Raw genomic sequence first — 72,089 nt, 5'->3', positions numbered from 1 at the left:
CTATCGCAATCGAAGCTAATGCTGAAAGGCAAACCCACCCTATGGTATTTTTGGCATAAGTTTCAAATAACTTTATGGCTGAAAATGTCCGCTCAAAGGAGCAGTGTACACAGGAATGCTCACCGCCAAATATACCAATGTGAACAGCCGCCCCATGCTCTCATTCAGATTTTTCTGATGAAGGAAGTCAAGGAGATCAGTGGGAGATTTTCCTGCAAAATCATCCATGGCATACATTACAGTCAGTTCTGTTTTTAGCCGAGACAGATCAAAAAGCGCTCTGTGGCTCTTGTGTTAAAGTGGAGAAGGCTGCATGCGTGAAATTTTTCTTTTATTCCCAAAACTTCTGGGGCTCGAGGAGCGTGACAAACATCAGGTTTTCGTGGTCTTGAAATCTGGTCTGTGCAAATAATATTGTCCAGAATCCTGCCATGGAGTTGGCCGTAGTGCACGTGACGATCTTTCGCTTGGAGTGTTTATGGTGTGTTCAGTGGAGAGTTCCTCATATCGGCTTCTATCCAATCAATGGGTCTGAATACGGTGACGTTGCCGCATGCCTGCTAGAGGGCCCTACTGACACCAACTCAAAATCTGATTGGTTGAAGCAACAGGTTAACAACATTTATTCTGTGTTAGAGTGCCTACACAACGGATTGTGAAAGCCTCTCTGCCTGGCAACAAATGATGGCTGAAATGTGATTGGTTAAATGCTTTAATACGAAACTCCACCTCCCACGGCTATTGAGCTGCATTCTATTACAGTATATGGACAAAAATACGTTCCAGTTATGACCATTACGCGTAGAATTTCGAAATTAAACCTGCCCAACATTTTTATAAGTAAGCTGTAAGGAATGAGCCTGCCAAATTTCAGCCTTCTACCTACACGGGAAGTTGAAGAATTAGTGATGAGTCAGTGAGTGAGTGAGTGAGTGAGTGAGTGAGGGCTTTGCCTTTTATTAGTATAGATATGTACAAAAGTCCCGCACACAACCTAGTAACCCTGCACCAAGCACCCTCAAAGTCCAGGCCATCCATCATTCCTTACGTTCCTTCCCTTCCTTCACCACCTCCACTCCTCTCCTCCGAGCTGCGTCCTCTTCCACCTGACTCCAGCTCTCCGAATGGAGTGAGGTAGCCTCTTTTATAATGCCCCGGATGTGCTCCAGGTGCCAGATGATGAACTTCCGGCAGCACTCCCCAGTGTGGCGGAAGTGCTGCCCTTGCACCGGGAACACTCCGGGCGTACACCGGACTGTCAGCACTTCCTGGTGCACCAGAAGCGTTGTCCCCCAGGGATCAAGGACCGTCCAGGTACCCAGGTAAGAGAAGTGCCGCTCTCCCAGTTCCTACTTCCTCCAGGCATCCCAGCAGGGCAGGGTTCCTGGCCATCTATCACTATAAGGTGAGTCTACTGACTGACCCACTTTAGGGGGCTTCAGGTTATAAAGGTGTCTTGATAGGAAGAGGCAGGTTTGTTGGCGGAAGTGGAAAGATGTCTTGGTGTTGATAGTCTTCTATCCTGAAGACAGGAAAGAGAAAGGCATTAGACTGACAGTGTCCCCTGGTTTGGCATGATATTAAAGCTATCAATGATTACAGGACTGAAACTGTTCCGTAATCATGCATCTGTGACACCATAGAAAATATTATGGAAATACAACAATAACCCCATAACACTATGACACTCCACAACCCACAACATGGGGCCAGAAATTGCTAATAAAAAGCTTGAAAAATGCTGAACAATTGTTGGAAATGTACAGCTTTTAAGAGTGAATGAGACTAACAAGCTGAATCTCTTTCTCACCTAGAGGATCTGTGCAGAACTTTTTCAAAACCTGGCAGGATCTAATCAATAACATTTTAGAATAAGCTTTTAAAGCACTGAGGAAGCAGATTCTCTCCCCTTTTGTTTTTCTTCTCCATTTATCTTTATTCACTTATTAATTCATCCATTTACTTATTGTCACTGGCTTTAAGTTTTACTCTGCTGGACATGCTCTCTTTCTCAGGGGTGGTTTTTGATTTGTTTTCAATCCTATTTTTAAAAAAAAAAAAAAAAGAAGAAGAATCTCTGAGCTTCTGAAAATTAACAAAAACACAAATAGGTTATGGGGATGCTATGCTGTAAATATGGTGCAGTCCTCTGGATGAGATGTAAAGCCAACGGCCTGACTCTTTGCAGTCATTAAAGACCCCTGGACATCTTTCCTAAAAAGTAGGGTGTATCCTGATGTCCTGGCTAAATTGCCCACTATGGCCTAATCATTGTCCTCTGTCTCTAATTGGCTAATCTCTCTCACCCCTTCACCACCTGATAGCTAATGTGTGGTGAGCGTACTAGCACAATAATGGCTGCTGTCGCATTAACCAGATGGGTGCTACACACTGGTGGTGGTTAAAGTGGTTCCCGTCTGTCTATGTAAAGTGCTCTTAGTAGCGAGAAAACTACTATTTAATGTAAAGAATTATTATTTTTAATATTAAATTATATTATTACTGTAATTAGATTGAACTAATGTCTTTATTATTTACAGCAGAGGAAAATGATGATAGCAACCAAAGAGAACTACAAACACCCTCTACTCTGAAACTGCTCCTTGTTTTCTTTATATCCTCCTTCACCAGAAGGCCCCTCATTCCAAGAACCCCAACTCATAATCTTATCATTTAAGTAAAAGTAAACTATGTTACAATTATTTCTCCCATATACATTGGTCATGACTCCCCTATTTCTCTCACATCCATGAATTCTTCATTGAGTTGCTACTCTACTATTTGACTGTGAGTAGGCCATATCTTAAAATGCTTCATGCTGAAGTTGACCTTCCTCTTGTTCTTTCAATCCTAACTAACTTTGACAAGAATCATCTTTCGTATGGGACTTGAGTGACAAATGAGAACAGAGCAAAAGAGAACGAATGTAGTTTGTTGCAGAGCAAAGTTCCATCAGCATAGGGGATCAGTCAGTAGAATTCAGCCATGCATTCTTGAGTGCTGATGCTATGCTGACAGTTCAGGGATGAAACCTCAGGGCATACTTGGTAATAAAGAACCAGCTTAGGAGGAAGTGGAGAATCAGTTATATTCTTGTAAATTTCAAAAACTGGAAATGCCTGCATTCCTTTCTAACCACATTTAGCAGATGTTTCTTGTAGCACTGCATGCAGCAAGGTCCGCAAGGCACAATTAGCTGAACCAGGCACGGGGCACATGTGACACCAAGAGGATCGTTTACAATACATATTAAATAGATGCAAGTGAGCAGACTCTTTTTACACCTAATTAGCATGTGGACTGATAGCGATTCTAAATATTCTTTGTAAAACAAACCATTTAAAAGCAGCTCTAGTGTTGACCTTGGGAATCACTGCCGTGGCTCAAAGGATCTGTTGGTGGTTTGGAGAATGTACTATTAGCATGTCGCTGCACCCACCACATGACAATTTTTATGCTCTTTATTATCTTCTTCACAGATTGATCCCTTAACTGCTCCCTCACATGGAACATGCAGTTCTGATCAAACACACATTTACTGTAGGTATTACCCCTGTACCCTTCTGCACATTCTGCATTAGCCAGTTCCCCAGTTCTTTCCTGTTTCAGCCTGAAAACTGCAAGGCGTTTGAAATTAATGGGAAGGTTATCTAAATATGGCATTGTCTTGTGACATGAAAGTATAATTATGGTGACCAGTGGCAAACCTGGTGGGATAAGGGATATAATCTATGGTTGGTCATCTTACGGCCAAAAAGGGCCAAAGTCTCACATCTGGGCAAAGTTTTTACTCAGATCCACTACTGTAAAGGCTTTTGTTCTCTGTGAGATAGACATCTCTATCCAAAGAGTCCTTGACAATGCAAAGAGTGGACTAAATAAGCTATGGTAGATGGGACACCATTGTTTTCAGGAGGAAATACTTTGCAGAAGTAGGCCTTTCACAGTTATAAAGACCATGACGAAGTCAACATAATTATTTTACTGGGGATAATGCCAACAAGGTGTGGAATACCAGTGCAGTTACTGTGAACAGAGGTCTACTGAATCAGAAGAAGGCCTCAATTCAGTAGTAGCTGGTGAAGAGCAAGCTTTGATCTATGAAATGAATTAGGTCTATATCAGAAGATGTGGACTTAATGACCTGAGCACCACACCCTACCAGATCAGAAGGCCAAGACAGTGACTGAATCTCTCCTTCCGGGAATCTACATGTGTGCCTTTTGCATTGGTTACAGCTGTGGGCAGACATTTACAAGAAACATACTCCAAAGGGCATCAGGTTTCTTCAGGTAATTTGAACAGAAACAACTCAGTGTGCTCATGGCACCAGTCAGGTTCAGAAACATTTAAAGCAGCATTGGCCAGTAATCGTCTGGATGGAGTTCATCTCTGATGATGAGGAATGAGCCATGTACTTCATTCACTCTATAATTCAAAGTGCCCATTTGACCCATGGAGAAGCTCGCATGTGTCGTGACTATTACTATTTTCACCTGCAAGGCCATTTGGTAGCTGTCCATACTGCACAATTTCCTGATAATGGATGTCAAGATAACTGATTTATCAATTTTAAAGTATTAACGCTGGCCTAACTGCCAAGTGTTACAGTGGACATCTACTGGGTCAGGAGACCCCCATATGTAGAAGAGACCAATCGACACTATTGGTCTGATGAATGAATGAGTGGAGTTACCAGGCCCAAAACCTTTTATAAATGCTCATTTTATAATGTGTTGGGTATTTATAGATTTTTGTGTTTTATTGTTGGTTTTGTTGAATCATGAATTATTATTTGCTACTTTGTATGTTATTCTTACTATTTAGTAATTTTGTACAAGGTCTTTACGACTAAGACTGCTGATGTTAAACCCCTGCTCAAGAAAACTAATCTTGACTGCTCTGTTTTAGACAATTTTAGACCTATTTCTAACCTGCCTTTCTTAAGTAAAATCCTAGAAAAGATCATCATTACGCAGCTAAATGATCACCTGAATAACCATATTGTTCTTGAAAAGTTTCAGTTAGATTTTAGAACAAATCACAGTACAAAAACTGCACTCATTAAAGTAGCAAATGACTTGCGGGTTAATTATGACAGAGGCTGTTTATCTGTTCTCATCCTCTTAGATCTGAGTGCAGCATTTGCCACCATTGATCACAATATTCTTAGAAATCGCCTTAGTCAATGGGTGGGCCTCTCTGGCAGTGTCTTAAATTGGTGTCTCTGCTTGGCAGGTAGAAAATTCTTTGTTAGTTGTGGTAATTATACTTCGAAGACACATGATATCCGATATGGTGTTCCACAAGGCTCTATCCTGGGACGGCTGCTCTTTTCAATCTACATGATTCCGTTAGGTCAGATTATCTTGAGGCATAACGTGAGCTACCACAGCTATGGTGATGACACACAACTGTATTTATCAATAGCACCTGATGAACCCGACTCATTTGATTCACTGACACAGTGTCTTATTTGTGTTTCTGAATGGATAAGTAGTCATTTTCTCAAACAAAATAAAGAGAAAACAGACATCTTATGTATTGGAAAAAATGGATATAGTGAGGGTATTAGAAATAAACTTGATCCATTAGGCTTAAAAGTCAAGACAGAGGTAAAAAAATTTAGGGGTAATTATTGACTGTGACCTAAATTTTAAATCACATATTAATCAGATAACCAGGACAGCATTTTTTCACTTAATAATAATAATAACTATTATTTACTGTACATTTATATAGCACTTTTCTCACTTAAAGAATATAGCAAAAGTTAGACCTCTTATAACTCTGCAAGATGCGGAGAAATTTGTTTCTTAGCTTTTCTTTTCATTCGGCTAGATTACTATAACGCATGCCTCTCAGGATTACCTAAAAAAAGACATCAATCGTTACAACGAGTGCAGAATGCAGCTGCTAAAATCTTAACTACAAAAAGAAAATCCGAGCATATCTTTCTAGTTCTGATGTCACTACATTGGTTACCCGCACCATTTAGATTTGACTTTAAAATACTTCTTTTAGATTTGACTTTAAAATACTTCTTATAGTTTACAAAGCATTAAATAATCTCGCTCCATCCTATATTTCAGAACGCCTTTCACCTTACACTTCAAATCGTAACCTTAGATCTTCAGATGAGTGTTTGCTTATAATTCCAAGAGCTAAACTTAAAAGAAGTGCTAAGACAGACTTCTGCTGTTATGCAACTAAAATTTGAAACAGCTTACCGATAGAAATTCACCAGGCTTTCTCATAGCTGCATTTCAGTGTATCCCTGACATTCTGTATATGCATTGAATTATCATTTTCATTCATGGTGGCTCCACAATCCATACTAATCCTTACTTACTGCTGTTCTTTTTCCGGTTTTCTGTGGTGGTGATCTGCACCACCACAACTTGATCAAAGCACCATGATGTCTCTACATTGATGGATGGAAGGCCAGATGTCCACATGACCATCATCATCAAATTCTTCCATGTGAAGCCTAAAAACCAAAAGACTGACTGAGATCATTTATGTTGGGTAAAATGCCTAGAGGGGGCTGGGAGGTCTCGTGGCCTCAGAACCCCTGCAGATTTTATTTTTTTCTCGAACCTTCTGGAGTTTTTTTTTCTGTCCTCCTGGCCATCTGACCTTATTTTATCCTTTGTTACTTAGTGTTGCCAAATCTTTTTTATTTTTATTTTTTTATAAACTTTTATTTCTTCATCTTGTGAAACACTTTGAGCGACATCATTTGTATGAAAATATGCTACATAAAAAAATGCTGTTGTCTAGATGCCTTTTCATTCCATATGCTTTGTGGGTGGAGCCAAAAAAGGCAGGGCCACTGTGACCTCACCAGCTACTGAATCCTCCTTTGGCCTTTATAAGGGGAAGATCAAGGACCACTCAGCAGGGAATCATTTTGCTTTTGTTATGTGGAGTGAGCACTGCCTTCTTTATGTTAGTATTTCTGGATTTTCCTGACCTTTTTTGCTTTGGACTAGGATTTTGTTTTAGGATTCACATATTGGAACTTGTTAGTATCAGGTTTGCCTTCAGCAATACCTTTTGCCTCCTTTTTTTCTCTTTTGAGCTTGATCTTGAATTTTTCTGATTTTATTGCATAAGAACATAAGAAATTTAACAAACGAGAGGAGACCACTCAGTCCATCAAGTCTGTTTTTTAGCTAATATCTAAACTGTCCTGATATCTCATCCAGGTTCTCTTTGAAGGTTGTCAAGGTTTCTGCTTCCACTGCATGTCTCAGTAGTTTGTTTCAGAGTCCCACAGTTCTTTGTGTAAAGTAGTGCTTCCTGGCTTCAGTTTTAAATGCGCTTCCCCTTAACTTCCACTGATGTCCTCGAGTAAGGGATTCACCCTTAAGCTGAAAGAATCTTGCTTGATCGACTTTTATCAATGTCTTTGAGGATTTTAAATATCTGGATTAGGTCCCCAAACATTCTCCTCTACTCAAAACTAAACAGGTTTTATTAATAAATACAGTAATCCCTCCTCGATTGCGGGGGTTGCGTTCCAGACCCCCCGCGATAGGTGAAAATCCGCGAAGTAGAAACCATATGTTTGTATGGTTATTTTTATATATTTTAAGACCTTATAAACTCTCCCACACTGTTTATAAATATTCCCTGCACAGTTATACAGCATAATCTCTTTGTATTCTCTTAGATATTAGGTAAGATTCTTTGAAATTATGTATGTAAACACACTGTTTATATACAGTAAAATCTAAATATTATTTTAAAGATATAGAGTGTCTCCGATATATCACATATGTTACATCCATTATGATAAATAGGCCACCAGCAATAAATACGTACAATGCAAGAAAAATTGTATACAGTAAATGTGTGTACAGTGACACTAAACATACGTACATGTACTAAGTACTGTAAGTAGAAATTGTCCGATAACGATGAGTTTAATTTTACTGCACAACAGTTACAGCCCTTCTAAAGGAGCCACTTCAGGCAACTGTGTAGCACCGCCGTTATTCTTCTTCAATCCAAATCCCTAAAGCAGATTCCATCCAGACTACTGCCTTATTACATCCACTTACAACTCGTTTTGCACCCTGTTTAAAAGAACACTGCAGCTGTAGATCTTATATTCCTTTCCTATTTTTTAAATAAAAAGAATCGTAGCCTCATTGATGGCGCAATGGCATCCTACAGCGGTGTAGCTTTTCCCTTCTTTCAACAAATCCAAAACTATTACCTTTTCAGCAATCGTTAACATCTTCCATTGCCGCTTGGGCACAGACCCTGAAGCAGTAGCAGGAGCAGATCGTTTTGGAGCCTTAATGAAGGGCTTGACTATGCATAAAGATAAACACAAAAGAGCACAAATGTTAACTCTTTACACAGCAAAACACGTTGATGCTGAATGAGCAAGACAAGACTTCCTGGTTAACACCGCATTCAGCACACAGGAACTTAACTGCATGCTCTGATTGGTTAGCTTCTCAGCCATCCGCCAATAGCATCCCTTGTATGAAATCAACTGGGCAAACCAACTGAGGAAGCATGTACAGGAAGTAAAAAGACCATTGTCCGCAGAACCCGCAAAGCAGCGAAAAATCTGCGTTATATATTTAGTTATGCTTACATATAAAATCCGCGATAGAGTGAAGCCGCGAAAGTCGAAGCGCGATATAGCGAGGGATTACTGTACTTTATTTTTTTCAGCAAGCCCTAGTTCAAGATCTGGCCTTTCAGAGACAGACCTGGATCAGATGGGTGAAAGTACAGACTCCTCAGGACCACGGTCCGCTACATCGTCGCTGGCTGAGAGCGAAACGGGGAGTGAATGTACGATCGTGAGTGCAGGTCTCGATAGTTCGCCGATTGGAGAAGATCACCTGAAACTGGAAAAGGCCTTGCAGCCCGCGGTTTCAATTACTCCACGCGAGCCGGGAACAGCGGGGACACCTGCTACAATAGAGCCTGCCACTTCACCTACGGTGCAAGAAAGCACAATTGAACTGTCTGAACTGAAGGTGATGTTCACTGAGCTCATGCAAGATATAAAGAAAAGCGAGAAGGCAAAGGTAAAGGCAAATGAGAAACTGAGACAGGAGCTGCAACAGGCAAATGAAAGGCTGCAACAGGAGCTGCAATAGGAGCTGCGACAGGTGCTGGGTAAAATTGAAGAGCACATTCAGGAAAACTCGGTTAAACTGAGCACACTTGTTGATCAACTGGAGGATCTCAAGGAGAACATTCACGACTCGGATTGAAATAGCCGAAAATTTAGCTGCCAGTGCCAAAGAAAAAGCAGTAAATGTCAGCTCCGAATGCAAAAAACTCGGAGACAGACTGGATGCTTTGGAAGATGGAAGCAGAAGGAATAATGTCAGAATTGAAGGTCTGCCTGAGATTCGAGAAAGTCCAAACCCAGTGAATTTCGCAGCTGAACTTTTTTCTAAAATAATCGGGGAGGACTTTAAAGCAGATTCTGAGATAACAACGGCTTATCGCGTACGTGGATCAAATACCGCTACACCTAGATCTTTTATTATTCACCTTGAAAGATTATCATTTAAGCTAGAGGTGATGGCACTCCTCAGACACAAGTAAGAGATTATATATGAAAATAACCACATTCGTATCTTCCCTGACTTCTCTCCAGCAACAGCTACTAAACATGCAGCCTTCTACAACATTAAACAGCGGTTACGGCAAGCCAATATCAAATATAGCCTCTTGTATCCGGTCAAACTAAAAGTGGAATTGCAGGGTCAATTCTATGTCTTCGTTAGCAAGAAAGAAGCAGAAAAATAATTAAGAAAGCTGATCCCGGGACTATTCTGATACATAATAGTGAGTCATGGCCGTTAATGATACGGCAAGGATTAATAATCTACTGTCTGATCTATTTGTTTAAAATACGGGTTTTTATCATCAAATATTTTCATTATTACTCATTATTACTTGGGTGCTATCTGGTTATGTTTTATTGTGCTTAATTACTTTTTCTTTTTTTTCTTTCTTTTTTTATTATCTAATTATTTTCTCTCTACCCTAAACGAGACTGTTCAACATCATACCCTTGGTTTATTGTTATTGCTATTATTGCATTAAGACTTATTATGCCTATTCTAGACCACTTTCTAACACCATTCCCTAAGATTGCTGAAAATTATATATATTCTAAGTGCACAGTTTTTTAGACTATATTGGTAATAAATATCTCTATTTTCTAATCCTAAAAGCGGCTGCATGGGAGCTTGTTTTGCTTTGGACGTGCTCTGTCTCTGGGTATGTCAGAGGACTGGGACTGTGTGAAGTGGGCTCTAGCCTCACATGGGGAGGCAAAAAGGATGGTTGGGGGTTAAGGGGGGGAGAGAAAGAGAGCAGGCTTGATCTATACCTAATCTATCCTTTAATCTTTATAATTATAACTACCAACGTAATAATAAGCTGCATGGCAACAACTCTTGGGGAAATAGGAAATTAAGGCCGAAGCTGTCTCACTTCCAGTTAAGACTATAAAATGACATCAAAAACTCAGAATCAGTGTCTCCATGATGGGACAGTTAACTTCGTGAGCTGGAATGTTAAAGGCCTGAATCACAAATTAAAGAGAAAGAAAGTACTCTCTCACCTAACAGGTCTAAACGCTAAAATAGTATTTTTACAGGAGACCCACTTACTAAGCAAGGATCAGTTCCGGCTGCAAAAAGACTGGACTGGCCAAATGTTCCATTCTAGTTTTACAAAGAAAACTAGAGGGGTGGGAATTCTCATACATAGAACAGTACCATTTGTAGCATCAGATGTAGTATTGGATCCTGAAGGGAGATATGTAATGGTCATGGGAGACTTATCTAACTGTAAAATGATTTTGATAAATGTTTATGCACCTAATGTTGATGATAAGGAATTTATACAAAATTTATTTGCATCCATTCCCAATCTGAACACTCATAAAGTTATAATGGCTGGGGACTTTAATTGTGTTTAAATCCACTTTTAGATAGGACTTCTCCACAGGGGAAGCATCTAACACTGCAAAGATAATTACAAAGTTTATAACTGATCACAACTTATCAGACCCTGGAGGTTTTTAAACCCAAATTCAAGAACATATTCTTTCTACTCACCAGTACATCATTGCTACTCAAGGATTGATTACTTCTTTATAGATAATAACTTCTTGCCTATGATTAAATCTTGCAAATATGATGCTATTGTTATTTCTGACCATGCACCTATGATCTTGGAGCTAAATTACTAAGCCCCATACACTCACCCTGAGATGGCGTCTCAACCCGCTTCTATTAGCAGACGAGAATTGTACAGAATTTATATCCAAACAAATCAAATTCTTTCTAGAGACAAATACATCCTCAGAGATCTCTGCAGGAATACTCTGGGAAACTCTTAAGGCCTTCTTAAGAGGACAGATTATCTCATATCTTTCCCACAGAAATAAATTAGAAACCAAGAAAGTAGCAGAGATAAAAAGCAAATTACTAAAATAGCTGAAGAACATGCCAGACTACCAAGCGAGACTCTACATAGGAAAAGGCAGGCTCTACATTCAGAATTAAACCTCTTGACAACTAAAGAAACTGAACAACTAATTTATAAATCCAGACATCATTACTATGAACATGGAGAGAAAGCTAATAAGCTTTTAGCTCAACAAATTCACAAGCAAGAAGTGCATAGCAATCTCAGTAATCACCAATGCAAACGGAGATAAAATCATCGAACACAAAAATATAATGCACACTTTCAGAGACTACTATAAATCCCTATATACTACTGAGTTTAAAGAAGACAATACACAATCTAATGCATTTCTGGATACATTACAGATACCACAAATAGACACTTTTAGTGTGGAGGAACTTGATAAACCTCTGGCATTATCAGAATTACTAGATGCTATAAAGTCACTCCAAGGCGGGAAAGCAGCAGGCCCTGATGGCTACCCTGCAGAATTTTACAAGAAATTCTCCGCTCAGCTAGCTCCCCTCCTATTAGCAACATTTACAGAAGCCAGAGATAACCAATCTCTTCCTCAAACCTTTGCCAAGCACTAATCACTGTTTTCCAAAACAAAATAAGGACTTATTACAATGTGCATCATACAGACCAATTTCACTTCTGAATAATGACGTTAAAATACTCTCTAAAATCATAGCTAGAAGGATGGAGAAAGTGCTCCCTCGTAATATCACAAGACCAAACTGGATTTATTAGGGGCCGACACTTATCTTCAAATCTTGACCTGTTTAATGTAATATACTCACCAACTAAATCAAACACCCCAGAAATATTATTATCATTGGATGCAGAAAAAGCATTTGACATGATTGAATGGAAATACCTTTTACTACATTGGAGAAGTTTGGGTTTGGCCCGAACATTTGTGCATGGATTAAATTACTGTATACTAACCCAGAAGCTTCAGTTTGCATCAACAACATTTGCTCAGACTACTTTAAACTAGAACGTGGTACTAGACAAGGATGCCCTTGTCACCGCTGCTGTTTGCAATTGCCATTGAACCACTGGCAATACATTGTCGAAATACTGATCAGATAAAGGGGATTAGCAGAGAAGGACTGGAACAGAAAATCTCATTATATGCAGATGACATGGTACTGTATATATCAGACCCAGAAAATTCTGTGCCTGCAGTCTTAACAGCACTCACAGAATTTCAAAAGATCTCTGGTCTCAGAATTAATCTGAATAAAAGTGTACTCTTTCCAGTGAATTCTCAAGCATATAATATTAGATTAGATACCCTACCTTTTATCATTGCAGAACAGTTTAAATACCTAGGGTAAACATCACAAGTAAACATAAAGCTCTTTATCAACAAAATTTCACCGTCTGCATGGAAAAAATTAAACAAGACTTGCATAGATGGTCAACCCTTCATCTCACACTAGCTGGAAGAATTAACACTGTTAAGATGAATATTCTTCCTTCCTTTATTTCAAAAACATTCCAATATGCATTAATAGGCAGCAATAGTAGCTCAGTCGGTAGAGTGGGTTGTCCAGCAATCGGAGGGTCGGGCGACCCGGCATGAGAATGCAGCTGTTGTGTCCTTGGGCAAGACACTTAACCTACCTTGCCTGCTGGTGGTGGCCGGAAGGATTGGTGGCGCCAGTGTTCGGCAGCCTCGCTTCTGTCATTGTGCCCCAGGGCAGCTGTGGCTACAAAATAGCTTATCAACCAGCGTATGAATGTATGGGTGAATGACTGTTGTGTTGTAAAGCGCCTAGGGGGTTCTTGAACTCTAGTAGGCTATATCAAATACAGGCCATTTAATAAATCATTCTTTAAGCAATTAGATTCACCAATAACCTCATTTGGAATTCAAAACATCCACGCATCTAAAGAGCGACCCTACAAAGACAAAAGGCAGAAGGCGGCATGGCTCTACCTAACTTCCAGTTTTATTACTGGGCAGCAAATATACATAAAAACCTGGACACAAATAGAAGAACATACACAAGCTTGGTCTGCAATAGAAGAAAAATCCTGCAGTACTTCTTTGTATTCCCTGCTCTGTGCCCCAATAAACACAAGTTATCGGCAATATACTAATAACCCAATTGTGCTTCACTCACTTAGAATATGAAACCAATGTAGAAAGCATTTTAAGACAGAGAAGCTTCTATCTGTGGCACCTCTGCAAGAGAACCACCTCTTTCAACCTTCGCGAACATATGCAGTTTTTAATATCTGGAAAAAATTTGGAATTAACTTGCTTAGAGATCTTTATATAGACAACGTCTTTGCATCCTATGAACAATTACATTCCAAATTTAACATTCCAGCTACACATTTCTTTCACTATCTTCAAATCAGGAACTTTGTTAAACAGAACCTTCCCGATTTTCCTCATCTTGCACCCTCATCCAGGCTGGAAAAAATATTACTCATTCCCAAGGACATCTCTGCAATATATAAAATCATTTTACAATCCCTCCCTTTCAAAGATCCAAGAGGACACTGGAAAGAAGATCTCTCAATTAATATATCAGAAAAGGAGTGGAAAGTAGAAATGCAGAGAATTCACTCGAGCTCCATGTGCACAAAGCATACAATTATACAACTAAAAAATTATATATAGAGCACATCTGTCTCGACTAAAACTCTCCAAAATGTTTCCAGGGCAGGACCAACCTGCGAATGCTGCAAACAAGTCCCAGCCTCACTGGGTCACATGTTCTGGGCCTGCTCCAAATTAACATTATTCTGGACCAAAATTTTTAATTACCTCTCAGACAGCCTTGGACTCACAATCCCTCCTAACCCATTAACAGCTGTGTTTGGGGTTCTTCCAGAGGGGCTTAAAGTGGAGAAGGACAAACAAATTGTTGTTGCATTCACTACACTGTTGGCACGCAGACTGATTCTGATAAACTGGAAGAACCAAACTCTCCTCTTTTAAGTCGTTGGGAAACTGATGTGTTATACTATTTGAAATTGGAAAAAATCAAAGAGGATCCATACAGACCTTTTTCAAAACATGGCAGGATCTAATCAGTAATATTTTAAAATAAGCTCTTAAAGCACAGAGGAAGCAATTATTTCCATATTTCTTTGTCTTCTGCATTCACCTCTATTGGCTTATCAAATTTATTAATTTAGGTATGTTTACAAGCCTTAAATTTCATGTCGCTCTCTCTCTCGGGGTGGGGATCGATTTGTCCTTAACTCAATTTTTCTTTTTGTAAAAACTTGATTGATTTGTATGGATTGCAATAAAATGAATAAAACTTCCAAAAAAAAAAAAAAATACTTTTTAAAAAATATTTTTTATCAAGATTCCTTATTTCTGCCCTTTATAAGCTAAAAGGTTTTCATTGATCTTCCCTCTTGAGGGGGATTTTGCTGTGTCTCTGGAACTATTAAAAGCTTTTTTCCTATATGCCTGCTAGGCCAAGAAGCTAACCTCTAGAGAGGGGATTAAGCCAAGGAACGATCCAACTCCAATTTACAACAACCCACCAGTGTCCAGCAGCAGTGGTGCAGCAAAACTGGACACCTCTGACAGATGCACTGGTCCTCAATCCACAAAGTCATCAAAAGACTTTAAACTCAACAATAACAAACTTAACTGTGCATAACGTCATTTGGCAAATCTGAGATCCAATCTGATACAAACCCGTACCCCACATTTATTTTTTACATCTATATATATAATTCACTAAGGCAAGACACCCATGGAAAGCACGCCGGAAGGGGCGTGGATTTACTAAGCCGCAGACAAGTAAGACCCTATGGCGCATGCAGGAAGGAGCCACGAAAAACTGGCGTCATTTATATTCATCTGTCGTAGAGTCCACATGCAGCTCTGAGCCACCTTGACTGTTCATAGAGGCATGTTTCTCATGGAGGTGAGTCGCCATATGCAGCGTGTAAAACGGTTTTGCGAGGGGTATCCCATGGGATCCTTAAAACAATCCTTTACAACTGAGGTTAAAACACAACGAAGTAAGCAGTCTTTAAAAAACGAGTTTTCGGTTATGACGCACGACCGCGTGCACTATAGCAAACTGTATGCTGTCACTACATACAGCAATTTGCATCCGCGACAAACATGCATCTTCTTCACTCACAGACAATTATATGTTACTCTCTCCAGAGTTCCATCTTTTCATTCACTTTCTGTTGTATCCTCAAACCCTCCCTTTTTAGACAACCGTGTCTTCCCAGAAGTGTTTAGCATTCAATAAATAATTATGCATGAGATTGAGCGTGTGTCTACCCGAGAGGCGTGGGTAAGCCGTTGAACCCCATTCGGGCTGCAAACCGTGGAATTCCCACTAAGTGCGACTCATATGCTCCCACTGATTATGTCCCAAACCTTTGTACACACCCCCCTCCCACCTCGCTACTACCGTGGTCGGGTGTCTTGGTCGGATTATATATAGAAAAGCAGCCAAAACCACACAGAGCAATGAAACGTCTACGTCAGTCACAGGTACATCTGGACTGTGTAAAGATAATGACTCAAGTGACGAGTTGGAGGTGGGCACATGAGCAGGCAGTGCATACTGAATGAGAAATCAGCAGAATAGCATGACGGATGGAGCGGAATGGACGTCCTTCTCCTCTCCTTCCGTTCAACCCTCCACGCCCGAGCGCCATGCACCCCCTTCCCTCCATCTGGCAAGAGTAGGCGCGATGTTGGTCCGCCAGTTTTCAGTCACGGACGATTGTGTGTTGGTTCGTTCCGTGCATTGTTACAATGTTGCTTTTCTTGCTGATTTATTACATTACCGATTTTTCAAATGTTACTTTTCTCCCTGTGCTTAAAAATCATTAAAAAACCAGCCTGATTATGCGGCGTATGGTACGCCGTGGGTTGGCTAGTTACTAATAATACAGCTGCCTGTTGGTTAGCACTGCTTCCTCACAGCTGCCAGGCCTGGTTGCTGCTATTGTGCAGGATGGAGTTTCTCCCCATGCCTTTGAGGATTTTTGTACCTGCATAACCAAAACAAGGTTGATGGCCGGGTCTAATCTGGGTGTACGTGACTGGGCCTTGTGATGGACTACAACTTCTTCTGGGATTTGTGCCTTGCGATTGACACTGGCACTCCACATCCCTGGACTGGATATACAAGACAGATGATGGAATGATGGATGGAGAGATGGATGATGTTTTCACGACTTTCTAATACTCATACTAAACTTTCTAATACTCATTTCTTTTCTTAGGACAGTTTGAATGAAGTAGGCAACACCTACTTCAACTCCTAAAATACCTGAGTAAAAGTAGAGATACCTTCTTGAGCCTGACTCAAGTAAAAGTAAAATTTGCCCATGAGCAAATTACTGAAGTGGAAGTGTTAAAGTTTCTGATATAAAGTGTACTTAAGTATTAAACATACAAGTGTAAATGTAGGATCTCTCCCTGTTTTATACTTTCAAATGAAGTTCTTACAAGGATAAAGCAATTCAGACTACCTTCTTTTTGTGTGCAAGTCACAATACAATCACTAAAGTATGAGTCATGTAATGGCTGCATAAAGTAACACAAACACCTAATTACAATTAATTTAAGTAGAAAGCATTTTAAACTTTCCATAGCCCCACAAATTACCTGAGTTTTGATCATATAGCACTGACCTATAAGACAATTGATAGAATTAGTTTAACAATAGCATTAGTCCTCCAAACAAACCTTAAGAAGGCATTACCTTTCACTACATAAAGTGCTTTGTCTGGACTTTATCACTCCTAGATTCACATTGGTCTTTCAGTTTTCTTGGTTTTTCTTTTCAACTCTTTCACGATCTGCTTTGGTTTTGTGATGTCCAAGATAAGATGTGTGAACAACACACGTGACAAACTGAGTGAGAAACCCACAGAAGTTCACGTCACTGCAGTCTGCAACTCAGCTCTGCCCAGTAGGACACTCTCTGAACACAGAAGTATCACTCGTGGAAATAAGAAAGTAGGTATTGCTTCAGACTGGATTATATGCTTGAGGTTTGCTGAATTAAAAACTGATGAACAACAAAAGACAAAAATGCTGACAGTGACCTTGGTTGACAGTTAGCCCACCCGTCCACCACGTCTACTGCGCTCCAGTCTGCAGCACCACCTTTCTCGAAATGACTGAGACTGGCATTGCACGTCTTCAATATCCAGCCCCACCCTAAGCATCCGGCCCCACCCTGTTCTGCAGAATGTGACAAAATATCCTTGGAATGGCCACATGACCTCCAGTGGCACATAGTTGAAATTCATCAATGTCTTCTAGTTTTTCTTAATGCCCTTTTGATTTAGATAACTGACTGAGTAAAATGCTGTGTGTCTTTGCATAGTCGTGTTGTTGTTTGGTTTAATACAGTAGTTACAAATGTGTCTAGCAAAACATATTGGAGTAAAAGTAGCCATTTACATTGAAGCGGAAGTAGACGCAAAATTTTATACTCAAGTAAAGTAGTGTAACCAATAGGGGGCATTGCAGCAGCCCACACCCCAGACACAGCTGCACAGACAAGTCCCTGATGCAGACTTACATTTCATTATATCAATTACCTTTAAAAGGGTTTTTACAGTGGCACAACACAATTCCCTCTTTTTCACTCTCTCTACTCCCTTAGGCAAGCTTTGTCCTTATTCTTCCTGATTCCAACTCCATTCTACTGAAGCAGAGCTACTTCAGTTATCTAGAACCAGAGACTACTTCCAGTGTCACGACGTCGTCCATTGGAAGCACTTCTGGGTTAGGCAGAACTTTCAGCATCCCCTAGTGGCACCCACGGTGGGTGTGTGTGTGCATGTGTGTGTGCGCCCTATGGTGGGCTGGCACCCTGCCTGGGGTTTGTTTCCTGCCTTGCGCCCTGTGTTGGCTGGGATTGGCTCCAGCAGACCCCCGTGACCCTGTAGTTAGGATATAGCGGGTTGGATAATGGATGGATGGATGGATTTTCCAGCCTACTTTATCCATTTTAGGGTTTGTCCGGGCAGCACGGGGTGCCAGGCAGGAATCAACAGGGTGCCAGTATGTCACGGGGCATACATCACTCATACTAACATAGATTTTATTTATATTGTTTTCTTTCCACTGGAGTCAACTGAAAATTATTGTCTACAGCCAAAATGTAGAATATTAGCCAAAAGTAGAGGGTGACACCCCGGGTCTCTCTGTGTTAACACTTTTGGCAGAATAACACCCTTGTTAAACAAACTCCCACACACAGGCAGTAAATCAATATGATAGAGATATTATCATTACTGAGGAAACTGAATTGCACATAAAACATAAATAATAGCAACCACAATTATGTCCTAAATTTGCCAGCACTGAAACCCATTTAGGGCACTGGAAGGGAGAACAACTCAACTTGAAAACTCAAACATGTCTTCTGCTTACTTACACTCGACAGTACAAACAGACAACAATGAGCAGCATAAACAGCTCAGCTGAGCAACCCAGTGCAGCGGGGGACCCTCCAATTCTGAGAAACCTGGGCAGTTAGACAGAGGAGTTGCTCCTCAGGCCTCAGTCCCATGCCGTTGGTCCATCTGTGTTGGAACTCCAGATAATCGTCACCCAGAAGAAAGCATTGTGCTTAACAGCAGGCTCAGAGCTCCAGGAGTGTACTCTGCAAAAAGCCTCAATTGTGGCAGTAACAACTTCAGTTTTATGTTAGCGAGTAGATGAGAGCACTTTAGGGAAATGGGTGGCCAGCTGCCACTGGCTACAAGTTCTGTTTCAGCTGTGGTCATTTTTAGAGATAGATAGATAGATAGATAGATAGATAGATAGATAGATAGATAGATAGATAGATAGATAGATAGATAGATAGATAGATAGATAGATAGATAGATAGATAGATAGATAGATAGAACTATATTTGTGGCTGTTTACAGAGGCTCTTTAAATATATATATATATATATATATATATATATATATATATATATATATATATATATATATATATATACACACACACACTATGGTCTGAAAACACACCAGAATGACTAAAAAGAAAGAAAAGTTCTGACTTGGCAGTCCAAGTCCCTGTGATATTTTATACAGACATAAGATAGGGCACTGTGATTGATCCTTTAAGACTGCATTTGTTTTTAAACTTTATTTTATGTTAGTTTTAGCTTTTGCTGCTTTTGATGTCAGCTGAGGAAGCTCTGTGCAGGTGCCGGGAAGTGTGCGTGAGCGAGAACTAGCGCCATCTAGTGAGCCGGTGAGCGCGCGTGCGCAGATGACTACCTCGTTTAATGAGGCTCGAGACGCGTGACAGGGGAATGGGTGTCCAAGACCCTTGTCATCTGATTGTTAGGTGAACTTATAAACGTCTATCGGGAAAGCAGCAGAGGGTGAGTGACGGATAAGCTGGGAGAAGGGTATGTTGTCTGGGTTTGCTTGAGGCCAGGAGTCTGTTAATAATAGAAATTTCTAAGGAGTGAAGCACCCTGATGGAACAACAATTGGATGGGTGCAATTTTCACACTATTTTTTTTTTTTTTGTTTTGTTACTTGAGATAATTTTTGTGCATTTTTAGTACATTCTATAAGTTATTTGTGTTTTTTTTTCTTTGCTTGTTTTTCTTTTACTGTTTTAGCCATTTATTGCACAATAAATTGCACCTTTTGTCAAATTACACTCCTGTGTCTGCATCTGCATCTCTTACTGTCCCACTGACCTCAGTCCCTCTATCAAGGACTTGGGGTCTGGCAGTTTTATCTGGTAAAGAAGACCCGAGGGAACCAATTAGAAATCAACCATTCCACTCTCCGGAAGTTCATCTGCCAGCAGAAAGAATTTCCAACCACTGCCAATATGTCCTGGCCTGACCACCACAGCAAATTCAGCCCAAGAGCAGAATAACGATGCTGAAAGAACGTTTCGCAGTCCGCCAAGCGCTGTTTATGGTTATATGATATTTGGTATAGGATTCGTAAAAGCAACATGAATGTGTGTGATGCTCCATCTATTGGAAAAACAGAGATATAGCAACCAGTCACAGCCTTTTATAATGGTGGTAACCGTACTGTAGAATAGGTTTGCCTCTAAAGCTTGATTTTTCTATAGCTTTATCTTAGATTGTCAGAATGACATTTGTTTCACAATTTGTTTTATATTATATTAATTTAATATTTCGCGTGTAACGTAACTTCAGCACCGAAAACTATCCCTGGCAGCGGTGGGATTCGAACCCACGCCCCCGAAGAGACTGGAGCCTTAATCCAGCGCCTTAGACCGCTCGGCCACGCTACCGTGAAATCGTAAGTCTGTTTGTCTGCCCTTCACGCAGAAGTGTAAGGCAATTAAACTTTGTTTCATGATTTATTTGGTCTCTGAAAGAAGTCTCTAAGACCCCTGGATTTCAAACAGTCAGCTTTTGCCACTGTGGATGTCTCTAAAAGTGCTTGAATCTACCACCACAAAGAGGCTGCTCAAAAGAAACATACATGGGAGGTGTGCCAGAAGAAAACCTTTCCTGTCCAGCAAGTACATCAAGACAAGAGCACCCAGACAAAGACCAGGACTTCAGGAACAGTGTGCACTGGACAGACAAGCCAAAGATAGAGTTGTTCGGCCACAGCTCAAGAAGACATGTTTATTGAAAACAAAATGCAGAATTTGACCAGAAAAACAGATACCAACTGTACAGCATGGGGGGAGATATCATGGTTTTGTGGACACTTTGTTGCATCAGGACTTGGACAGCACACCACCATAGAATCCCCTAGGGGATCCCCTAGAGGGTACCTGAGGACTGTGTGACAGCATCTGTTAGCAGACTGAACCTCAACCGAAAGCTGACCTTGTAACATGACAGTGATCCTAAACATACCAGTTAACCCACCATGGAGTGGTTCAAAAGAAAGAAATAGAAAGTTCTGGAATGGCCAGGTCAAAGCCTGAAATCTGAATCCCATGTGAGACACCCCTCAGACAGCACATAGATAAAAGAATTCTACACTGAGGAGTGGGAAAAACTTTTTCCCAGTTGATGACAAAGACAGGTAGACAGTCACAAGAAACACCGACTTGATGCTGCTTCTGCCAAAGGGAGCAATCCCAGCTATTAGAGACAATGGTGGACTTATTTTATTGCAATTATATCACCTTTATCAAAAGTTAGTGTCTTGATGACCACAATTTGTTATGTCCACATGTCTTAACAAAGAAAAAACATTTTATGGGGTGTACTTACTTTTTCACGTGACTATATATCCACAAAATAAAACTGAATGACAGTCCTGAACGAGTTTATTTCAACGCCGTTGTTTTGAGTCTGTAGGGTCATAATTTTAACCCCACGAAAATGTATCTTATTAAGTATGAAGGATATTAAGCCAGAAATGTAGCGCTATGAAGATGCAGCAGTGATCAGCACCTTTCCACAAAGGTTGTGGAGCCGTCATTAAAATTAAATCAACAAAAGCTTCTTCAGGTCTGACAACTGATTTTTTACTCTTTATTCTACAGGCCTTCCCCTGTTATGTTTTCTACTTTACTTACACCGGGTGATAGGTGTTGGACCGTACTGAGTGGATGAGATAATGCTGATGGTTAGAAATTACACAACCTTTTGTCTACACTTCGCTGACGGCTGCGGCACCAAACCTCTCGCGCTCCGCTCAGCTAAAGTGCGGCGCCGTCGCATTCGTTCGGCTTTAAGTGAGGAGTTTGGGGGTCACGCGCGAGCGCGTGTTATCGCGGTGTTTTGTAGTATCGTGCGTTGTCGGCTGTACCTAATTGCCAAATCTTCAAGTAAAGTACATTAATTCAAACGGAAATTATTGTTGTATACAGTGTGTAATATGGAATATGATATCTACTCAGCTGTTATAATTGTTATTAGATTGTGTTTGATGGCCTTTAAAAACCGGCATTTGGTTGAATAACGCATTTTTATTCGATTGGTTCTGGCTAGTAACAAAATTTGGGGAAGGGGCCACGACATTTTGACAGATCCATCCACGCTTATTTATTTTAAGTCGTTAAGGTTTTCCATTCACAACTTGCAGCTAATCCGTGAATTATTTCGTAACTTCGCCATTGGAGTTGAGACGCGGATGTCAAACTCCAGTTAACCACAAACAGCACAGTTCTCGAGCAGCCGCTACCGCACGAGCGACAAATCCCCTGAGCGGCGCCATCCAATTTCAAAGATCGCTCGAACTTGCCTCTACATTTTAGAAGAGACGCTCCTTCAGCGGGAAATCTGGTGATCAGAGAACGTAAACGTTACTTTTTTGCCCCCCTCCCCTTTTTTCTTAACAATATGCTTCACTTTGCCTGCCTAGCCTTTGACAGTCTACACGTTTTAAATGTCCTAAGACGTGTTGAAATCTTAGTATAAACATCGTTAATGTTTCGCAGTCCACCAAGCGGTGTTTATGGTTATATGATATTTGGTATGGGATTCGTAAAAGCAACATTAATGTGTGTGATGCGCCATCTATTGGAACAACAGAGATATAGCAACCAGACACAACCTTTATAAGGGTGGTAACCGTACTGTAGAATTGGTTAACCTCTCAAGCCTGACTTTTCTATAGCTTTATCTTAAATTGCGTGAATGACATTTGTTTTATATTCACTTAATATTTTGCGTGTTATGTGACTTCAGCACCGAAAACAATCCCTGGCAGCGGTGGGATTCGAACCCACGCCCCCGAAGAGACTGGAGCCTTAATCCAGCGCCTTAGACCGCTCGGCCACGCTACCGTAAAGATCTTAAGTCTGTTTGTCTGTCCTTCACGCAGAAGCGAAATGCAATTAAACTTTGTTTCATGGTGTATTTGGTCACTGATTGGAAAAAGTAATTTCTGGATGCGTACGACAAGACCGTGAAGTTAAAGCCAAAAACATTATAGAAATAGTAATTGCGAAATACTGAGAAAGAGAAGATTTATTTAAAATAGCTTCGTAATTCTGGTACCGGGACTTTTACGGCACGTTTAAGTTGCGTCTTTTCCGTGTTTTGCTATAACAACCGGACTCTCATAGAACGGCAGCGGTACCACAAAAACACGTAATGGTTCCACTGGGGCTCGAACCCAGGACCTTCTGCGTGTAAAGCAGACGTGATAACCACTACACTATGGAACCACTTAACAATTCTACTCTCCTTACTTTTCATTTTTTTGTCTTGTCATGCGTTCATTTTCGTTTTATAATTGTATTGTTTGATTTATTTTAAATATCTTTGTTTTTAAAAATTATGTAAGATAAAACTCCAGGGTTTGCTTGTTTCATTTAATCTGCGACACCTTCTGGCAACTACGATGAAGCGACTTTTAGAGGCCACCGCTGACCAGCCGAATGTAAAGCCGATCTTACGGATATCCTTACGCTGTTCAAAAGCACGGCAGTCGCCTGCTGTTCGGGAGACTAGCGGCTCACCGGCGGGCTTGGCGACTGGACGCTCGGCCGTTGTTACGACTGTGTGGTCGTGCATGCCGGCCCAACGGGCTCGAGGCTGCCCTGGAATACAAAGGGAGAGTTGGGCGAGCAGACTACACACAGGCAGCAGCCAGCCGCTGAATTCGAACTGCTGACAGTGGTACAATATGGGGAGCGCTGGAGGAAGAAGCCCGAAACACATGTTGAAAAATCAACGTTCTTAAAGCATAGTGATGTTTCATTATATTAAATGTAAACGTCCCAACATTGTTGGGGATTGTTTAAAACAATTCGGATTTTCAAAAAGTAACGCGGCTTTACATATTTTTTCACTTTTATTTCCGTCTCAGACTGGGGCAGGCAAAGCCCACCCGTGAAGTATCGGCGCTGCGTCTGGAATGAGTCCCGGACGGAGTGCGCAGCCCACGGCGCTCACGCCCGCTCAGCGGCTCGGGTATCAAATTACTAGCGACACACCCATCGACGGAATGTGGGGGGCGAGTAAAACACTAAAAGAATATCAAAAAACAAGGGAAATAATGAAAGCGCGAGGATTCTCAAGGAGAAACCACCGCCTTGTGATATTCGCGTTCTGGTTTACTGCAGATTTAAATGCATCTGGTTTAGGGTTATTACACTAGTTTGTGAAGTCTGTTTTTATAATTTGTATTTTTGTAGGCTTAGCTTTTCAATACATTTAATGCGTTGTAGCAGGTTTATCAGAAAGGAAGGCAGGATTAATCTAATCATTTTATCAATATGTGTAAGTAACTGCTGCGGTGGGCTGGCACCCTGCCCGGGGTTTGTTTCCTGCCTTGCACCCTGTGTTGGCTGGGATTGGCTCCAGCAGACCCCCGTGACCCTCTGTTAGGATATAGCGGGTTGGATATTGAATGGATGGATGTAAGTAACTGTACACCTGAACGTCCAAGCAATTATCAAATCAGCCAATCATGTGGCAGCAGCGCAATGCCCAATCATACTGATGCAGGTCAGGAGCTTCCGTTATTGTTGGCGTCAAATACTAGAATTAGGAAAAATGTGATCACAGTGATCTTGACTGTGTTAGTGCCAGGTGGGTATGTTTGGGAATTTCTGTAATTGGTGATCTCTTGAGATTTTCACCCACATCAGTCTTTATAGTTTATCTGAATGAGGCCAAATAAAATCCAGTGAGCGGCATTTCTGCAGATTGAAATGTCTTGTTGATGAGAGAGATCAGGAGAGAATGGCCAGACTGGTTTGAGCTGACAGTAAGGCTACAGTAACTTAGATAACCACTCTGTACGACTGGGGTGAGCAGAAAAGCATCTCAGAATGCACACCACGTCGACTCTTGAGGTTAATGGGCATCAGCAGCAGAAGACCACCACATCACGAGCCACAACCAGAAGGCTGAGATGCAGTAAAGCTCTGCGCTGTCCCACATGATATTGAAGGGGTTACGAAACAGAGAACATTCAGAATTAAATTAGGGGTCGAGAAGTGTGGAACTTGTCATCAGACAATAAAGTAAATGCTGCGCCACACTGTTCTTCTGTTCTGTAACTTCTAATGCTCCATCCTACAGGAGCATTGACTTATTGGGGGTCCAGTTCCAGAAGTTTATTCCTTAAACCCCGTTAGGATTCCCTTTGCCCCTAAGAACAATTTTCCCCAAATACTAATGAAAAAAAATCAACCTTATCCATTACCTCGTAGCAAGATTCCCCCTTACGTGAAAATGTCACATAAAACAATCATAAATCAGTGGTGGCTTTGATGGGTTTTAGTTCTTTACTTCGCTATTGTAATGACGCCTACAAGCCACAGGAGCCTGCAGAAGAGTCGCCAGCAGTCTTAGCTGACATTGCACCGTACAAGTGAGCCGCGTTGTGCCAGCTTTAGGGGAGCTGATAAAAATGGTAAGCCTTCCAAAGTTTCAACTTAATTCCAACCAGTGCGGCAGCAGAAGCGGTCCCCACGTAAATAGCGAGGCACTGCGGTATTCATAATAACAACGAATTACATCTTTAGGACTAATGACAACAAAAGATCAAGATGAACACACACTGTGCTCTTGTGCATGTGTCCGATTTTAATTTTGCGACTAACAAGGACGAGGGGTACTTTGGCTGTGTCGAGCTCTTAGCAGCTAAGATTTCACCAGATCTCACAATTTCCGAAGGTGCGCATCTTTTCCCGACATAGTCGGGAACCCAGGGACGTGCGGTCAGTTCCTGAAAAAAGAAAAAAAAAACTAATAATGATAACATTAGATAGATAGATAGATAGATAGATAGATAGATAGATAGATAGATAGATAGATAGATACTTTATTAATCCCAAGGGGAAATTCACATAAGGGGAAATTCACATAAATAAACGTATCAAATGTATCAAATAAATAAATTCACATTAAGTAAATGTGTCAACTGAACTGTGCTATACATTTGTTTTCTGTGTGCTTCCAATCATTTTGATCATTTTTATAGTCAAAATCGTTGAACTGGCGTATTTCCTGTTCAAATACAGTGGAGAAACGCGGGGCGCGGCACCGACGAGCCTCACCTCACCTCGGACTGTGCTCTCCCTCACACACTGGGCTGATTTATGCAATTGGCGCGTGCCTGTTGCTGCCTCTCTGTATGTCGCCAATATAATGTTTGAAGACACATTTATTATACACCCTGACTTTCCACAGTCTGGCTAATATTTTAATGACTGTGTGTGGCATATTTAGTGTTGCTGATTGGATATAAAACCGCAGTGAAACGGGACAATGTGAGACAGACAGTACCGTGTCGCACCGAAGGGGGCGCGGGTGAGCCCAACAGGTGCTTGTTGCTGCTGCTCTTCTATGCAGAGGCGCTGGGCGCCAATAAGTTAGTGATATCAGTAAGTCAAGTGCACTGCAGCAGTCCATTTATTTTTATGTTTTGTTCCGACTAACTGCCAAAATGGAAGACTAAGACTTTTAAAGCTAAAGAAAAACGAGGAGCACTTTTACAAGAAAGTGACGGAGATTTTTGTGGAGAAGGATAGGAGCATCGCCGTCATTTACAAATAAAGGTAAGACCATAAACGGTTTTCAATTTTATAAAAAATGGACAAAGAAAAAAAAATCCAATATTTAAAAACTAACTTTTGACCTTAAATAAAATATTCTTTTGTTTTCTTATTGTTATCCTTTTGTTGAAAAGTTTGTATTAAAATTGATTAAAGCATCGGGATTTAAAAGCTTTTAAAAACAACTAAATATTTCAATTAATGTCAAAATAGAAATTCGTTACTTTTTGTACACCACGCTATACTTTCATTTGTATTGATGTGAAAATTTAGAAAACATGAAGGGTGCAGAGCAAATGCGCTCTCTATCTCGCCGCTATAAACGTGTATGTAACGTTCTTTTTTTAGCCAAATATGTGCCCTACCTACTGTATGTGTGTGTAAAGAATGCTGATGACATTTGAAACATAAACAGTAGTCCATGTGCATGCTGCCAACTGAATAGTGAGTAAGCTACTCTTTTGGGTTCATATATTTGTAAATTTGAAGGATTTAGTGCCTCATGCGGGAAGCAACTTCAGAAGCTTCACGAGGCTTCGCCCGCTCATCACTACCCCTCAGGATGAACCCGTGATGAGCGCACACTTTAAATGACGCCGCTTACTTTCGGTACCACCATCGTACACATCGTGGGCCGTCACTCTATCACCACCTAGTGGCCAAAGTACAGAAGACAACAGTTGTAAATTTGCTGTCTGTCACAACAGACCGAGAGGCATCGAGCTGCAAAAGTGCAGCAGGGGCAGGCCGTTTTAACATTATTTCATTTTCCTTGATATTAGGAGTTACAACACGTCAGTTTTAAATTTGATATGACGTTTTTAAAATTTTATATCATACTTTTAATTTTTGGTATTTCACATCACGTTTTTAAGATTTGATATTGTGCTTTTGAAACTTAATTAAAAAACAGAGCGTCGATGCCAATATATTATGACAGGGCATTTTAACATTAAATCCATTTTCCTTTTTAGGAAATTTGATATCAGGCTTATAAAATTTGACATCGAGCTTCTGAAATTTGATCTCAGGTTTTCAACATTTGAACACACGATTTTGAAAATTGAATGAGGCTTTTAAATTTAATATCAACATTTTCAAACTTCATATCTACGGAAGCGTATTAGGGCCACGGTGAAAAAAAAATACGGACACAGTGAAGAAAAAAAAAACTAAATGTCGAGATTAAAGTCGACATTTCCACTTTACTTTCATAGTTTATTTTGTCAGTAGAATGTCGCAAACTAAACTTCATCTTAAAATCAATGTTTAATTCACTAGGTTTTCTCAAACCCCTTCATAAATTAATGTAGCACATTAAATGCTTTATATTAAGTGTTCCCCGCCCCAGTTGTTAATCTCTGCGCGCTTCTTAAACTGACTTTCTCTTGCAGTGAGAGGCGCCGGCAGCGATCGCCGCACATTGACTTCATGATATTCCTGCTCATTCAGAATACTAAGAGAAATACACTACTTGATATCTTTTTCACGATGAAATACATTAAAGCATGTATTAAACATGGATGGTGGGGGGCACGGTGGCGTGGCTGTAGTGCTGCTCCCTTGCATTAAGGGGTTCTCATGTCTACGTTCAGTGTTGAAAACTTTATGGCAGGTGTGACGAGGCTCCAAAAAACTGGACATAGGAATGGGTATCGCACAGGTTTAACTTAAATATTGTGTAAATGTTGGGTTCGTGATGTGGAGGTCGGAGACACGAACGCAGAATTTAATGGATGTTCTTCTGAGCGGGCTGTCTTTATTGCATGCGTGCTGTCTCTAGCTGACGTACTAAACCTCCAGTTCCTATCCTTCCTTTTTCATTCTCCACATAACCAATCACCACACGATAAATGTCTTTGTGAAATTAAAACTTGTTATAAACTTAGTCTTCGGAGTTTTCAGAACTTTAAATGTATTAAAGCATGTGGGGGCACGGTGGCGTGGTGGTTACACTGCTGCCTTGCGGCAATGGGGTCCCGGGTGTTCCCTGCCTTGAGTTTGCATGTTTTTCTGGTAGGTTTTACTCGGCGTGCTTCAGTTTCCTTTCAAAGTCATGTAGAATGTGGGGTTTTGTTATGTATTATTGACCCTGCTACTTTATATGTTGCACGTATTCACCCTGCGATGTGCTGGCGTCCCATTCAGGATTTACTCCTGCCACGCACACGATGCTTGCTGGGATAGGCGCAACCCTGAATGGATGGCATAATTAAACATGTATAATGAAGATTTTTTTTTAATTCTGAAAACTCTGAGGTCTAGGTTTATAATTAGTTTTAATTTTACAAATATGTTTATCGTGTGGTGATTGGTTATGTGGAGAATGAAAAAGGAAGGATAGGAACTGGAGGTTTAGTACGTCAGATAGAGACAGCACGCAGGCAATAAAGAAAGCCCGCTCAGAAGAACATCCATTAAATTCTGCGTTCGTGTCTCCGACCTCCACATCACGAACCCAACATTTACACAATATTTAAATTAAACCTGTGCGATACCCATTCCTATGTCCAGTTTTTTGGAGCCTCGTCACACCTGCCATAAAGTTTACTACACTGAACATACACCTTAATGCAAGGGAGCAGCTCTATAGCCACGCCACCGTGCCCCCCACCATCCATGTTTAATACATGCTTTAATGCATTTCATCGTGAAAAAGATATCAAGTAGTGTATTTCTCTTAGTATTCTGAATGTTCATTGAGCAGGAATATCATGAAGTCAATGTGCGGCGATCGCTGCCGGCGCCTCTCAGTGCAAGAGAAAGTCAGTTTAAGAAGCGCGCAGAGATTAACAACTGGGTCGGGGAACACTTAATATAAAGCATTTAATGTGCTACATTAATTTATGAAGGGGTTTGAGAAAATCTAGTGAATTAAACATTGATTTAAAGATGAAGTTTAGTTTGCGACATTCTACTGACAAAATAAACTACGAGAATAAAGTGGAAATGTCGAGAATAAAGTCAACGTGTCGACTTTAATCTCGACATTTAGATTTTTTTTCTTCACCGTGGCCCCAAAACACTTCCATACATATCAGATTTCAAAAGTTCGATGTCAAATTTTAAAAACGTGATATCAAGTTTTATAAGCAGGATATCAAATTTCATAAACGTGATATAAAAATTACAAAATATGATGTGCGCGTTTAAAATACATATGTATATATTAGTATTTAAGCACTCATATGAAATTCCAAAAGTGCAGTATCAAATTTTAAAACCTTGATATCAAATTTAAAAGCTTGATATCAAACATTACAATGTTGATATCCATTAATAAACATTTGATACAAAATTTTAAAGACGTGCTATAAAGATTTATAAGTCTGATATCAAATTTCATAAACGTGATATCGAAATGACAAAATATGATGCAAGTTTAAATGCATATACTGTATATTAGCATTTAAGCTATTATATAAAATTTTTAAAAGCTCAATATCAAATTTTAAAACCTTTGTGTCAAATTTATAAACTCGTGATATCAACATTTTGAAAGCAGATATCGGATTAAAGGAGTTGAATGTTGAAACAGCTTGCCATACAGGAGGGCCCGGACCACCCCTCCTGCAGCCAGGTACTCCTGATCTGTCCACTAAAAGCGACAGGGTGGGTATTCGAAGCAGGACTCTGGATTTGTGAGTTGTCAGCACTAAGCCACTGTGCTTCGCACCAACAACCTTTCGAGTAACAGCTGATGGCACTAATTACTCTATTGAGAATAAAAATGCAAAGACCCCACCCTGTGCCCATTATTCTAAGAATGCTTAGGATGTACCCCACTGCATGGGGGGCTCCACGTGCTTAAACAAGCGGTGGCTCTCCGTGCCCTGTTGATTACTGCAGTTGCTTTTGTTTTCACGCTAATGAAGTGTAGTTATTATCACCTTTGATTAATGGGGCTCCCCAGTTAGCCAATGTTTAGATCAAGAGGAGCAGCTGAGAGCTACTGTGATTTTGAAGATGAAAGGTAATAAAGGAAAAGTAAGGAATGTGGAGTGGCCATCCTGTTCCTGGCCCGCCACCTTCATGGGCCTTGACGCCATTACGCCACTCGAGTGTTTCCAACTATCCATTATGACGACTGTCCTAAAATCAGCTAAGACCTCAATGACCTTACACCATCTATATCTGTGAAAGAAGCTGACATCTCCCCCCATTCTCCTGCTTTCCCATTCATCCATTTTCCAAACCTGCTAAATCCTAAACAGGGTTGTGGGGACGCCATCAAGCACAAGGCCGCTTCCTTAAATGATGCACCACTGTGGCGTGAGGGCCGCACTGTTTGTTTTGTCATTCACTGGACTCTTTGGGCCATTTGTCCTATAGTACTATTGATCCATTGAAAGAGTGAACATGACGACGAGTCAAGGCACACACCAGCAGCGTCAGGGATGATGAGGTAACATGCCGCCTTTGTATTTAGGCCCTCACTTTAGACATCAAGTATGAGGTTCCATTTAGGACTTGATTCGTTCTTCACTGTACATGCACTCTAGACTGGAACACACACACACAGTGTACTGAGACCTTGTCTCCAATGTAGTACACCGAAATGAATGAACATGGCCGTGAAAAACATACACTGTATAATGAAATTCTGTATAGATTTCAGTATATAATTAGAGACAATGTATGCCAAGAATGAGTCTCATCCACTTTATACAAATACTTTTAAATTGAATGTTCATCGACTTAACTGCCACAGACCTGTGATGTACATAGCAGTGTCTCATTTACCAGGTTTTGGAAATGAAGTTACAGCTGAACAACTCCGAGACACTAAATGTGTGGGTATTGTGCTGTGAGCATCCATCAGAAGCGAGCAGTGTGCCCAACTCCATCTGTGGTATGATGGACCGAAAAACTCACCCCACACATCGTCTGTCCTCACAACACTGAAGAATCAGTTCATTGTTACTTTACCGCTGGAATCCACGGCACAGCCCACGAGCTGCGTATTCCAGGCACGCCTGACCCCTTCGGCTGCTGCTTCAGCATTCCACCCTTGTCATTAGAAACAAAAAAAAAATCTTTAAAGTAGGACTCTACTCTATCGGTGTTATGTAAGTTCATATTAAATTATTCTCATTCACTATTTTGGCATCATTTATTTATTCTTATTTCTTTCAGTTTTTTTTTTATCCATTTCTTGCATCTTTTTCTTTAAGATCTTGTAAAAATTGATACCTCCATTAAGGATTTAGTGGACAATGCTGACTGAAATTTTTTCATTTTTTTAAGAAATTGTATCCAGCAGGGGGCGCTTATTCCCCCAAGATGTCCTTTCTTGACGTAGAACAGATGAGAGCCGACGCCCATCACTTTTGTATCCATGGCAGACATAATCAGACAACAGAAATACTGTATGGTACAAAAGAGATTTATGTGTTTAACTTGCTTTCCACCCCCAAAGAATACAATGCATAATTCATTTATACATAGATATCCAGGCCGGAGAGAAGCCAACGAAACGTACAGTCAGTCTTCAGTGGAGATGCTGACAGAATCGGTCCAGCAAGGCAGGGAGCAGCAGTGCTCAGATTCTGGCTTCCTGATGGATCCTCTTCAGTATAAAAACTCACATATTTACAGATTTGCCAGGTATGGGCAGCGTCCAACAGAGCCGTCCATGTGATCTTTGGACTACGCCCAATAACAAACATGCAAACTCAAGGCAGGGAACACCTGGGACCCCATTGCAGCGAGGCAGCAGTGCAACCACCACGCCACCATTCCCCCCACATGCTTTAATACATTTAAAGTTCTGAAAACTCTGAGGTCTAAGTTTAAAACTAGTTTTAATTTCACAAAGATGTTTATCTTTGGACTACACCCAATAACACCTTCCCATGTTCTCATGGCCTCTGCAGACGGTAGCCATTGGTCACTCTGGCCATATAGTGATTGAGCAAACATCAGCATTTTAACATAGCCTGCCTGGATTATCTTTCACAGGTTTGTGTCCATCTTCTTGGCCAGTTTCACCCTGTCAGCTGGTTTGTGTGGCTATTCGTTTATAAAATAATGTGTTTGTAATAAACCTCACAGATCACTGTGACACACTTATAACCTTTGCCTACAGCAATGTGCAGAAGTGATAAAAAAAAAAAAGAAACTGTTAAATTATGTCGTAAAAACTGTTACCGAAATAAATGCAGGGATGTTATGCTCAGACTAAATAACACACTAATGAGACCACCTCTGGTGTATGGTGTGCAGTTCTGGTCACCACAGTACAAGGATGACATAGCAGCACTTGACGCTGTGCAGGGAGCTACCAACTGAATCCCAGGACTTAAGGACATGTCCTCCTCTGACAGACTCGGAGAATGAAACCTGTTCAGTCTTGAGCTGAGGAGACGGCGTGGGAACCTAATCCAAGTATTTAAAATGCTCAAAGGCATTGATAAAGTAGATCAGGCAGAATTGTTTAAATTAAAGGGTGAATCACAAACTGAATGACACCAGTGAAAATTAAAGGGAAGTGCATTTTAGACTGAAGATAGGAAGCACTTCTTCATGCAAAGAATTGTGGGACTCTGGAACAAACTACCGAAGCATGGAGTTGAAGCAGAAACCCTGAAAAACTTTAAGAAGAATCTGGATGAGATATTGGGGCAGCTTAAACAAAAGGGCTTGATGGGTTGAATAGTTACCACTTGATTGTCCAATTTCTTATGTTCTTGTAAAACACCATCAGCTAAATTTTGCATGAAAGTATGCTATGGAAATAAATGCTATTGTTGCATATGTTGTTCCAGCATATGGCCTGTGTGCTTAAAGGTTTCAGAATAAAGCATATGCGTTTCTCTCTGAAGAGCATGCCTTAGAGTTTATGGATGTTCAAATGACTGGCTCTGTAACGGCTCTTCACTGGAGTGTGTGGTTCCTCGTTGAACCTTCTCATTCTGGGGAGGCTTCTTCTCATTTGAAATTATCTGCTGAGGCTTTGGGGAAAAAAAATGTGGACAAAACAGACATCTTTGATGGGTGGTGGCTACCTAGCAGCATACAAACAGGTCAAGACAATCTGAGCCGAGCCCATGTTACTGCAGAGGAGTCCTTTGAAACCCATCAGGAACCCATTGATATTTCACAAATCTGTTGTCATCTGTTTGTGGAGCCTTTTAGGAGATCAAAATCAAGGAAGGATTCCTTCTGGAACCTTCACGTGGATGGCTCTTTTGGGAACCAAAAATGGTTCACCTAAGACACTGCCTTTTGACACCTTTATGAGTGCACGTTGTAAATTAACACCAGTGAGTCTGTGTATTTGAGTAGGAAAGCAATTCACAACACAGTGTCCACCCTCTTAATTACACTTTAAAAGTCCTAAAGTGGCAGCTTCGATGTAGAGGTTAAGACTTGTGGCTGCAGGTTCAAGTCCTGCTACTGTCACCACGAAAAAGTCACTTCACCTGTAGTTCAACTGGAAAAACAAAAGGAATGGAACCAGTTGTATGTGTCAAATGTTGGATAAACCAGCGCTATCTTAACGTGGGGGTACAGGCCAGGGGCCAAAGATGTCTCTGATGCCTATGTATGCTTTTGTTTTGCTGTGAAAACAGGGGGCCCAAGCCCACTACTTTGCCCAGGGGCCTATGATTCTGGTACGACAGCCCTGGGATAAATGTGTCACATGGCCAATTCCTTTAACAGGAGAGAGGTTAGGAAAACATGCTGATAAAGCGCATTGCCTCATTGATCTCAGGATCCCAGACCAGGACCCAAGTGCAGCCATGCAGCAGGTGACACCTCAGCACCACACTAGTTCAGATGGAGTGGAACCAGTGTGAGGGTTTTTGTTTTTATGGTGGTCGGAGTGCCAATCTTGTCACCAACCCCTATGTTTTTTTCCCTGCAGGTTGGAGGGCCTCCATGCAGGACTGGATGCAGATTAATGTCATACCCAGGCCGGAGAAATTGCAGGTTAAGGGTGTTTATGGGATTCGAACCAGCAACCTTCTGATTGCCAATGCAGATCCCTCGCCACAGAGCCACCACTCCACCCAGGGCTTTAACAGGACCGTATAAAATATACTGCAGTTGGTTGTAGGCTGTGCCCATCATGCTAATTTGGATGGTACTGTTTTATATCAAAATTACACTTAACAGAATTCAAAACTCTTATTAAAATTGGATATTGAATTTTAAAAGCTACCATATTTTTAAAAAGAGCAATATCAGCCATTTGAATTTTGATACTATAGACAGGGATACAAACACTAAAATGGCTGTACGTTCTTTGGCTTTTTTTCTGAACTGATAAACTTCCCTTCTCCAGAAGAACTTCTTTCTTTCTTTTAAAAGGTGCTGCCCTGTTTTGCGTGTCGTATTTGCTGGGTGCTCCATTGGTGCTGCGATGGCCTACAGAAGCGCGACTGCGAGTTCTAAACTGGATTTCAGATTGCGCTTGTGGAACAAACGACTTAACCTTCCATATAATCACAACGCCTCACTGTGACAATTGTGGTCCGATGAGACGCCATCGTCATTTACACAGAGAACTGACCGCCTAAAGTGCGTTCCTCTGGCATTCAATTACAAAAAAAAAAAAACGGATGCCATCAATAAAATTGTTCTTAAAAGAAGAAAAAACAAAAAACAAGTGATAAAGGGAAATGGTTACATGTTATCTTCAATGGCATTTGTGAATTGCATTTGAACATTTGCTCCAGAAAGTTAAATATGCAAATAGCTGCTCATGGAAAAGGGGCTTAACAAATGAACAAATATTCAAGGAGAGCCATCTTGAAACTGTTGTTCACCATTTGTGGTGAGTGCTGACTGAAAAGCCACGGACCGAAAGCAGGAAAACGTGTGATAAATTCCACTGGGGTTGTCAGGATTGTTCATCTCTAAAAATGACCAGAAGGGACCACCAGAGTGCTAAGTGCCATTGAGATGCACAATTGATACTCACTTGGAGGATGTTGGCTCCTGCTTTGTGATCAATCCTGCTGGGATAAAGCCACCCTGAACTGGAATTATGCGAGTTTGATGGTGTGACGTGATGATGATGATGATAAATAGTATTAATCGCCACATGAGCTTTGGAGGTCAGAGCGCAGGGTCAGCCATTGTACAGCAACCAAGGAGCAATTTTCCTGTTAAAAGTGTGATGGTACAAAGGTACCTTGAGATACGAGTGCCCCAACGTATGAGTTTTTTGAAATACGAGCCGTCACCAAGTCGATTTTTTGCGTTGAGTTACGAGCCAAAATTCGAAATACGAGCCATCAAAGAGCTTGTCGCCGCACATTCCGGGGAACTGATGACAGAAGAGTTGACGGAACTACAGACACAGCAACATAAGGAGGTTCTGCAGGAGATCACTATCACGGAGGAAGTTATCTCTTAAAGTGAGATAAAGGAAGTGTTTGCAATGTGGGAAAAAGTTTCAAACTTTAAAGAAAAAAACACCCTGAAAAAGTTGCAACTGATCGTACAGCGGCGCTATTTAATGACACTTGCCTAACTCATTTCAGAAACATTCTAAAGGGGAGGACTAAACAAAGCTCCTTGGACAGGTTTCTATTGAAACATCTGCGAATGAAAGTGACAAAAGTGTGGCAAAAAAAGAAAAAACTAGTGAAGAAGAAAATTAAAGTAAGCAAAAGTGAAAGAAAAAAAATACAATACGCAAATCGGCTTCGCCAACATCTGTTTATTTCTTTAGATTCTCTTTTATGTATTAGGTTTTCTTTTGTTTGTATACAATATTTGTTCATTAGAAAAACATTTTTCTTATGTTGAAAACATTTAACAAAAAATTGGGGTGGTTTTTTGGGGGCTGGCAGGAATTAATCTCATTTCAATTAATTTCAATGAGGAAAACTGATTTGAGATACGAGCATTTTAACTTACAGGCCCGGTCACGGAACGAATTAAACTCGTATCTCAAGGTATCACTGTATATTCAATTCTGCCGCTTCCCTTCAGGGTCACTGTGAAAAAAGGAAAACAATTCACTTTATTAAAATTAAGAAATCAAGACATTTGCATCCACAAAACAGTCTGCATCCATGCACTCCATTTGTTCGTTTGTTTATGTGTGGAATTCATGTGGACACTCGCACTGAAATGTGACATCTAAAGCAGCTCACTGAGGGAAACTTCACAAAAATGCCCTGTTATTGTACTTATATTTGCGCTCCATCTAGTGTTGGGTTTCTGCCTTGCAAATGATGTTTCCTGGGGAGGCTAACGTGGATTAAGCAGGCTAACTACTGGATGGATGGATGGATGCCGTACCCTTTAATAGGACGATGATGGACATCAATGAGATTTTAAGTGCACCTTGACAATCGGTCAAATTAGAGTCCCCCTGACGCTGGCCGTGTGCTCAGGGTTGCCTTTCTTTGGTTTGGGTTTTTCTTTCTAACTCCCCCTGGTGTTCTTTTATGCTGAGTAGATTGTGGCTCTTTCAGTCTTCCACCCCTTCATCAATTTTCTAAACGTGCTCATCCAGAGCTGGATTGCAGTGAAGCTGGAGCCAAAGGTGCAAGAAAGGACCACCACCTGAACAAGCGCTAGTCCATCACAAGGTGAAGACAAACACACACACACACACACGAGCCCAGTTTAGCAATACCAATCCACCTAACCTGGGTGGTCTTCCTGATGTTAATTGCAGTTTCTTATTCTTGTGCATTTCCTTACAATGGTGCATGTTGTTTAATGGCTATGATCCATCTATGATGTATACTCTTTAACGTGAACATGTTAAAGTGGTTCTTCCCATTTTTGGTTAATAAAAGATCCATCCACATGAAGATTCCATTAAGATCCTTCAGATGTGTAACAGGCTCCATAAATAACCATGAACCGACATAGCAGATTTGTAAAATTCTAATGATTTCCTTATTCAGCTTTTCATGATCTGTTGGAGTCCTGCTAGGTAGCCCACCATACATCAAATATTTCTGACCAGTAACGCTTGACATTCCTGGTTTTCAGACTAGTGGCCCGCTTCTTCTCTTCTTTCGTCGGCATCTTTTTGTGTTAAAACTGATTAAGTCAGTGTTTGTGTTGCAATTACTTGATACGTTTTCTTTCATTTTTAACTTAAGCTGGCACTTAAGTTTCCAATCTGCCTCAAGAAGGAATGAGAACGGTGCCCGTACGCATGCGCCGCACGGCCTCCCTGCTGGCCGCTGCCGAGAGTAGATTCCACAATAAAATAAAATAAAAATTAAAAGAAATAATCTTGGTGCAGTATATTGTAGTCTGGACTTTTGGGGATTTGTAGTAATAAGGAATTATGGGTATTGGGGAGCTGTTAGGAAGTAGATAATAATAAGACTGTGTAACGTGTACTCTGAAACGATCTTAGTAAAAGGACATGTTAAGGTTTATCACTTTGAACTTGTTTCCGTCGTCTTCTTTTTTATTAGTACAATATTATTGCCAATAGATATGACACTGGCGACGTGGATGCGACGGACTTAAAAGTGCACCTCTATTGCTACGCAACGTGTAAAGTAAGTTCTTTTTTCTATTTCTGTGATAAAGTTCCATTGCCATTTACTGAAGATAAGCACAAGGGATAAAATGGCAATGATAACGGGACATTTCGGGCCATTCGATGATTCGTTTGAGCAATGGGGCGCTTACACGGAGCGATTTGAATTTTTTGTGAAAGCCAACGCCATTGAGGAGGACCTGAAAGTGGCGACATTACTTTGCGTTATCGGGACATTTAGTCTACTGCGAAGTTTGGTGCAGCCAGGAAAACCCAGTGACAAGTCACTTAATGTAAGGATCCTGGAATCACATTTTTCACCAAAGCCATTATTAATAGCTGAAAGGTTTAGGTTTGACAAACGGAACCAGGAAGAAGGCTAGTCTGTTGCTCAATATGTAGCGGTGCGCAAGAAATTGACAGAACATTGTGAACTTGGTGCAAATTTGGATGACGCCTTACGTGACAGGCTAGTGTGCGGATTAAGAAGTGGGGGCCTTCAGAAGCGGTTACTCACGGAGGCCAACCTCACATTGCAGAAAGCGATTGAGATATCAGTGTCTATGGAGCGGACTGCTATAGAAGCACAGCAGCTGCTAGAGCACACAGAGTTCAAGCAGACCCAAGCAAACAAAAAGGAGGCACCAAACAGTGTTATAGATGTGGAAAGATGGATCACAATCCAGCTAATTTCTGGGTAAAATAACTCATATGCTGCAGGTAAAGCAAAGAGAAAGGAGACCACAGACAGGGGGGAAACTGGGAAAGAAAAAAAAAGAAAAAAAGGCACCCTGGTCTTGTAAAAAGAAACATTTGCACGTGGTACAGGAAGCAAATAAAACTGACAATGAGATGGATTCTGATGCCGAGCTACTAATTAAAATACTAAATAAAAAAAGAGGCTCAGCAACATATACTATTACTGCCATGCTGGAAGGGCACCCTGTGAAAATGGAGGTGGATACTGGAGCAGCTGTCTTCCTACTAAAGACATACACTGGGGAGAGTGTGCCCATGTTGGGTAAAACAAAGGTTCAGGTTGATCTAAATGGCCAAAGAACCAAGTTGCCCATATATATAGTAAAAGGGGATTATCCAGCTCTGATGGGCAGATCATGACTTGAAAAAGTACAGTTGGATTGGACCAAGGTGAATGCTGTGTCTGTTGAACAGTCCGAGTTGAATTTGGTCCTGAGAAAGCACCAAGCTGTCTTCCAAGAGGAACTGGGGAGTGTGACAGGGATTAAAGTGACACTCTGGGTGCAACCAAAATTTTTGAAGGCAGGGAGTGTTCCTTACGCTTTAAGACCTAAGGTGGAGTTGGAGGCGGACATTGACCAGCCTGTCAAACTAGGAGTCTCAGAACCTGTTTCTCATTCTGAGTGGGCCATACATGTGGTCACGGTGGTCAAGTCTGATGGATCTGTACGATTATGTGGGGACTTTAAGGTAACCATTAACCTTGTACTCATAGCTGAGCAATATCCCCTTCCTATAATTGAAGATATTTTTGCTGGATTAGCTGGGTGGAAACAAATTTAGTAAAATAGACCTCAGCCAAGCATGCTTGCAAATGCATATCGATGAGGACTCACAAAGTACCTCACCATAGCAACACATAAAGGGCTCTACCGTTATTGTCGCATACCTTTTGGAATAACTTCAGCACCAGCGTTATTCCAGTGTGCCATGGACCAGATCCTTAGTGGATTACCAGGGATGACATCCTGGTCCCAGGCTGAGATGACAAGGAGTTCATGGCCAATCTGGATAAAACCTTAAGCAGGCTAGAAAAGTATGGGCTGCATGTAAACAAGGACAAATGTGACTTTTTCAAAATGTCTGTGGAGTACCTAGGGCATGTTATGGATTCTGATGGCTTGCACACAGCTCCTTCAAAAGTGAAGGCAATAGTAGATGCCCCGCTCCAGGCAATGTCCTCCAACTGAGATCATTCTTGGGTCTTGTGAACTATTATGGGCATTTTATTCCACAGCTAGCAACGTTGTTGAAAGCACTCCATGAGTTGCTGTGTGAGAGTACACCCTGGAAATGGTCACAGGAGTGGGAAACGGCATTTAGCAAAGCCAAGGCTGCGCTGGCTCATAAAAGACCCATCTTTACCAATTCAGTTAGCTTGCGAGGCATCCCCTTACGGTGTTGGGGCTGTTGTGTCACATATTATGTCAACAGGTGAGGAGCAAATTGCATTTGCGTCAAGAACATTGAGTAAAACTGAAACAAAATATCCTCAAACTGAAAAAGAGGCTGTAAGCATCATTTTTGGAATAAAAAAAATCAACACTTACCTGTTTGGTTGAACATTTACCCTGCTAACAGACCACCGACCTCTCACATCTATTTTTGGCTCACATACTGGTGTGCCATCTATGGCAGCAAGCAGACTTCAGCGCTGGGCATTGCTCCTTGGGGCTCACAATTATGAGATCAAATACAGGCGTTCGGAGGCAAATGGAAATGCAGATGGTCTGCCAAGACTCCCCTACCTGAACAACCCAGAGAACAAGGGCAAAAGATTTTTTTTTTTTTTTACTTTAAAATGGTGGAAAATGCACCTATAACCGCCCACCAAATTAAGCAGGAAAGCAAGGGTGATTGCACACTTTCAAAACTACTTGACTGCATTCTTAGCGGGCAGGACCTTAGCGCCTTCAAAGCACTGCTTGATGTTCAGCCTTACCTTTCACAGGGAAAGGAGCTATCTGTGACAGCAGGATGCCTCATTTTGGTGGCCTGGACTTGACCGTGATATTGAGGAAAAGGCAACTTCAGGTTTATCATATCAAGGCCTCAGAAATATGCCAAGTCCTGCACCATTGTATCCACGGGAATGGCCTGCCAGTCCTTGGCAATGCATTCATTTAGATTTTGCAGGACCTGTAGAGGGTGTTATGCTTCTGGTCGCAGTGGATGCACATTCTAAGTGGCCTGAGGTCACTGTCATACCCACCATCACACCAGGAAAGACGACCCAAACCTTAAGAGAGAGGTTTGCACATTTTGGACTGCCAGAGCAGATCGTGATGGACAAGGGGCCTTCTTTTGTGTCCCAACAAATGGAAGTATTCCTAAAAGGTAATGGTATTAAACATCTCCTATCCAGCCCTTATTATCCTTCTACTAATGGCCTGGCTGAAAGAAACCCTTAAACATGCTCTTACAGCACCTTTCAAGCAACATCTTTATACATTTCTTCTTAAATATCGTAACACGCATGCAGCAACAGGTATGTCACCAGCTGAGAACACGTCTTGATTTGTTGAGACCAGCTACTCTGCAAATGAGAGTTTATGATAAGCAGCTTGATCAAGAAAAACAACGTGCCAAGCAGGCTAAAGATTGTGAGTTTTTCAGTGGAGATGCTGTCCTTGCTCGTTAACTGCTCCACCACCGAGAAATGGGTACCAGCAACCATTCTTCAAAGAGACCTCCAGACATGGAGACGACATGTTGAACAGTTGTTACCAGCTATACCTGATGAAGCAGCCGGTAGCACAGACATGTCTGAGGAACCAAGTTCTAGTGAGTTGACTCAAAGCTAGCCAGGGATACCACTTGACTCTCCTGCTTTCAATTCCTGCTGATGCTGTTGTGCCAAAGTTATCTGAGGTTGCCTTAGGGGATGAACACGCATCAGCTGTACGACGTAACCATCTCAGAAACAGGAAGCATATATATATATATATATAGTGTACACAGAGATAAAAAGGTACAGAATACCACCTTATGTTAGCAGGATGTACAGCTCGTTTATCCTCTCATTGCATTGACAACAGTATGTGTTCTGTTTCATGTTGATATTCCTGTTTCAAATAGCAGATGTTGTTTGTTATACAGTTAGGTCCATAAATATTTGGACAGAGACAACTTTTTTTCTAATTTTGGTTCTGTACATTACCACAATGAATTTTAAATGAAACAACTCAGATGCAGTTGAAGTGCAGACTTTCAGCTTTAATTCAGTTGGTTGAACAAAAAGATTGCATAAAAATGTGAGGCAACTAAAGCATTTTTTAACACAATCCCTTCATTTCAGTGCTCAAAAGTAATTGGACAATTGACTCAATGGCAATTTCTTGGACAGTTGTGGGTAAGTCTGTCGTTATGTCATTATCAATTAAGCAGATAAAAGACCTGGAGTTGATTTGAGGTGTGGTGCTTGCATGTGGAAGATTTTGCTGTGAACAGACACCATGCAGTCAAAGGAGCTCTCCATGCAGGTGAAAGAAGCCATCCTTAAGCTGCGAAAACAGAAAAAACCCATCCGAGAAATTGCTACAATATTACGAGTGGCAAAATCTACAGTTTGGTACATCCTGAGAAAGAGAGCAAGCACTGGTGAACTCGGCAACGCAAAAAGACCTGGACGTCCACAGAAGACAACAGTGGTGGATGATCGCAGAATCATTTCCATGGTGAAGAGAAACCCCTTCACAACAGCCAACTAAGTGAACAACACTCTCCAGGGATAGGCGTATCGATATCCAAGTCTACCATAAAGAGAAGACTGCATGAAAGTAAATACAGAGGGTGCACTGCAAGGTGCAAGCCACTCATAAGCCTCAAGAATAGAAAGGCTAGATTGGACTTTGCTAAAGAACATCTAAAAAAGCCACCACAGTTCTGGAAAAACATTCTTTGGACAGATGAAACCAAGATCAACCTCTACCAGGTTGATGGCACGAAAAAAGTATGGAGAAGGCGTGGAACAGCTCATTAGCCAAAGCATACCACATCATCTGTAAAACACGGTAGAGGCAGTGTGATGGCTGCCAGTGGCACTGGGACACTAGCATTTATTGATGATGTGACGCAGGACAGAAGCAGCCGAATGAATTCTGAGGTGTTCAGAGACATACTGTCTGCTCAAATCCAGCTAAATGAGGTCAAATTGATTGAGCGGCGTTTCATGATACAGATGGACAATGACCCAAACATACAGCCAAAGCAACCCAGGAGTTTATTAAAGCAAAGAAGTGGAAAATTCTTGAATGGCCAAGTCAGTCACCTGATCTTAACCCAACTGAGCATGCATTTCACTTGTTGAAGACTAAACTTCGGACAGAAAGGCCCACAAACAAACAGCAACTGAAAGCCGCTGCAGTAAAGGCCTGGCAGAGCATTAAAAAGGAGGAAACCCAACATCTGGTGAAGTCCATGAGTTCAAGCTGGGGTTTTCAGCCAAGTATTAGAAATTAATATTTTATTTACAGTTATTTAATTTGTCCAATTACTTTTGAGCCCCTAAAATGAAGGGATTGTATTTAAAAAAATGCTTTAGTTGCCTCACATTTTTATGCAATCGTTTTGCTCAACCTACTGAATTAAAGCTGAAAGTCTGCACTTCAACTGCATCTGAGTTGTTTCATTTAAAATTCATTGTGGTAATGTACAGAACCAAAATTAGAAAAAAGTTGTCTGTCCAAATATTTATGGACCTAACTGTATGTCAGCCGCGTTTACAATTTTAAAGGGGGAGGAATATGTAGTATATTGTTGTCTGGATTTTTGGGGATTCCGTAGTAATAATAAATTATGGGTATTGGGGAGCTGTTAGGAAGTAGAGAATAATAATAATAAAACTGTGTAACGTGTGCTCCGAAACGATCTCAGTAAAAGGACCTGTTAAAGTTTATCACTTTGAGCCCTTCTCCGTCGTCTTCCTTTTTATCAGTCCAATATTATTGCCTATAGATATAATACTTCGAAGTCGATCATCACCCTGAAAGCAGATAATAAATGACATGTAGTATATGTGTACCAAATTTCAGTTCAATCGGTCAAACGGTTTGCGAGCTACAGGCGATTTAAAATCCTGGACAGATGAACGAACAGCCACGGTAGCATATTATATAAGAAAAAAAAGATTTGTCCAGACTTGAAGAACCTTTTGAAAGCCTGATGAATCAATGTCTTATATAAAGTATCCAGCCCAGATTGAAACGATTCCTTGGCTTTTCAAGAAACCACACAGTGCAGTAAAACGCCATTGAAGAGCCAGTATTTTAAAGAGCGTAGGCATCGTGCCTTTTCAATGAAAAGTTCGTTTACACAATTTCAAAAGTGATTAACTCCATTGTACCCTCATTATGTCGGATGTAAATGATGACGGAGGTTTCGCTGTTTTGACCTTTTAAAAATTGTCTTATATAAAGTGTTCTCCGCTACACAGTTAATGAACTGCTCGGCGTTTTGAACATGAACAGATTTAATAACGTTGTGTAAATTAAACTTGTCGTTTATTAGAATATTTTTGCTATGTCATTTCAACAGTTAACAGAGTCTCACTGTTAATTGATCAGTTTATCCAATTAGGAAAATGGGATTTACACGCCTACTCGTAAAATGAGGAATGAATAGAAAATTAGTAACCTAGTAGTAGAGGTAGTAAACAATCTCTTTGTAGCCCCAATGAATGGGCCCATCAGTTTACTATCGACTAGTCTGATAAAAACGAATAAATACACGAATATCATTTTATATCGCGGATGTCCGAGATGAGTAAAATTTGTGAGCCCCGTAAAAAAAAGGGAGTCGTTCGTGCGTTGTGCGCATGCGTAGCTCATTCGCCCCGTCGGTGTGACGTCATTACAGATCAGCGTGCCCTTCGCGAATACACAAAGTCACAGCAGCTACTGTGTGGGGCCGTTATGAGGACGTGACTCGTGCCAGCTGCCACATTGAAGAAATCTGTTCAAGGCAAAAAGCCTGTGTATTCCGTGTCTTTTATTCTTTCTGGCTGCCCCACGGCAAAATGATTTTTGTACGTTTACCTTTATTTATGGTGTATATTACCACGCCTTAGTGAATGCTGTATTAAAACAAAATGAAAGGGGGTTGTTTAATTCAACGCGGAGAGTTAAAGGAGAACTGTGTGCAGTCGCCGGCATGACCACTGCGTGACGGGCTGATCTCCCGTTCCGATCCCACAACCACAGACACGCATTAGGAGTCAATAAGCCACCATGCTTACTGTTTGGAGAGGCGACCCGGCCGGGCTTGGTTCCTGTTTTGAGTCACCGACTGAAGTGTTCAAAATAGATGAGTAAATTAGTAGTAGAAGTAGCATTAATAGGCAAAAGGTCTCCTTGTTGCCTAGATAAATGGGTCCATCAGTTTACTATCAACTGATCTGACAAACAGATAGATAGATAGATAGATAGATAGATAGATAGATAGATAGATAGATACTTATGAACAAATACTCATCATTTTATTTCACGGATGCCCCGGGGATAAAAATTCTGAGCTCTGTATACACCGTTACCTGCATGTGCTTCTATTACATGCAACACGTTTATCGGTATTCTCGAACGCCGTGCAAACAGGAGTGTTGAACTTCACGTACTCTGTCCTCACGCCATATCGGCTGATGATTTAATGTGTTGATATTTCATCTCAACTGATTTTGGTCCCTCGCTGGCTCTCCGGTGACCCCGAATGCGACAATGCGGTCCTGGGATGAGAAAAAAAAAAACGTGTGAATGGCGCTGTCTTTGGCCTGTGACAAAAGCGCTTTCATCCCAGCCTGACTGCGCTCCCTTCATCACAACACATGAAGGGGCAAACCATTTGCGCTGAAAAAGAAATACGAAGATTTGCAGAACATTCGACGCGTACTACCGCTCAAAGGGGGAAAGGAGGCCTTGATCAGAAAAGACGGAGCGACTGTGGAAGCGGAGAAAAGTGAGCAGCTCATTAAGAATCATTAGTGGACTACTTAGAGACGGGGTTCTGTAAAACAAACAAGCAAGCAAATAAAAAGATACATCCACAGACCGTGAGAGAACAGAAGATCTGCAATCCCAAACAACTCAATCGGACAGACTTTTGTGTTTAATTATACAGGCACAGAAGAATAACTCTGCGTCTGACACGGATATATCATGTCTTTTATATGCACCAGTGAAGACAGATGGAAAAGGAACTACAATAGCAGATCTGAAAGGCACTATAATAAACTGTATAATATGCATGTAACATATGAAAGGCACTATATAAAGTATAGGGGCGATACATATAGATAGAAACGGCAATACACAGATACGAAAAGTATTATGTAACAGAGACACAACAGAAGACAGTACAATAAACAGGAAAATCACTATGGGATCAGAGTACACAAAATAAGGGAAACATAATAAAACAACAAGAAAAAAGAGTTAAGCATTTAAAATTATAGCAAAACAGACATTTCTAAATGTCTTAGAGTAAAAATGATACTGTGGTGCTTTTCTGAATGTAGAATAAATGAAGAGAAAAAAAAAACTACATTAGATCAATTATTATCACTTGCTATGAATTTCGTTGGGATTAAAACCTGCAGCCACAGGATGTCCCCAGGACCGAGTTTGGCAACCAATGAATTAGAGGTATGAAAAGTATAAAAATAGACAAAGCACCATGTTACACAAATAAATAATTAATTATGAAAGGCACTGTATTATACAGAGGTTGGAAAAGTATTGTATAATAAAAATAAAACTATATAATAAATAGGAAAGGCACAATGTTATAAATATTTAACTACGAAAGGAACTATTATAGAGATATGAAAATTATTATAAACAGAAATTAAAGAGGGTATAGTAAATAGGAAAAAAACAATGTTACACAGATTAATTATGAAAGGCACATTACATAGAGATATGAAAATTACATAAAACTAAAAGACGTTATAGTAAATAAGAAAGGCACCATAAGTAATATACATATATATTAATATATATATATATTATATATATATGTATATATATATATATATATATATATACACACACACACACGCTGCCTTTCACCCCTATCTAGCTTGGTGGACAGATATCTATGAAAGGCCTCTTATAAATGGACAGACTCATGCAAACTAACAATTTAAAACAGTCGGTTGATCGACTGGCATTAAAAAAAACTCAAGTCGCCCCTTCACGCGCTGCTGGCGCATGTTTATACGTGCTGTGCTCACCCGAGTAAAAGTTCCTATGTTTAACGTAGAGCCTTATGTGTTATTTGCTTCCACATGACAACTTCAAAGCTCTTGCAAAAAGTGCATATCGAAACAATAAGCGGCGAGTCCACTGCTCAAACTCGTCCTTTCAACTTTCTGCTCCGTCTGTTTATGAAAGGACGCCCTTCTTGTGGCCAGCGAAGGCCCGGCCGTGGCCTGACAGGTACTTAGTAGTCCTGTCACCTTTGGGGCTTGAAACAGTACACCCACCCCCCATTAAAGACATTCACTAAATCTGTAAAGCTATTTGTGATCAATGAATCGGCCTTTGATCCTCTATTAGGACATTCGCCGCGCTAATACACATGACGAATGAAGTAGCCTCTGCCGCCCGCCTGTATATATATTTGTGGGGTGATGGAGGTGAGCGATAGAGCAGTGCGGGCGCAATGGAACTGGACTGGGAGATGGACCACCTTCTCAACACCGTCTTGTCTTTGGAGGAGGATTACAGGCTGGCGGTCAGGACCACCGAGAGCAGTCCCGGGGCAGGACGAGCGGGGTGCAGCGGCATGGAGCGCACTGGCGTCAGCAGTAAGTGTGACCAACTGCTTTCTGTACTGTACATCTACAGTGGAGCTTAATAATCAGGGGACTAAGGGGGCATCAGTTACAGGAACAACAAATAGACAATCCTGGTAAAAATCGGTCTTACTTCCACAAAGAATTCTGCACGCCATCACTTCATCTTCACTGCGTATTAATTTTTACATAAAAGTTATTTAACTAAAGGCACCGCCGGCACTTTCCATTTCTTATTTTCTTGTTTTTCTTTGTTAATTTCGCCGTTGCACGCTTAAATAGCCTAACAAACCCCATGTATTTTTTTCTTTCGATTAATTAGACACTAGCACAGTGAAATTGTTGAATGCTCATTTTTAGGTGTACAGTAAAAAGTTCAAATGTGTTAAGTGCAAAGATCGGACCGATTTTTCAATATTCTTGAATAAGTCAACGTATGTGTTCCTTTCGATTACAAATGAGACGCTAAGCCTTTTCCTGGTTTTCTTTCCCTTCCCAGGTCGGGGTGCCTCTTTGGATCTGCTTTGCTGGGGCGGCACAGCCATTGAGACGCCCAAAGAAAAGCGAAGCGACACCTCGTCAGACGCGGGCGCCACGTGCAGAAACCAAAACCGGGCAAAGCAAAAGAGGAAGAAAACCATCTTTACGAAAGAGCAGAGCGAATATCTCAAACGAGCTTTCGAAAACGACCCGTATCCGGATTTTAAGAAGCGCACGCAGTTATCCGAATTGACGGGAATCGCGGAGTCCAGGGTTCAGGTGAGACGGTGCACATGCTGTCCGTGGAGGGCAGGTCAGCGACCGCGGTTGTAATATTTAAAACTGTTGATTGAGTTAGGCGAATTATAAAAAAGCCGTTTCCTCAGATTAATTTAAAGTTGTATTATCTTCTTTCGGCTGCTCCCGTTAGGGGTCGCCACAGCAGATAATCCTTTTCTAGTCCTCTGCTCTCTCACCACATCCATAAACCTCATCCTAATTTACGTTCATGTTGTGCCTCATCCCATTATAATTATTGTCTACTGAATAGTTTACCCGAGGCAGTCAATGACTAGTATATAATTCCAAATCAAAGTGAAAAGTTAGTATTAAAGACTAAAATGCTTATAACACGATCTTCCAATATAAATGACCCATATGTTTGTGCACACGGTGATTTTTCCGAAATCTTCCTCAATGTCATTTTTTGTTTTTCCCCAGGTGTGGTTCCAGAACCGCCGAGCCCGTCACCTGCCCCGGATGAGCCAGCGCAGCGCTCCTTACTACGTGCCACAGAAGCCACAGGTGTACGCTGAAGGCGCCTGGACTGCGTCTGCGCACAGCGGCGAGGTCAGCGTGGGCGGACAGAACTGCCTCTTAGCGGGACTTCCACTGGAGTACTGGCGCCAAAGAAGCTGAGCCCCTCAAAACATCGTCTTCAATTCTAACTTGTAAATAGTTTGTGAATATTTATAACTCTACGGTAGTGCAATCACGATGAAAATGCCTTGTGGAGGATTGCGACATGTAAAAAATAAACGTGTTTTTTTTTAAAACGAGTTTTTCTTGTGTTTGCGCTTCCTTTAAGTGATTCATCTTGGGCAATGTTGCCCAAACAGGACCGAGGTTTTTGTTCCAACCAGATTCCTAATCAGTTACAACACCTGATAGCAATTGCTCATTTAATTAGATGGTATATATTTTTTCTTTTATTCGACATTCAGAAAACCGACATTCAGCGTGATTTTCACATTTATATGACATTTATAAATATTTCTGCTTTTGCTTTAGATTTAAAAGCTTAACTCTCTCTTGTTGATTTCATCATACTTTGCCCTTTCTCTGTGCAGTTTTCCCCCCTTCTTTGTATCTTAATAATGGCAATTTAAAACGAGCATATCGGACACTCGGGCAAACAACACTGAATAATCAAAGGCTGCAACTACTTTAGAGTCAGACCCACTAATTAGTAAATAATGGATTAATTAAACAATTAGAACACCTTGAAAAGTAGAATGAAAATCAAGATGAAAATACGGAATAGAATTTTATATTATATTCTGTAAGACACAGGGAGTCAGTGAAGGCGGAGCAGGATGGGTGTGATGTGCTCGTTGTTGCTGGTTCGAGTAAGGACTCTTGCAGCTGAGTTTTGAATAAACTGGAGCTGTGATATAAGATTAGAAGGGGCACCTGCCAATAGGGAATTACAATAATCGATACAGGACGTAATAAAAGCATGGACAAGTTTCTCAGCATTAGAAAAGGAGAGGAAGGAGTGAACACATGATATGTTACGGAGGTGAAAGTAAGAAACTTTCTTAATGTGATTTATGTGGGCGGAATAAGAGAGGAAGAAATCAAAAATGACATCAAGATTCTTTGCATTAAAGGCAGGTCTGATAAGATCACCACCAAGATTGACTGGGAAGGAGCTCATTTTATTAAGTTGCATTTTAGTCCCAATTTGCAGGAGTTCAGTTTTGTTGCAATTTAATTTTAATTTTAAAGAGTTCTGCTCCATCCAGGTTTCAATTTCACTGAGGCAAGTTGTGCGCTGAGACAAAGCTCTGGTGAAGTTCCACTTTTAACATTCAAATAGAGTTGAGCATCATCTGAATAAAAATGATAACCCAGTCCATAGCTACAAATATGGCCAAAGGGAAGCAAATAAATACAGAAGAGAAGAGGGCTGAGGACAGAGCCCTGAGGGACTCCTTGTGTGACTGGTGCTGAGCTATGCGTTCAGACTCTAGCAATGTCAACATTTACCATACTAACTAATAATGTCTTTGACGGTTTCTAAACACTAGCATGATATGCAAGTTCATATAACGTTTGAATCAGAAAATAACTGGACAATGGGATGGATAGATGCTGGAATTCAGCCTCTAGACTGGCATCGGATCATTGCGATACCCTCTTACATCATTACCGCCAAATACACCACCAGAATATAGGTTTAAAAACTAAAGGCCATGTCACAGCAGGTGTCTTTTCCAGCGGAGACTTCATTGACATAATCTTACTCACTCCAGTTAAGCTGGTCACATAATGTGACATGCCCAGCGACTCACTCCTATAAAATTAAGTATGTTTGATTTTGTCTTTAGTCATAGGGGTGGGCTGTGTGTGCATGAGAGCTGACAACCAATGAATGTTCATGTGAAAGGAAGTACAATCATATAATGCAGCAACAAGGAATAAGGAGTGCACATTTTGGACCTTAACGAACTGAAGAAAAGCTTGCTCGACTGATGTCTCATGTTTTTCATACTACGACAAAGAAGTTTTTATATATTAAAAAAAAAAAAAAGTGAGAGAGTGGCAACTCACTGTACTGTAAGTCACTGGCTCCATCAGGTGGCATGATGTAGGCTGTCACCAAAAGAGGTGACTGTACTGGAAGACTGGCAATCAGTCATTTTTCAGTAATTTAATGGTCCTGGAATGAGATCAGCAACTGTGGTCTGCCAATTGGACATGACCCACAACGATAAATCACATAATGTAGCATTATAAACACAGTCTAGAAAAGAATCTATTGGCTATGAACTGCCAAGATTGAAATGGCACCACCTCACATTTAGAACTGAATGGCTTTCAGGTGAAAAAGAACAAGACACAATCACATGAAAGGAACACACAGACCACGCACAATGCATGACTTGAATACGAGACACTGGGACTGTCTGATAACAGTGCTATCTACCATGTATCTTCTGCTCAGCACAAAGCCAACAAACAATTCAGTGTGAGGTCTTGTGAATAATGCATTCCAGATACTGAGACCCATTCTGCTTTTTTTGTTTCTTTTTTCAAATTACTGTGGCTGCCTTGAATGGAGTAAATCCTGCTGGACTTTTCACACTTCCAGGCCTTACTGATGTGAGCTGTATGGCCTCTACTAGAAAATAACTAAAAATGCATAAATGAAACAATTAAAAACAAATGGTGCTACTAATTTTAAATACGGTGTTAATTATCAAGCTTCATTGGTAAACTGGAAAATTCAGATTGCACATGTGCACACAAAACCAAGGTTATGTGGAAGGTCAACTAGCCCAGCCAGAGCCAGAAACAGACTTGTGATACCCGACACAAAGACGGTTGCATATACTACAAAAAGCCATAATTTTATAGGTAATTAGTCACTGCATGTGAGAGAAAACAGTAAAAAAATGCTTAAGACACAACTGGGTGTTATCATAAAGAGTTAAATTAGTGAGAGGGTGTATCTTGAGGTTAGTCAAAGATGTTTATATTAGAGAATGGAGGGCAGGAAGGATAGGCCAGATTTAAAACTTCATCTGAAGCGACAGGCAGCAGTCATTCAACACAAATACAAATTTCAAGCAGACAGTTAAAAGCTACAATACATTATTATAATAATAAATAATAATACTTAACACACATTGGTGAGGCCTCATCTGGAGTACTGTGCAGTTTTGGTCCCTGGCTACACAAAGGACATAGCAGTGTTGGAAAAAGACCAGAGAAGAGCAACTAGGCTGATTCCAGGGCTACAGGGGAGGAGTTATGAGGAAAGATTAAAAGAGCTGAGCCTTTTAACTCTAAGCAAAAGGAGATTAAGTTGAGACATAAATGATGCGTTTAAAATTATGAAGGGAATTAATGAAGTGGATAGAGAAATCGAAAACACTGGGACACAGCTGGAAACTTGCTAAGAGTAAATTTCACACAAACATTAGAAAGTTGTTATTTACATAGAGAACCTTAGAAACTTGGAAGTTACTCAGCAGTGTGGTAGACAGTAGACTTTAAAGCATTTCAAAACTTCACTAAATTCTTCTTAAAAAACATTAAGTCGGTAGGACTAGCGAGATTTGTTAAGCTAAATAGTCTATTCTCATCTTGATTCTAATATTCTTTAAAAAAAGAAAAAAAACTTCAGTTGCTTTAATGCTAAGAGAATCAAAATAAAACAAGTACGTTGAGAGTTATTCGTAGTTATGATATTATAAACACCCGAGATGCGGCATAGGAAGGACTGAGACAAAAATAGGTGGCTATTGAATGGTCCTTGAAAGGACCGTTTATTTAATCCCCTTTCAACTCCCGCCACTGTCCTGGGGAGACACCGCTCAAAACCCTGTAGCTTTTTTAGGGGATCACTGTCCCCACAAACCTTCACGTCACACTGACTGACTTTTTATGTTTGCCAAGTCCAACCTGCTGTGTCATTTAATGTACCTCCTTAGCCTTATATTTAACCCTGGAAACTTTTAACAGGAAAAAATATTACTACGTGTAACAAAAAACCTCTAAACAACAAAACATCAACATAATCACAGTAGTAAAGATACATTCAATGTTCACTACTGTACCAATGCAGATTTAGTCCTTGGTGGGAAATATTTTGATACAGGCATCAATGTATAAGCCTAACATCACTCTCAGGACGGTAGAAGTGCATATTGTTGTGCACTTCTCTTACATTTTCTTTGTTGTTTGCGCATGAGATGTTAGAACGTCAGTGCCTGATTGACACACCACTTGTGTTATTGCAGGCGAACACAACGTAAGCCTCGGTAACATCCACATTTTCTATAAGAATTTGAAAGTTGCTGCATTGTGAACAGTCATCACTATTGCTTGATTCAAGTGATGGCTCAGTTTCAGTTTGTTCTAAATCTGGCTTTACAGCTTTTCGTTTAAAAGCAATTGTGGCTACACCCACTTATATTTCTAATCGGATACATTGGATTGTTGGGAAAACAAATGAAATAACCAACATTTTGTTCATTCATCAGGGTCTCAGTGGGAACAAATACAATGCAAATTCCAATGCCTTAGGATTTTGTCCATTCTCAGGGCCTCCAAAGAGGGATCTTTTGCTCTATGTCACAGCCTTCTTGCCTTTGGGAAGAGATGTGTTTGGTTTGCACTTTTTGCGCTGTCAATTATTTCCTTTGTCTCATTTACAATATAATTCTGGTTACCTGCTATATTGATCATCCTCTTTGCAGACTGTCCAACAAAGCATTTAGATTTTCAGAAAGTTCATCTATACTAATAAAAGGCAAAGCCCTCACTGACTGACTGACTCACTCACTCATCACTAATTCTCCAACTTCCCGTGTAGGTAGAAGGCTGAAATTTGGCAGGCTCATTCCTTACAGGTTACTTACAAAAGTTAAGCAGGTTTCATTTCGAAATTCTACACGTAACAGTCATAATTGAATCCTACTTATATACATATATATGTCCATAGCCTGCAGCTCGGTCGCCATGTGAGGCGGAGTTGCGTCCCCCATCACAACGCCTCCCACGTAGGTGGCTGGCTGCCTACCTATATTGCGTCCCCAACCCATGCCTCCCACGTAGGTGGTTGGCTGCCTGCTCATATAAGGCCGTCAGTTGCTCCGGTCTCTTCATTCTCTTCTTTGCTTCGCCACAGTATTTACGTCTCCCTACTGATAACTGCAGCCTTTTTATTTAATCCACAGCTTCTCCGCTGTTTTATTGTTCGTTTATTACAATGCAAAGTTATCGATGAAGGAGGTTGCATGCTTACAACGCTTGACAGATGCCGAATGTCACTTCAACACAAGTCCTGCAAATACTAACGTAATTGAAACAAACCATGAAACTCAAACAGATTATGACAGCAGCAATCCAAGCTGTGAGAAAACAGTAAAAAAGAGACGTCTCAGACGTTGTGGTACATTTTCTCATGCAGCTAGATGGAAACAACTTTGTGACGCTGCCACCAAATACTTGCAGAAAAATCCACCAGTTAATAGACACACTGTCGCTAAATACTCGCAGGCAATTCCACAAGTTCACAGACATGCTGCTGTTAAATATTCACAGTCAAATCCACAAGCTAATACCAGGAATGCCTGTTAAACATCTTAGATTCATGAGTAGTGATTTGGGTAGTGAGATGTCTATCGAGGTGATCACCATAGATCAAAGAACTTACCGAGTGGTTTCCATGCCTGGAGATGCCGCCTGCCTTTTACATTCTCTGTGTTACATATTGCACGGGCATATCAGGCTCACTTTTGATATCTGGAGGAACATTGCGTCTTATGTATTGAATGACTGGGACAGGTTCAAGGTGTGGACTGATGACGGTACAGGAGATAATTATACTACACAGGGGCACTAGAAGAGTGAAATGCTTAAGCCCTTCACCTATGCTTCTGCATGTGAGTTGATGGCTGCCGCTGAATTGTTCGGTTGTCACTTTCAAGTCTACCGAAATAGCCAAATATTTTACACCTTTGGAGAACCGCCAATGCCTCTTAAACATCTTGGATTCACAGGTGACGATTTCAGTAGTGAACACGTTGAAGTTTATGAATGTTTAAACTCTCAAAAGCTGGATGTGAAGTTATCGATGAAGTCGGTTGTATGCTTACAACGCATGACAGATGCCGAAAGTCACTTCAACACAAGTCCTGAAAACATTAACGTAAGTGAAACAAACCATGAAACTCAAACCGATTATGACAGCAGCAATCCAAGCTGTGAGAAAACAGTAAAAAGGAGACGTGTCAGACGTCGTGCTACATTTTCTGATGCAGCTAGACAAAAACAACTTTGTGATGCTGCCACCAAATACTCGCAGAAAAATCCACAAGTTAATAGACACGCTGTCGCTAAATGTAACTTGAACACAACACGTCCTCCAAATACGAACCTGATTGAAAGAAATAATGATAATCAAATCCTTGACAGGAAAACACTCATAACAGTGACAAAACAATTACATTGACAATCATGTTACATTATTTTTAAAATGTTTCCTTTTCTTTTTCATAAATTATGTAACACACTACTTCGCCGCTGCGAAGCGCGGGTATTTTGCTAGTGGCATTATATATTTGCCCTGACCTTGGCCTCAGTTGGGGAGATTTTTTTTTGTCTTTTTTTTGCAAGCCTGGTGCTTACTTGCCATCTTTAACAATGTACCTGTAAGTCATAGGTAATTTCTTGACATCTATATTCATTTCCAACCTAACATAAACGGATATTGGGGGCATTCTTTGGTTGAAGCAACACATTAAAGTTGGCTTATGATTTATAGATAGGTCATGACTGGGACAGTTTTTGGAACATTTTGTAAACATGTTTAGATTTAGGATCAACCTATACATTTGTGGAGTTTTCCTTTGACTTGTCATAAGAAGTATAAAATTATAAACTGGTATGAACCCAGTGGCCCACCATCATCATCCTACACAACCGGTAGGACCACAATCAGGTTTAAGATAAGTTTAGGAAGTATTAGTGGTGCAACGGATCACTGTTGATCCGTGATCTGAACCGATTCCTGCCCACGGTTCGGTCCACACGTGATCCGAAGATCCGAGAAAAAAAAAGTTCTACCGTACTGTGCGCATGTCTCTCGCTCACTGAACTGCAATTAAACTTCTCTCGCGCACTAACCCAGTAGCTCCCGCGCACTTATTCAACCTCTCGCACATTTTTCGCTCGACTTTTGCCCAGTTTGCCATTTCATATGTGTGGTCATGGCCAGCGGTAGCAGTTTAAGCAGAGGAGCTCGACAAACCTCTAGCATCATTTAAAAAAAAGTTTTAATCAATAATGCAACTTTCCCTGCAGCGACAATATGCAGCACCAACAGCAGCAGACACATCTCCTCCTCAAAATAAGTCGGCAATGGCAGAGCTTTTTGGTGAGACCTTTGCACAGAAGGACATGGTCAGCAAGGCTTTTGCTGACACCATCAAAGAGGAGGTGGTATCCTATGAGGCAGCAAGTGGCATTCCAGTCGATGGTGATCCACTGACTTGGTGGAAAAGCAACGAACGTGAATACCCTCACCTTTCCACAATGGCAAGACACCACCTTGCTGTGCCTGGCACTTCAGTGCCTACCTAGCTAGAGGGTGTTCTCAACAGCACGGGACATAGTTACAGCAAAGAGATATACACTTTCCCCAGATAATGCAGACATCCTCATGTTTTTGAAAAAAAAAAATTGAAATTATAGGTTCAGGTCTGCTTTGCTTTCTACTTTTTTGATGTTGTGGACAGTTTTTATTTCTCTCTCCATGTTCAAAGTAAGAAGCAATGATGCCTTAAATTGCATTTAAAGTTGTTTTTTATTGTGTCCACATTAAAGGAAATAGTTATCATGCCCTATATTGCACCTTAATTTTTATTTATATAATTGAGTGGAATGAGTCTTGAGTTGAATGTTTTTTAATGGGCAAAAAATACTTAACTAAATGGAGAGTTAAATTTGTCTTGTCTTTTTTTTTGCTGAATCGAAAATTGATGCGATCCGTGACTTAAAACTGTGATCCGATCCAAACCATGAGTTTTTTGATCCGTTGCACCACAAGGAAGTATTGTTAATTATTTCTTTACAAGAGCAATGCAGCAATTTACTATTAGTTGCAAATAACAAAACATACAACGGGCAATTAGGTAGTTTGGCAACACCATATGTGTATCATTAAGCTGCTGCTTTTAATGACATACAGTGGGATGCAAAAGTTTGGGCAACCTTGTTAATAGTCATTTTCCTGTATAAATCATTGGTTGTTACGATAAAAAATGTCAGTTAAATATATCATATAGGAGACATACACAGTGATATTTGAGAAGTGAAATGAAGTTTATTGGATTTACAGAAAGTGTGCAATAATTGTTTAAACAAAATCAAGCAGGTGCATAAATTTGGGAACCACAAAAAAGAAATGAAATCAATATTTAGTAGATCCGCCTTTTGCAGAAATTACAGCCTCTAAACGCTTCCTGTAGGTTCCAATGAGAGTCTGGATTGTGGTTGAAGGTATTTTGGACCATTCCTCTTTACAAAACATCTCTAGTTCATTCAGGTTTGATGGCTTCCGAGCATGGACAGCTCTCTTTAACTCACACCACAGATTTTCAATTATATTCAGGTCTGGGGACTGAGATGGCCATTCCAGAACGTTGTACTTGTTCCTCTGCATGAATGCCTTAGTGGATTTTGAGCAGTGTTTCGGTCGTTGTCTTGTTGAAAGATCCAGCCCCGGCGTAGCTTCAGCTTTGTCACTGATTCCTGGACATTGGTCTCCAGAATCTGCTGATACTGAGTGGAATCCATGCGTCCCTCAACTTTGACAAGATTCCCAGTCCCTGCACTGGCCACACAGCCCCACAGCATGATGGAACCACCACCATATTTTACTGTAGGTAGCAGGTGTTTTTCTTGGAATGCTGTGTTCTTTTTCCTCCATGCATAACGCCCCTTGTTATGCCCAAATAACTCAATTTTAGTTTCATCAGTCCACAGCACCTTATTCCAAAATGAAGCTGGCTTGTCCAAATGTGCTTGAGCATACCTCAAGCGGCTCTGTTTGTGCTGTGGGCGGAGAAAAGGCTTCCTCTGCATCACTCTCGCATACAGCATCTCCTTGTGTAAAGTGCGCCGAATGGTTGAACGATGCACAGTGACTCCATCTGCTGCAAGATGATGTTGTAGGTCTTTGGTGCTGGTCTGTGGGTTGACTCTGACTGTTCTCACCATTCGTCGCTTCTGTCTATCCGAAATCTTTCTTGGTCTGCCACTTCGAGCCTTAACTTGAACTGAGCCTGTGGTCTTCCATTTCCTCAATATGTTCCTAACTGTGGAAACAGACAGCTTAAATCTCTGGGACAGCTTTCTGTATCCTTCCCCTAAACCATGATGGTGAACAATCTTTGTCTTCAGGTCATTTGAGAGTTGTTTTGTGACCCCCATGTTGCTACTCTTCAGAGAAAATTAAAGGAGGAGAGAAACTTACAATTGACCCCCTTAAATACTCTTTCTCATTATAGGATTCACCTGTGTATATAGGTCAGGGGTCACTGAGCTTACCAAGCCAATTTGAGTTCCAATAATTAGTTCTAAAAGTTTTGGAATCAATAAAATGACAACGGTGCCCAAATTTATGCACCTGCCTGATTTTGTTTGAACATTTATTGCACACTTTCTGTAAATCCAATAAACTTCATTTCACTTCTCAAATATCACTGTGTGTGTCTCCTATATGATATATTTAACTGACATTTTTTATCGTAACAACCAACGATTTATACAGGAAAATAATGACTATTAACAAGGTTGCCCAAACTTTTGCATCCCACTGTACTGCATGAAGAGAAAGAATGAAGAAACAAAACAAAAAAAGGGGGTTGGTGGACAAGCTTAGAGTTTTAGGAAATATGTTTCTCTGCGGAACAGGTTATTGATTTGCCAAGAAAAATATTGGATGAAGTTGTCTCAGGCACAAGGAGCCAAATGTCTAATTAAATGGCATTACATAAACCAAATAATTTTACTACATAATGGGAACAGACAGTACACCAATAAAAAGTGCCAGACAGCAGAAGATGGCTAAAAACAAATCTTTAATAGAGAGAGAGAGGGAGAGGGAGAGGAAAAAGAAAAAAAAAAAAAAAACACTTCAAGGCCACGTTACTAAATGGTCAGCATTTGCCATTGAAAGGTATGTACATTGCAAGATTAAAATCTACATAGACCTTTGAGTTTGTTTTTGTTCTGTAAAAACTTGTTTTAAATACATATTGGTATTTAAGCATCAGTAAGCAGAAAAATAGTTTACAGATCATCCCCTCAAGGACCCCAGACAGTTTAAAAATCTGATGTGGTTTTCTGTAACACAAATTCTAGTAAAATATGAAATGCCAGTTATTGAGAGGCTAAACCAACCAAGAGATAGCTAATAATCAAGCACACATTACATACACAGGCTTTTAAAGTCTTAAATAAAAAAAATACAAATTAAACAATTTAAAATATCAATTAATGCACAGGAAAAACTGTACTGTTAAATGCAAATGCATATGGAAAACTGAAAAAAGATGCATCTGTGCAAATAATTTTGAACAAATCATTCACTGCCTCAGAAACCATTAAGGATATATCTATCTGGAAATCTGTTCTAAGTGATTTAACCTCTCAAATTACACAATGTCATCAATGCCATTAAAACATCAACTAATTATCACTTGCGCATCCTTTGTAATGTCTCTGCCAGTGAGGCGGAAATGTCAGAAATACTTTGTAGAGAAGCGATGGCTTTTGAATTACTTGTCAAATATTAACACAGTTAAAACTTTATTTTGTTCACTGAAGGTTCTGCTTTTGTATGGAGTTTCTCAAATTCTATTTCTTAAATAAAAGACTTAAAGTATGGCTGCACTAATTATAGAAATAAAGACCAGGCCATGTAAACTATGAACAAATGGCTAAAAGTAAAAATTTTATTGTTTACAGTGGTGTCACATTAACTGGGGCTTCTGTAAAGGCAAATACACATTATTCCATGTTAAGTACAATACCATGCTTCCCATACTTATGAAGTTGAAAATTAACATACGTTTAGCATTTGACTTGATATTTTACAAGTCATTCCAGAAAAAAAAAGGCCAGACCATACTGTATATACTACAAAACTTTATCTGATGAAATGAATGGTATGGCATATTCCCACTTATGCTTTTAGAATAATGATTTTTTCAATTGATCAATTCATCCATAACTCCAATTATATTTAATAATTCTATCATCATGCTTATATATTAGAAAAACAAAGTTACTTTGTTAAAGTATGACATTTATGAACAAAAGAAAAAACTTTAAAGAAGAGAAGAAAAAGTTAAAGATCATTTAATGAATGTGATGCTTTCAAGGGTTTAGTAAGTTTGAACATCTTCAATCTTATCTTCTATTAGAAACTTGTTTATGAAAATACAGCTAAACAATAAGTAGCTTTTCAGACAGCTTACACATCATTTTGTAGCTACTCTGTTTCAGTGTTTAATTTAGTAACTGTGTTTGAAAATGGCATTCTATAAAGCAGGAATGAGTGGACAGTCATTTAATACTATTGAAGACGTCCATGCCACCTACCACTGTTGAGAATGCAATCGTTTAATATGCTCTTTTCAACCTCTACCATTTTTTAATCAATTATAGACACTGTTACAGTCATTATTAATCAACATGGTTAAACAACATCATCCGACTTTGGTAAAGCAGTGGTAAACAAATGTGTTTTTTCATTGTAATCACGGTCTTAATTTATCCGTTTAAAGCATCAGAATTCTCATTCATCTCATTTACAAACCTTTTTCAGTGTTAGTCAACAATAAGTGCTTAATTTTTGTAAGAACAATTTGAAGGGGCTGTTTATTTCTGCTTTTATAGAACTATATTGCAATTCACTTCACATTAAGACTCGTGGGTCATTATGGTTAGAACTGCTACCTTAGCTGAAAGGTCTTGAACCCAAGTTCAATGTGCAATTTTCCTGGTGTTTAGCACAAGCAAAAGTAAATGTTAGTTTAACTACAGTATCAATTTGGTCATCTCAAGTGATTGTTAGTTACCCCATCTTTCCACACAAAAAAAATAAAATAAAAGCAGGTATAGTATATGTAGGTACAAATAGATAGCATGCCTTGCAAGGGACAGATTTAGGCACCAAATGTAGATGGGATGATAGATAAGACTAAGCCTTGCGATTAAGACATTCCACAAACACTGCAGGCACAAAAGTGAATTGTTATGCACCATAAGGAGGAGTGGATAATAAACTCAAAAATAATAAACTTGTTAGTATCCAAAATTAAACTTTTACGTGCTTATAAAACATCACATTAAAAACAGAAGAAAAATTAAATTGTCTGTAAATCATATTTACATCTAAGAGAATTAAGCAAGCAAATATTCCATAGTTATGAAACAGCCATTTACCACTAAACACCTACAGTCTCTTTGTCCCATGAACATAAAACTAATTTTTCCTAACACATATTTACAGTATCTGTAATCTGGCAACTTCAGTCTGATACTCTGCATATTATATAAATACAAATATTCATTATTGCATGTCCATTATTCTACTTCTACACATTTTTCTGTGGTGAACTTAAATGTCTAGTAGAGCAACATTCTTGCAAAGTTTTTGAAAGCAGGTAATTAAAGCACTTGAACTGGAAGGTTAGGTAGACCTTATCATATTATTTATCCGACTAATTAAGCAAACAAATCACTGAAAGATGTAAAGGGGTGTATTGTGCACAGGACATGGTTCACTCTGTAAATGGCCAATATTATAAGGGAAAGATTATATAACCCATAAAAAACTAGTTAAACCTCCCACAAATGCAAACCTTTTGCAAGACGCAAAAACACAAACATGAAGCCATAAAAGGGTCTCAAGAGAAAAATATTTAAAAACATTAAAATTAGATAAGTAATAGTACATTTTCAGCACAGCAATTTAGTTTCAGGTATACTAAACAGCTGAAAATATATAACAGTCTCTCTAAAAATGAAAAGACTATGCTAAGCATACATCTTTAAAAATTTGCCTTCTGCAAAAATTTCCACATATTTAGTTTTATTGTGCACAATGAGGGTGCACAAGCCATCTATAGCAGAATAAATGGCAATGCACATAAAATACACTTGTTAGTCAGCTCTAATTTATTCATGATTGGCACCATGCCAGTCTATTGCTTCAATGATTTGGTTAAATTCTAGTTATTCACAAAATTTTAATTTGGTGAAATTAATTTTAAAATGAATTACTACTGTTTTAACCTGTAAATTAATGGATGCTTTAACAGAATAAATGTTGTTTATGAATTACAATTATTTCTATAAAATTAATTGCAGACAGTCTGAGTAAACACTAGCAAATAACTGTTTAGAACTGAAAGATTATGTATTTTAGAAGCAGAACTGTTTAGTATTGTTTCTATCAAAAACATTTAGCTCAAAGCAACTGGCTCTTGCAAAGACATTGGTAAATATTACAAACAACTTCAAATCCACCAATTTTTTGCTGAATGTTTCATTTTTAAAACTAGCCGAAGTAATATAAAGGGTTTAAGCTGACTGTAAACTGCATAACATAATTATGACAGACTGTTTAAATATTCAGATTCTCCTGGTACCAAAAAATAGAAAGTAAAAATATATTATTCACATACATGTTGCAAATTTACAAAATAGGACATTTTTTCTTTAATAATTGTCATTACAACAGCAACTGAAAACAAATCAGCATATACATTCATTAGGCCAAATTCAAAACTAATTTACATTATATATTAGAGAGACATCCGATATAATTAACAGTTTTAAGTATAATACAGAAAATACTATGTGTTCTAAAGATTTACTATGCAGCTGCTAGAAGATAAATTTTGTGTTAAAATTTCATTTAATGCACAAAAAATGTTGACATCTCATTATATGGTTCCTTCTTTTTGTTCATCTTAACACGTTATTTGCAAATTTATAAATCACCAACAACACACATAATGGGACTTTGAAGAAAGCACATTATAATTTAGGAGAGTTTAAAAACAAACCAATTTTTTCATACAATTCTCAGTAGTATATAGTATATGGGACATTAAACATAAAAACATGATTTTTCACATAAACAAATCAAAAGCATTCTATATTCTTTAAAATAAGGTCTTAATGTGAAGGCAAAATGGAAATGAAAGCTTGGGTCTTTTGCAAAACATTCAATGCTAATAAACTTTTATGTTGTTGGCATCTGAAAGTACAAGAGCAGCATAACATATGTCTGCCTATTAATGTTCACAATTCTTAATGCATCAGCATATACTGGCTCACTCCAAACCTTACAGATGTCATACTTTTTCTCCAGTAACTATCCAAGTATATTATTAAATAAATGCAGAAACAAGCTAAAATTAAACAATCATCAGTTTTAGTTGTGACAGAAAGACAGGTGGCTAAAAATACTTCTTATACAACATATATATAACATCTAAAAAAAGCTCACTTTAGTCTCTGAATTGGAAAAGTCAATGCAAACATTTTGATAGTACGTCGCAACAAAAACAAAGTACACTTATTTCATGAGAAATGTATCCTTCAAAAGGATGAAGAAAAGATCACATTAGGCAATTTTTCAAACTGTATACAGGATATATGATTTGGTAAACACTAACTTATCTGGTTAAGAAAGAAGGCTAGGGAAGATGGAAAAAAAAAACCTCAAAATAAAACAAAAAGAGGTTGGAGGTACACAATTTATCCAGATAGTCCAGTGCAATTCTACATTGAATAATTTTGGAAGAGCAAAAGTTAGAAATAACATTTCACCTTATTTTGAATTTTACCCCCAAAAAAATAAAATGTTAACTTACTCATTACACAGGTTTATTATAATAATGTAATCTAGAAGAGAAAGATTAATGTAAAATACTGTGGCTTTATTAATATTCTGATATTAATTTAATTTCTCCCCTTCAGCTACTCTAAGTACCCTTTTAAAATATACTTCTCTAACAAGTAATGTAAATCAACCTAAAAACATCATGAGAAAAATGTCACAAGACATGATCCTCCTTTCTCATGTGTTGCCTGTGGGAAAAAATACTAATGTATTGTATGCAGTGTGAACATAAAATAAACCTTTCCAGTTCTCTTAAAAAAAAAAGTTAAGAATTCACAAACTTTTTTTGTGCTGAAAATGGAATCCAGTGCAGAATAACAATGTTCCTCCAATGGGCTTCCCATACTATTTTGCGATAATAAGGCAATTAATTCACTTTGTAGTAAAAAGAAGACAGTTTTCAATTCTATCTTGTAAAATGGTATTTTTTGGATCCACCACATAGTAGACAAGGAGAAAAAAAACCCACCAAATTTCCTATGGTATTACTTTTAAAAACACTGAAACTACCTAAGCATCAAAACTTAAAGTACTAAACGATACAGTGTAGGGCTAAGCAATATAAAAGAATAATGGGGCATCCTAATAACGTGGGCTGGAAAAAAGATTATTTCTGTGGTCTGAAACAATCTTACTGAATTTACACAGCTATGATATTTACATGTTTACTTTCCAAATTTTAAAACTGTATATTAAAATACATAAATGCCTCCTGAAATAACATGCGATTGAAGGCAATTTTTTGAAAGGATTAAAGTCTACAAATTTTGCAGGCATATTGTACAATAAATAAATGGGCTAGCAACTGGATATTGAGAAAATATATATAGTTATGTATATTAGTTCTTTACGTATGTACTTTAATAATGTGCATCAGCATATACCTCTCTTTTCCCTGCAAAGCGTAAGTTAATCTTTTCCATTTTACAAAATATTCTCTCATTTCTAAAAGCATATAAAGTACATAAAGTAGATCTTTGGTTTCTACAGATTTCAGTTCAACTTAACCAAGGCATTGGCTATGTTACTATTTTAAAACAATTCCACACAAAAATAAGGATATGTTTTTAAGAGTGAACCAATTTTGCATTTCATAAAAAGACAAAAAAACAAAACAAACAAAAGTGAAAGAAAACGATTAGCCTACACACACACAAAAAATCACTTTCCCCCCTTACACTGATGACATTTTCTCTTAGGTGGACTCACATTAAAAACACCTTTCTTTATAGAAATAATTCAAAATTAATTATAGCAATTGTATCAAAATCAAGACAATAGAGCCAAAAAATCAAAGCCATGGTAAGTCACATGGAACATTTTAGTGTTAGGCCTTAAAATTGAAAACTGATAGTGTTTTTACACTGTACCAGGAAATTTCTTTTAAAAAAAACACATGTCTATATTGAAATATTAATGTAGCTCTGTCAACAGCATAAAAAATAAAATGTAAAGCCAAAGTTGTTACCATATGCATGTTTAACATTTAATTAATAATTAAATACTGAGGCATTCCTGTCCACCAATAATTTCTTATTGACACTTGATTGTTTCCCCTTTATCAATGCACTTTAATAACAAAATTCAAATATTGAAGGTTAGGGACTATCTGAATAAGTAGGGCAAAAACAATTTGTGGACTGCCCGTGTTCACAACTATACCTACAAGTTACAAGTCCTTGCTCAGTTGGTGAACCAATGCTACTGAAAACATCTCTATAGCTTGCCAAAACTATTCATTCTTATAGTACTATAAAAATATCTTTTTTTTTTTTTTTTATTCTCAACTGACCCACTTTATCTTTCCCAAAATGAGATACAGATACCTTACAAAAATTAAATTAAGACAGTTTTATTTCCTCAAATAAAGTGCAAACTGACAATTAATAGTATGTAAACCTTTCCACAATGCCTAACTTTCACATGAAAGAAAGACACGACAAGGCTTATTCTAATTTAAGATATGTTTAGATTTCTGAAGGGAATTAATACAATGTTCACTGTGCTCTGGCTCTGTGGACCACTCCACAATTCTGATTGAATAGACGCAAATTAAAAAGGAGATAATTTCAATTGGACAAACCAGACTAACTATTTTCTAGATGTTATATGTAACGCTTTCTAATCCCTTTATTTTTTCTTAATGTATGGCTTTTGTCAAGCACATATAAAAGTATATAAATTAAATGTATAATTTTACAATTTATATCAATTCTGAACTTTTTTTCCCCCCAAAACACTTAAACATTGCATCTGAACAGCAACTAGTCCATATTAAAGGCAGTAAGATGTATTTTTTTCTTTTCAATAAATGATTCCTTGTTAGCTTATGATGATAATAGTAGATGGGTCTTAAAATAAGCTCTAGATTGTCTTTTACTGTGAACAGACACTGTTTCATTATAAAAAAGCAAATTCAGAGACCACTATCTACATACGCCTTAGCAAACAGGTTTTGCTTTTATTCCACAGTGATACACATATTAAAAAATCTGTAATTTGAAATTATATCAAGTTTCTAAATTATTAACATGAGACCTTCCTTTGTTGAAACTCTAGCAGAAAAATCTCATGAGACCACAACATTTTGCATTCTTTACAAGCTATACTTTTTATCTTGTAATGTGCCGCCACTGCATCAGGTTAAGAAAAGAGATAAAAATATTAATTTGTAATAATGAAAAACTCAACTTTGTAGTCATCATAGTGCATTAAAGCAGTGAAAATTGACTAATGTGTATCAGAACCTGTAACAATAAAAGCAAGCTGCATGAGAAATTTACAGTAATTGTGAAATTAAAATATACAGGGCACTCTTGAGATTGACTCTCATGATGAAATAAAACTTAAAAGTAAACAAAATTGATTTATATTTTCTATTGACTAAACAGGGAAAAAATCCATGATCCTAGCCATTTATATTTATAAAAAGAATCCTAAAACTAAAAGGTAAAGAAATCGCCACCTAAATTAAGCATAATAGGTAACAGTCACATGATCACAAAAAACATCCGATATGCCAAACATTATTCCAGCAAAGAACCACAGGTGAAAGAAAAAGCTTTGGCACACATTTCTCAGCTTCAAAATAGTAACATAACACCCTCTCTTTTATATATATATATATATATATATATATATATATATATATATATATATATATATATATATATATATATATATATATATATATATATATATATATATATATATATAAAAAAAAAGAGAGAGAGAGAGACAGACCCCTTTCAGATCCACCACATACACAGATGGTGGGATCAATATATACAGTACAGATCAAGGTCTAAACCAAGAAAATCTTTAATTAAAGCAGCTTTCGTAATTATACTCTCCCAGCAGATGTGGAATTTTCATGCTGTAGGTTGTATTCAAGTTTGAACTTTTCTTTCATTTACAATTACAGTTGCTGTTTACCAGTTCATGATGCAGTTCCTGTTCAGAGTCATAAAGTACACTTGACTACTTCCACCTGAACGCACTGATGCAAAAAACACCTAAGAAAAGACAAAATATTAAAAATGATCATTCTAAAATTTACATCTTTCAAACATGCCACTTACCAGTGACATTTAATGTGAAAATAATGTAAATTATTAAAAATTGGCCACAGTATCTTCCTAAATAAAGTAAGATCAACTGGATTTTTATTTAACCAAACAATCCTGCTACCTTCATTAGATTAGGCAGTCATTTTATTGTGAGATTCAATTTTAATTTCTTAAAATATAAAATGTATATATTAACCACTTTTATTTTACACAAAAACATATCATGAATACTTGATAAACTACATTCATCTGCTTGTAATGTGAAACCCATTCAAGCAGCAATGGGTGCAAGGCATGAATTAAACAAGGAAAATGTTACCAACTGGTCACTTAGCACCGCTACACTCACTTATTAACTCATGCACTCATAGACACATACAGTTGGAGTTGCCAATATGTGATTATATGTTTATCAGTTAATCACTGACATGATGTTTAAAAACCATAAAAAATATTTTTTTGTTTAAATAATGAGAAAAGGTGTCTAGATCAAAGTTATATGCCTGCTAAAGCAGTTACAACATGCTCTAATAATACTAAAAACAGGATGGTGAAGTGAAGTGTATAAAATTGTTATAAACAACTGATACAGAAACTTTGCTTGCTGAACTTTCTAATTTTGTATGAGGCTGTGACACTCCACCTTAGATGCAATTTGTATAGAAACCCAGATAAACTCATTCTTTAAACACATGTTCATGATGAATGCACATCTTTATTGCATATCTCAATTTTGGTTAGGGGATTACTCCCCAAAATATTAAAGATTTATGCACTGCTCCTTACTTGAAAACATATCAACATTAAAGCTTCTGGAAAAGAACTGAGAAAGAGTGAGGTTTGTGAGAAAGGTTGATGTGGGCTCACTGATCATCTTATTTGGAATACAATGCGTTTGGAACTGTAATACATTTATGGTAGGGATGCACGATAATATCGGCCACAGATAATTATCGGCCGATAAAAGACAATTATGACATCATACAGATAATTCCGATAATGAAAAATCCACCGATAAAATGGTCCGATAATAAAACCCTCAAATAGTACACTTGCCCGACTGTTTTCTCCCCCTACTATGCTCTCGGCTCCTCACCCCCACCCATCCTGCAAGCTTCTGTCGCATGTAAGTGACGTCACAGATCTGTCTGCAAGACAACACACTGGAAAACATGGCGGTGAATTCCTCCGTGGGCTTTCTATAGCGTGTCAGAGAAAGATGATTCACTCGCTGTTTGTAACGCATGTTCTGCAAAAGTGCCACGAGGGGGTAAAAAAAGAACAAGCTACAACACAACAAATCTTATAAGTCACTTAAAAACCAGACACCGCGACAACGTGTGGAAGGAATATGAAGCTGCTACCAGTGCTAAGGTTAGCGCTCTTCTCGACAACAAACGAAAAGCCTCTGGACTGGTAACTATTGACGAGGTATTTGATAAATGTAAAAACTTTACTAAAAAGTTCAACAAGAATGACCCACGAGCTAAGGGATTAACGACAGAATCATGGAAATAATAGCCTTTGCTGACCAGCCGTTTTCTTTCATAGAGGACCTAAGCTTTCAGCAGCTAATGCACTATTTGGAGCCACGTTATGAAATACCCAGCTGCCGCTACTTTTTAGACACCTGTCTACCAGATCTGTACCAGGTTCTTGCAACACACATTCATAGTTTGCTTGACAAAAATGCGAAACACATCAGTCTTACCACGGACATATGGACTTCTGATGTTAGTCAGGTGAGCATGCTAAGCATGACTGCTCAATGGCTTGATGAAGAATACAACATGCACAGGGCCACGCTCCACGCACAGGAACTCCCTGGATCCCACACTGCCCAAGCGATCAACAACACATTTGAAAAAATATTTCAGCACTGGAATATAGGGAAGGAGACTGTGCATGTTGTGCTGCGGGACAATGCACGGAACATGATCAAGGCAATGGAGTTGTGCGGGGTTGCCAGCCTGGGCTGCATGGCCCATACTTTACAGCTCGCAGTAAACGGCTGTCCTAAGTCAAAGAACTGTATCTGACTGTATTGCTATAGGGCGTAAAATTGTTGGCCATTTCAAGCACTCACAAGTAGCCACTTCAACTCTGGCTCAGTTAAACATGAGACTTGGAATAACACCTGCCCGTCTTCAACAAGATGTGCCCACTCGATGGAACAGCACATTTTATATGCTCAGGAGCCTATTGCAGCAAAAGCAGGCGCTTGCAGCGTATGGAGTTGATAATAAATTACCCGCAACACTGAGCCCATTGCAATGGACCCTTATTGAGAACATGCTTACCATTCTAGATCCGTGTGAGCAGCGGACGAGAGACATAAGCAGAGTCACTGCTACAGCTGCTGATGTTATTCCTGCAGTTCAAGCTTTGAAACGCTTCTTAACAAAGAATGTTCCCACAGACCATGGTGTGAAAACATCCAAGAGCACGCTGTTAGAGGCTGTTAAACGGTTTGATCACATTGAAGCGGAGCCACTGTATGTACTGGCAACAATTTTGGACCCCAGATACAAGGACCGGTACTTCACTACAAGCAAACAACAGGCGAGAGAAATGCTACCGGAACGGTTGGAGTCCAGCCTGGACCCCAGTGATTCACTATGTAAGTTTTTTTCCATATATTACTTTTAAATAAATTTGTGTGTATTAAACATTTTTAGAGGACTAGCGCTCAATTGCAGGTTGTGTTATAAATTGACATGAGCAGTTAAAATAATAAACCTTGTTTTTTGTGTCCCAGCAGACAGTCCAGATGAACCACAGGCACAGACCACCAAAGCAGATGGGAAGAGTTCAACTTCTCTCCTTGACATGTATGCTGAAATCCTTAAAGAAAATGATGATGGCACTCAATATGCAGGGCTGAGCAATACTGTTGTTGTGGAGGTACATTGCTTTCTTTTTTTTAATTAAAATTTACTGAAAAATGGACTGACTGAACTTAAAAATATTTGTATTTTAGATGCAAACATATCTCTCTGAGTCTACACTTCCAATGAGCCCAGAGAACCCACCTGAAAACCACGAGAAGACCATGACACCACTTGAGTGCTGGAACAGCAACAAGTACCGTTTCCCACACCTGGCACAGCTTGCACGCAAATACTTGTCCGCCCCCTGCACTAGCATTGATAGCGAGCGTTTGTTTTCTGCTGCTGCAAATGTACTGGATGAGAAAAGAAACAGACTAAGCTGTGACAAAGCAGAGATGCTGCTTTTGTCAAGAAAAATCTCCCACTGATCAGACCCCAGTTAACAAAGAAAAATAAATGAAATATAGCTGTTGTTCTATGCCTTTTGGCATTCTGATTTGTAAGGTCATGCTGTTGTTGTTATGTTCGTGAAAAGTCCAGTTTGTTAAGGCACAACTTTATAAGACTTAGCTAGCAGCCATTTATTTTGCACTTAAGTTGAAGATTAATGCACTTAATTACAAGAATAAGCAAAATTCACTTTATTTGAAGAGTAAACAAGCATTTTATTTTAAGAGTAAGCTAGCATTTTTTGCACTTTTATTTAGGCTAATAATTTTTGTATTGAGAAAATGCACTTGTTGCATTATTTAAGATCAAGTCTTATTTGTTCTGTCAATTGTAAAGGCCTTTCGTTGTTGACAGATTATCAAAGCATGTTATTTATGCTGAAAAAGTTAATAAAATAACTTTTTGTACAATGTGTTCAGTTTCTTTTCAGATGAATATAGTGCTATAGGTTTATTAGGTTAAATCAGAGCTATACTTACTTTGTACTTATACATTTTACTCAGGTATTTTAAAATGTAATTATCGGTTGGTTATCGTATCGGCTGTGAAAATTCATTATCGCATCCCTAATTTATGGGGTTATTTTCTTTTCAACTGAGTAAAACGCGACACCAATATATAATTTTACTGTATATATACAGTAATCCTCGCTATATCGCGCTTTGACTTTCGGGTTTCACTCTATCGCTGATTTTAAATGTAAGCACATCTAAATATATATCACAGATTTTTCGCTGGGTCATGGATTTCTGCAGACAGTGGGTCTTTTAATTTATGCTACACGCTTCCTCAGTTTGTTTGCCCTGTTGATTTCATGCAAGGGACGCTATTGGCGGATGGCTTAGAAGCTACCCAATCAGATCATGTATTACATATTAACTAAAACTCCTCAATGCTATAAGATATGCATCCCTCGCAGAGCTTGATTGTTTGCTCGTCTCTGCCTCTCTCTCACCCTCTTTGACATTCTCTCGCCTGGACGGAGGGGCTGTTTGCTTAAAAGATACTGACGCTCCTCTAAAAAATGCCGCTTTATTGCGGTGCTCGCATATTTAAAAGCACACGCTTTGATTTTTGATTGTTGCTTTA

The 72,089-nt window shown here is 39.4% G+C and overlaps 2 protein-coding genes and 3 non-coding genes across 8 annotated transcripts in view; 1 reads left to right on the top strand and 4 right to left on the bottom strand.

The window, feature by feature from the left end:
- Positions 1-20,664: 20,664 nt before the first annotated feature.
- Positions 20,665-20,746, bottom strand: trnal-aag. Its single transcript has one exon. It is a non-coding gene; the product is annotated as a tRNA-Leu (tRNA).
- Positions 20,747-23,127: 2,381 nt separating this feature from the next.
- On the bottom strand, positions 23,128-23,209 carry trnal-aag. The gene has a single exon. It is a non-coding gene; the product is annotated as a tRNA-Leu (tRNA).
- Positions 23,210-23,520: 311 nt separating this feature from the next.
- trnav-uac lies at positions 23,521-23,593 on the bottom strand. The gene has a single exon. It is a non-coding gene; the product is annotated as a tRNA-Val (tRNA).
- A 24,178-nt stretch (positions 23,594-47,771) lies between these two features.
- LOC120526775 (double homeobox protein 4C-like) lies at positions 47,772-49,461 on the top strand. The gene is made up of 3 exons (XM_039749922.1): positions 47,772-47,964; positions 48,452-48,711; positions 49,153-49,461. The coding sequence occupies exons 1-3, from the start codon at positions 47,820-47,822 to the stop codon at positions 49,348-49,350; spliced, it is 603 nt and encodes a 200-aa protein (XP_039605856.1). The 5' UTR covers positions 47,772-47,819; the 3' UTR covers positions 49,351-49,461.
- A 17,902-nt stretch (positions 49,462-67,363) lies between these two features.
- mink1 (misshapen-like kinase 1) overlaps positions 67,364-72,089 on the bottom strand; it is a 232,261-nt gene continuing 227,535 nt past the window's right edge. For all 4 annotated transcript variants that reach the window (XM_039747227.1, XM_039747228.1, XM_039747229.1 and 1 more), the window contains one exon: positions 67,364-67,665. In XM_039747227.1, coding sequence (XP_039603161.1) covers positions 67,582-67,665 — 84 coding nt within the window. In that variant the 3' untranslated portion in view covers positions 67,364-67,581. The remainder of the gene's footprint in view (positions 67,666-72,089) is intronic.

This window comes from Polypterus senegalus, chromosome 3, assembly GCF_016835505.1.
Source record: "Polypterus senegalus isolate Bchr_013 chromosome 3, ASM1683550v1, whole genome shotgun sequence".
NCBI classification, from domain to species: Eukaryota; Metazoa; Chordata; class Cladistia; order Polypteriformes; family Polypteridae; genus Polypterus; species Polypterus senegalus.
The sequence above is the reverse complement of the archived record's forward strand: the minus strand, read 5'-3'. Positions and strand labels throughout refer to the sequence as shown.

Bases quoted from the DNA above. Each gene is read 5' to 3' on its own strand.
- LOC120526775 (XM_039749922.1), top strand. From the start codon at position 47,820: ATGGAACTGGACTGGGAGATGGACCACCTTCTCAACACCGTCTTGTCT. The intron at 47,965-48,451 runs GTAAGTGTGACC...TTCCCTTCCCAG, and splicing joins GGAGCGCACTGGCGTCAGCA to GTCGGGGTGCCTCTTTGGAT. The intron at 48,712-49,152 runs GTGAGACGGTGC...GTTTTTCCCCAG, and splicing joins TCGCGGAGTCCAGGGTTCAG to GTGTGGTTCCAGAACCGCCG.